This window comes from Panthera uncia (genome assembly GCF_023721935.1).
Source record: "Panthera uncia isolate 11264 chromosome B2 unlocalized genomic scaffold, Puncia_PCG_1.0 HiC_scaffold_24, whole genome shotgun sequence".
Lineage (NCBI taxonomy): Eukaryota > Metazoa > Chordata > Mammalia > Carnivora > Felidae > Panthera > Panthera uncia.
The window spans coordinates 11,955,990-12,025,040 of NW_026057580.1; the positions used below are offsets into that span (position 1 = coordinate 11,955,990).

General features: G+C 49.7%; 3 protein-coding genes across 8 annotated transcripts in view; 2 read left to right on the plus strand and 1 right to left on the minus strand.

Annotated features, from left to right (window-relative positions):
• The first annotated feature begins 9,705 nt into the window (after positions 1-9,705).
• ABCC10 (ATP binding cassette subfamily C member 10) lies at positions 9,706-30,075 on the plus strand. Of its 2 annotated transcripts, XM_049653719.1 has the most exons (22): positions 9,706-9,959; positions 10,206-10,377; positions 12,744-13,962; positions 15,294-15,521; positions 16,144-16,300; positions 16,584-16,693; positions 18,304-18,383; positions 19,035-19,206; positions 20,590-20,688; positions 21,084-21,273; positions 22,051-22,128; positions 22,288-22,482; positions 22,885-23,038; positions 23,224-23,413; positions 25,402-25,745; positions 26,034-26,203; positions 26,693-26,853; positions 27,184-27,437; positions 28,609-28,754; positions 28,850-28,947; positions 29,186-29,298; positions 29,623-30,075. In XM_049653719.1, the coding sequence occupies exons 2-22, from the start codon at positions 10,217-10,219 to the stop codon at positions 29,774-29,776; spliced, it is 4,473 nt and encodes a 1,490-aa protein (XP_049509676.1). In that variant the 5' UTR covers positions 9,706-9,959; positions 10,206-10,216; the 3' UTR covers positions 29,777-30,075. The 2 variants fall into 2 exon arrangements, with proteins under 2 accessions (XP_049509676.1, XP_049509675.1); XM_049653718.1 differs by lacking the exon at positions 9,706-9,959 and having other exon boundaries at positions 9,972-10,377.
• DLK2 (delta like non-canonical Notch ligand 2) lies at positions 30,041-34,684 on the minus strand. The gene is made up of 6 exons (XM_049653720.1): positions 34,434-34,684; positions 33,810-33,939; positions 33,476-33,539; positions 32,357-32,487; positions 31,758-31,902; positions 30,041-30,956 (listed from the first exon to the last, which is right to left on the minus strand). The coding sequence occupies exons 2-6, from the start codon at positions 33,883-33,885 to the stop codon at positions 30,221-30,223; spliced, it is 1,152 nt and encodes a 383-aa protein (XP_049509677.1). The 5' UTR covers positions 33,886-33,939; positions 34,434-34,684; the 3' UTR covers positions 30,041-30,220.
• A 16,845-nt stretch (positions 34,685-51,529) lies between these two features.
• Positions 51,530-69,051, plus strand: part of TJAP1 (tight junction associated protein 1) — a 23,911-nt gene continuing 6,389 nt past the window's right edge. For 2 of the 5 annotated variants that reach the window (XM_049653727.1, XM_049653731.1), the window contains exons 1-4: positions 51,597-52,198; positions 61,210-61,338; positions 67,974-68,071; positions 68,809-68,934. In XM_049653727.1, the coding sequence (XP_049509684.1) occupies positions 68,836-68,934 (99 nt within the window). In that variant the 5' untranslated portion in view covers positions 51,597-52,198; positions 61,210-61,338; positions 67,974-68,071; positions 68,809-68,835. The other 3 variants (XM_049653730.1, XM_049653728.1, XM_049653729.1) reach the window with 3 other exon arrangements.

The following is a 69,051-nucleotide window of genomic DNA, read 5'->3' on the forward strand; positions in this document are numbered from 1 at the left end:
GAGAAAGTATACTCACCAAATTTGTGCTGGGTCAGAGTCCATATGAAAAGACTCTAAGCCCCACGTTGGGCGCCAAATGATGAAGTTTTGGGGTGATGGTGGGGGGTCCAGAGCCGACAGCCAAGAATGAATTCTTGAAGACATCTTTGGTGCAAAAAGGTGACTTTATTAAAGCACAGGGACAGGACCCATTGGCAGAAAGAGCTGCCCTGGGGTCTTGACAGCTAACTCATTATATACCCTCAGGTTGGAGGGGGTCAGGGATAGTGTAAGTCTCTAAGGCATTTTGGAAGCAAGGTTTCCAGGACCTTGAGGGGCTAGCTCTTGCTAGGGAAACACCATTTATTACCGTTCAATAAAATCTCAGTCATGAGTCCCTTCAGATGGGTATCAGGGAGCCATAAGCTTGGAGTATGATTGCCAGCATATATCTTGGGGCAGTTGAGATAACTTACAGGATCCTTGAGGCTGGGATAATGTTAAACTAAGGTTCCTTTTGCCCCCAACAAAGTATCATCCTTGAGGCAGCTGAGTTCCTAGAGGGAGGTCACTCTACTGGTCTCAAGGATTTGTCAATGGGCTGTAGGCAGTAAGGGAATTTAATTTTTCATTTGTCTTAGCTTCCCATATTACCATGGCCAGCACTTAAACCCCTTTCCTTTCCTTTGTTCTTGGATAGCCAGGAGTGTCCAAGGAATATCATACATATTCCACCTGGCAGAAAGGGGTATTATTAGCCTGTATTTTGCCCTCAACTTGCCCCACAATCCCTCATCAGGGAGTCTCTCTCTGCCTCCCCCCCCTCAGCTCTCTCAAAATAAACTTTAAAATAAGTTAATTAAATAAATAAAATCTCTGCCCAATGAGGAGCACAAGCCTCATTTACATAACATACAATGTTAGGTAAATACAATATAGTCATGTTTCCTTAAGGTGCATACATGACCTTATGCCCACCTCTACATATGATGGCAAGGCTCCCTTATCATATATTCATCCTAACCCTAAATAAAAGAAACCCATCCACCCTTGCTCCTGGAGTCATGGCTTTGGAAGCTATTCCCAGTGATCTCCCTATGTGCTGCAAATAAAGTTTACTTTGTGTGACAACTCAACCTGGTGGAGTTTCTGACTCACCAAGGAGTGAACTCACATTGGTTTGTACCAAAAAAGAGAAGAAAGAAAGAAATATATATATTTAGTGTTTTGTACCAAAGAAGGAAAGAAAGAAATGTATGTATTTAGTGTTTGTCCCCAGTTTCTGGCACAGAACTTCTAAAACCCTTGTAATCATCTTAGTGTTTAGAGTATCTTTTGTATGCTAATGAGATGACTAGTGCCTGGGAGACTGTAAATGGCTTGGGGGGAAGGGTTTGGTTGCTGGTAAGACTAAGGCTTGATTGGAGGGTTGGAACGTTCAGTCCCATCCTCCACTCCCCACCTCCAGGAAGGGGAGAGAAGCTGGAGATCCAGTTAATTCCCAATGGTCAATGATTTAATCAATCATGCTTAAATAATGGAACCCCTAACTGATGGGGCTGGGAAAGCTTCCAGATTGGTAAACATACCAAAGTGCTGGGAGGGTAGCATGCCAAGAGGAAGTTCCATGGTCCTTCCCCCCATATCTTGTCCTATGTGTCTCTTCCATTTGGCTGACCTTGAGTTGCATCCCTTACAATAAGCCAGTAATAGTAAAGTGTTTTCTTGAGTTCTGTGAGCCATTCTAGCAAATTATTGAATCTGAGGTGGGAGTTGTGAGAACCCTCACAAGTTATAGCCAATTGGTCAGAAGTGCTGGTGGCAACCTGGAACTTTTCAGTGGATGTTTGAAGGAAAGGCAGTTTTGGGAGATAAAGTTCTTAAAGTTATGGAGTCTGACGCTTACCCCAAGTAGTTAGTGTCAGAAATGAATTGAATTGTAAGACACTCAGTTGATGCCTGCAGAAAGTTGCTTGGTATGGAAAAAAACTCACCCTTGACTGAAAGAGCGGACCTATGCCGGCCGACTCCATATTGTTCTGTGTCCTCCACCTTGAGTGACTATGTCCCCGACATGCCCCCTTTCTGGGAAAATCTCAGAAACCTCAGACCACGCCTCCTCCCCTTGAGTAACCTCCCGCTCACCCGTTCAAACTTCCCGATCAAAACACGCCCGGTGACCTGCATAACAGGACTCCGACCCTTCCCCAGCCAATCGGCTGAGGCCACAGCCATTACCTCACCAACTGCCCCTAGACCCCTATAAAACCTTTGTGCTTTTGAAACTCGCTCTCTCTCTCCCCAGCATCTCACCGCTCCCTGGGTGCAGGTAGGGGACTGAGCTCAAGCTAGCTCGAATAAAGGCTCTTTGCTTTTGCATTGGACTCGGCTCCCTGGTGGTCTTTGGGGATCACGAATTCTGGGCATAACATCGATGTCACAAGTATTGTGAGTAAAAAACAGATCATACAGCCCTAGCAAACTAATACAATACAGAATGTCTTCACAATCTTGGGGTAGACTGAGATTTCTTAGACATGATGTAAAAGGCATTGGTCATAAAAGAAAAACAAAACAAAAAAGACAAATTGGACTTCATTAAAATTAAAAACTTCTGCTGGAAAACTGAAAACAATCCAAATTTCCATCAACAGATGAAAGGATAAACAAATTATGGTATTTTTGCAGTGGAATATTACTTAGGACAAACTTATATACACAATAGCATGGACTAATCTCAAAAATGGGATGTTAAGGAAAAGAAGCCAGACACAAAAGAATCCACACTGTTCATATAAAGTGCTGGAACCAGGGGCGCCTGGGTGGCTCAGTAGGTTAAGCGTCCGACTTTGGCTCAGGTTGTGATCTCGCAGTCCGTGATTTCGAGCCCCGCGTCGGGCTCTGTGCTGACAGCTCAGAGCCTGGAGCCTGTTTCAGATTCTGTGTCTCCCTCTCTCTGACCCTCCCCCATTCATGCTCTGTTTCCCTCTGTCTCAAAAATAAATAAAGGTTAAAAAAATTAAAAAAATAAATAAAGTGCTGGAACCAGCAAAATTCATCCATGGTGATACAAACCAGAACTTTGGTTGCCCCTGTGAGGGCCAGGAATTGACAAGAAAGGGTTGGGAGGGAACTTTCTGGAGTGATGAAAATGTTCTAGAATTTGATTAGGGTGATGATAGTATGTATTTGTCATAACTTCTCAAACTTTTTTGAGATCAGTGCATACATACGTGAATGTAAATTATAACTCAGTGAACAAAAAGGATTAAGACGTTATATGAGATACTATGTATAGCCACCAAGTTTTTGGGTTTTTTTTAATGTTTATTTATTTTTGAGAGAGAAAGAGTACACAAATGAGGGAGGGACAGAGAGAGAGGGACACAGAGAATTCAAAGCAGGCTCTGAGTTGTCAGCGCAAAGCCTGACATGGGGATTGAGTTCATGAACCATGAAATCATGACCTGAGCCAAAGTAGGATGCTCAACCAGCTGAGACACTCAGGCGCCCCTAGCCACCAGTTTCTTAAAAATTATTAAGTCTCATAATGCCAGGTGTCAGAAAATATATATGAAATTCTCATCCACTCCTAATGGGAGTGTAATTTGGTTCAACTACTTGGCAAAACAACTTATAACACCATCTTGTGAATTTGAACACTTGTGAACCAATGACCTAGCAATTCCACTCAAGAAACACTTGCACTTGTGTTAACTGACAGGCCATGCGGAATAAAGAAGATCCAGATAAAATAATAAAAATACTGGAGGAAAGTCATGGCAAGCATTTGTATAACTTTACGATAAGGGCAACCTTCTGAAGCAAAAAAGGAAAAGACACACTTAACATAAGATTTAAAATTGAATAGCAAAGGACACTATAAAGGAACCACAAAGGCAATAAACTGAGAATAAATATTTGCAACATGTAGATCAGGTACAGGATCACACCTGTAATCAATGAAAAGCACCTGCAATTCCTTGGGGAAAAAAACACCTCTATAGAAAAATAAGCAAAATATATGAATGGGCGGGCAATTCACAAAAGAGGAATACAAGTGTCCAAAGAACAACAACAACAACAAAACACTGAAAGATGATCATCTTCATGAGTAATCAAAACACACTGTGCTTTTGCGATGATTAACAGAGGGAAACATTATCAATATTTTTGATACTAGATTCCTCCCCATCTTTATATCCTCATTTTCTCTCCAATTCTCTATAATTGGATTTGACCTCAACATTTGACTGAAATTGCCCTTGGTGAGGTCTTCCAAACACAAAGAGCACTCCTAGCCTTTCTAGAATTCTCCAAGGCACTCGGAGAATCATTCCCACCATCCTAGACCACTTCTCGATCTCTTGACAGACCATTCCCGTTCCTTCTGCCCTCTAGGTTTGGCCAACTGTAGGTGGACATTTCTTTTTTGGGGGGTGTGGGTGGAGGCTACCTAGCATCTGAGAATTTCCCACCTTATGAATCTTTTATGCAGACCCCACTTGTCACTTTAGAAGCTGCAAATATCAGGTATTTGCTTTCCCAGCCCCGTTTTGCAGCTGGTGCTGGCACTGACGTAGGCTGGGCTGATCAGATGCAAGTATCTTAGACTTTGACTCTGGAATTACTGGTGGAAAGAAGCAGAATCAATGGAAGAGTGTTCCTGGCAGCACCAACTTCCAGTTTCCTTGGCAGTCAGTGGAGCTCGGTTCTCAGCCTGATGGTGTAGGTGGTGTGAGGAGTGACATCTAGTGGACAGCGGTGTTCTCACCAGACACTGATTATGGAGTGATTTTGGCTGTGATTTTAGCTGTTAAGGCTCTGAGCCTGGTTCTCCAGCTTTCCCAGTGATTCTGTGAGCTGTTTATAGCTTAACTTAAAAAATCAGAATCTATTTCCATTGCTTGTGCCTGAGAATTCTAAGACAGCTGTCCTCAGTTCTGTTTCTCTATGCCACCCAAAAGCACACTTACCTCTCCACCTTCTAAACTTCTATTGTATTATTAAAGAATCCATGAAACTTAGCACATTATCATTTGCTACCACATACTTTAATTTTTCATTTTCTCTCTCTTTTTTTTTAAGCAAGCTCCACACTGGGCATGGAGCCCAACGCAGGGCTTGAACTCACAACCCTGAGATCAAGACCTGAGCTGGGCTCAAGAGTTGGATACTTAACTGACTGAGCCACTTAGGTGCCCCTAATTTTTCATTTTCATATGTTTATTCACAGGCCCTGTTGTGCCTATAAATTGTGTCTCTCCAACAAAACCATGGACCATGAGAACAATTGCAGTGGAAGATCACATGGCTTTATATATTTGCTGATGGAGATGATGGGAACAGGACAAACAGAGGGCTAGCTACATGGCTGGCAGGTGCAGTGTCCCTGAATAGTTGAGAAGAGAAGAGATCCAATACCTAAGTCAAGGAGTTGGCCTTGGGAGCAGAGACAGTATAGCCATAGCAGGAGGAGAGCAGAGTGTCAGTGGTAGGCGTGGTGGTGAGTGCCTTAATTTTCTCCTTGGATTAGTAAGCAGTGTCAAACAAACAAATGAAACAACCCAAATTTCCATCAACAAGTGAAAGGATAAAAGGAACTTTCACCTACTAACTTCCCCTCTTCTGCTCTTTGGCTAGTGTCAAAGCTCCTCCTGAGGAAGGGTCCTGTGAGAACAAAGCAAAGAGAATGTAGGTAAGAAATACAGCAGATAGGAGCTCCTGGGGGACTCAGTCAGTCGGGTGTCTGACTGTGGCTCATGTCATGATCTCACCGTTCCTGTGTTTGAGCTCTGCATTGGACTCTCTGCTGTCAGCACAGAGACCGCTTCAGATCCTCGTTCTCCCTTCTCTCTGCCCCTCCCCCGCTCTCTCTCTCTCTCTCTCTCAAAAATAAATAAACATTAAAAAAAAAAGTACAGCAGATAAGGTCACTTTATTTCATTCAAAGATAAATTCATGGCAAGATGCCATATCTTCTTAGTCTATTTAGCATAAACTTCAGAGTGAGATATTGTTGTTATTACAGGGTCATTATTAACTTGTTTATTTCAATTGGAAGATGACGTATTTGAGGACAGACTTTGTCAGTACATTTATATGGCAGACATTTTCCATACATTTAATGAGTTAAAAATATACAGCTCAGAGATTTTGACAAAAAAAATTATTTAAAATATGTTATAAGATAAACATGTTGTATTGTAAATACTTAAAAATTTTTCTGTATGACATTTTAACATGTTAAAAAACCTTTCTGGCTGGGGAGAGACTGCCTCTCCCAGGCTAGCCTATAAGCATGCCTTTCACATGCAAACCAACCCATCCAGAGTTTATACTCCCAAATACCTTCTGATCTAACTCTCACACACTAAGCCAATATAGTTGACCCTTGAACTACATGGGTTTGAACTGAAAGTCTACTTATACCTGGATTTTTTTCAATGAATATACAATATTATATATTCAATTTATATATTCAATGAATATATAAATGTACATTCTCTGCCTTATATTTTTCTTAATGACATTTTCTTTTCTCTAGCTTACTTTATTATACGAATAGAGTATGTAAAATATATAACATACAAAATATGTGTTAATTGACTATTCACATGAGCAGTAAGGCTTCCAGTCATCAGTGGACCATTAGTAAAGTTTTGGGGGAGTCAAAAGTTATGTGCAGAGTTTTGACTATGCATAGGGTGGGGGATAGGGTGTGTTGGTGACTCTAACCCACACATTGCTCAAGGGTAAACTGTATTTCCCTCACCCTAAATCATGCCAGTTCCCAGTACTAGGTTACTAGGGACCACCCCTATAGTTTACAGCTGACCAAAATTATTTCAGACTAGCCAATCCTAAACTGTTCCTTCTGCCTTGCCTTGCCTTTTCCATGGAAAGCCCAATAAAGGCCATGAACTGTGCTCTGCCTCCTGACCAATGCTGGTGCTTGCTCTGTGGCCCTGCATAGTGTATGGTGACCTCTCTAGGATATGTGAGTATTAAGGTTTGTTTATTTGTCTGTTTATTTTAAGTGTAAATTTGGCCATCCTTCCACTCTACAGATTGTGAATTAACTAGTGACCACCGAGTTCCTCCTCTCCCTCTCCACCTCATATTTGCACCTGGCTGTCACTCCACTTACTAACAACTCCCCCAAAGTAGAAGGAAGCAGACAGACTTGTACCCTTGGCCTCATTTTTTAGAAACTATGGGATAAAATTTCTCTGGGAATCTAGGTGAAACTATAGGGCCAAATTATACGGACTGGAGAAATAATTTGTTTCAAATGATTTTTCCTCCTCTGTGTTCCAGGGAAAATGTAAATTATTTGGTTGTTTGTGACAGTCAGAAATTATCCTGCTAGAGCGGTGACTCCTTTGCCCAGCTTTCAATGGAAAATTAGGGCACTGGAGTGTTATGAAAGTGAGGGAGCCACATCCTGCACCACCTTCTTCAGATGGTCAGTGGAAACTTGGGCCCTCCCAGTGTGCCTGAGCACCAAGTTGACCATGGATTAGAGTGGAAGATGGCAAAGGAAGAGTAATCTTTAACAGAAGCATTAAATACCCCTCTTACCCTCTTTTCAGAAGTGGCCTTTCTAAAGAGTCCTCTTGGTGTGCCTGGGTGACTCAGTTGGTGAAGCGTCCACCTTGATCTCGGCTCAGGTCATGATCTCATGGTTCGTGAGTTGGCAGTATAGTCTGCTTGGAATTCTCTCGCCCTGTCTCTCTCTGCTCCTCCCCCACTCATTCTCTCTCAAAATAAACATTTTTTAAAAATTAAAAAAAAGGGGCGCCTGGGTGGCTCAGTCGGTTAAGCGGCCGACTTCAGCTCAGGTCACGATCTCGCGGTCCGTGAGTTCGAGCCCCGCGTCAGGCTCTGGGCTGATGGCTCAGAGCCTGGAGCCTGCTTCCGATTCTGTGCCTCCCTCTCTCTCTGCCCCTCCCCCATTCATGCTCTGTCTCTCTCTGTCTCAAAAATAAAGGTTAAAAAAAAAAATTAAAAAAAAAAATTAAAAAAAAAAAAAGTCCTCTTGTCCTCTGGCTCTTAGATCCCCACACTTAACTTCACCCCATCCTGCTTTGTACACAGGCAATGAAATACACTTTAGCTCAGGCGTCTGTATAGAATGATGTATTTATTTACAGTGGCTAACATAAACTTGTAAACATCTGCCTACTTGCAGATACCTCTGTTGTACTGCTTAACTGTCTTCTATATTTCCTGCCAGTAGATAATCAGATGTAGTGACTTGATCAGATTCAAGTTAGATTTTTTGACAAGAATATTTTATTTTTCATAAGGAAGCATACAATGTCTGGTTGTCCCTCTTTTTGTGGGTTAGCAGCCATTGGTGATCATTGCCTAAATGATTCATTAATTATTAGTGGTTGTGAAATGCAAATCTACATTTCTTAACTTGCAAAAATAGGAACACTAATTCCCGACATTAGAGATATGAGGCATCTTACTGAGATTAAATGGGGTAATCATAGTTATTTGTTGAGCTATTTTTTAACTTTATTTACTTACTTAAAAGTTTATTAAAATTTTTTTAATGTTTATTTTTGAGAGAGAGAGCACACGTTAGTGGAAGAGGGGAAGAGAAAGAGACAGAGGATCCAAAGTGGGCTCTAAGCCGACAGCAGAGAGCCCAATGTGGGGCTGGAACTCACAAACCACAAGATCATGACTGCCCAACCGACTGAGCCACCCAGGCGCCCCAGAAGCTTATTTATTTAGTTTGAGAGAGAGTGCGAGTGAGTGGGGGGAGGTGAAGAAGCAGAGAGAGAGAATCCTAAGCAGACTCTAAGCGGTCGGTGTAGAGCCCTATGTGGGGCTAGATTTCATCAACCATGAGATCATGACCTGAGCCGAAATCAAGAGCTGGACACTTAACTGACTGAGCCACCCAGGTGTCCCTTTTGTAAGGTTCCAGTACCATGCCCAATAAACAGATATAAAACTAAGATGAAGCAATAACTTGTCCAAGGTAGACAGCCTTTCCTTTGCTGTCCTGCTTGCCACTCCCTTGCGGTGTATTCAACAAACTTCTATCTCCCTTAAAAAAAAAAAAAAAAAGGAAAAGGAAAAAGAAAAAAGAAGTAACTTGCCTGAGATCACACTACTAAATATTGGTGGAGTCAGGATTTAAATCCAGGTCCATCTAACTACAGAGTTCATGTTCTTCCCACTGCTTTTCTAAAATGTATTTATTTATTGTGGGACTACTCTAAGCAAGGCACTTGCCCTAAACACTTTATTCAACTCTCTCAGTAGTACCTTGGCATTGGTATTGTTGCCCACTTCGTACAGGCAAAAATAAATAAAAAACAAAACAAAAAAACCCTTAAGTTCAAAGAGGTCAGTAACTTCCTCAAGGTTATGCAGCCTTGGAGTAAAGAAGTAAATGGCCTAAGAATCCCTAAGTGGCATTGATACGTCCGTGTACCTCGCACGTTGTGCTTCTCAGTTCTGTAAGCTTTAAGAATTAGTGCAATGCACGTGCCTGCTAGTAAACAGGAGACAGATGGGAGCTAGTACTCTACCTGAGCGTGAATAAATGACGTCGCAGTAGAGCTGACATCAGTTCCTATGCAAATAAGGTAGCGTAAACCCGCGGCAGGGTGGGACTGCAGCGCCGGCACGCCGGCTCAGTGAGACCTTCGGCGGCAGAGAGAAGTGCGCACGCGCGCAAAAGCCTGGCAAATGGGCGGGGCAAAGGGTGCAAGAGAGGTCATCCCGCCTATAGGGGGTGCCAAGCGAGCCAGGCTAGCACCCTAACTCAGCAGCAGACTCTTTTGCATTCACCAGTGCTCGGGATCTTGGAATCCGGTGGCAAGTAGCTTCTCCAGGTCAGAAGTTCCGGATCTCTGGGGGCACAGACACAAGAGAGGGGGAAAAGCGAGGTCGGGTATGTAACCAGCCCAGAAATCCGCCCGCTCGGGGGAGCCAGACTACTTCCCTTTGAGGTAACGCGAGAATGGGCGGGGTCTAGCCTCCGCGCCAAAGCGAGGGGAGGTCCCGGTTCGGGGGCGGGGTTAGAGGCTGGCAGACCCGGCTGTCAGAGCCCTCTGACACCACTCCGGCTTCTTGGTTAGCGCCCCCACTCCGTCTCCCAGGGTGTCGGCTCCCTGCCTGGACCTCGCCGTTGGGAATACGGATTCCCCTCTGTCTGGGAGGAACCTTTCCTCCCTCCACCTCGGCTTTCTCCACAGGTGAAGCCTCCATGGAGCGGCTCCTGGCCCAGCTGTGCGAGACCAGCGTGTTGCAGCCGCTCCCGGTGTGGGAGGGGGACACCACGGGCCACTGCTTCACCCAGCTGGTGCTCAGCGCCCTGCCCCACGCGCTCCTCGCCGTGCTGAGTGCCTGCCACTGGGGCACCCCGAGGTGGGTAGAAACAGGTGCGAGACATCTGTCCATGTGTGCCTGCAGACCTCACCTGAAACCCGCATATCCGAGGCAGTTTAACCAGAATAGTGAGGTCTCCGGAGTCGGGCAAAAATAGAATAGGATCTGGGCATTAGCACTTTGCAGCAGTGTGGCTCTTTTGGGTCAAGTTACCGGTCTCCTCTGAGCCTTATAGCATTATTGGGAAGTTAAATCAGATAATGCTTTTGAGCATATAGCGCCGTGCCTGGTACATTTTTAAAGGCCAGATGCTTGGTAGAAAGCATCACTTCTGTAGATTTTTAGATGCACAAACCCAACTGCCATGAATTGGAGGCATAATTGAGTGAACAATGTTTTTAGACGGAAAGGATAACTTGTGTTGAAGTTGTAGGATCAGTTTATCACCACCACTTCCATGTATGAAAACTGTGTTCCTTGGGGCTCCTGGGTGGTTCAGTCAGTTAAACCTCCCACTCGATTTCGGCTCGGTTCTCATGGTTATTGAGGTCAAGTCCTACATTGGGCTCTGTGCTGACAGTGCAGAGCCTGCTTGGGATATTCTCTCTCTCTCTCTCCCTCTCTCTCTCTCCCTCTCCCCCCCCCCCCCCCGCCCCGCTCCTCCCCTGCTCACCCTGTCTCTGAAAAATAAATAAGTGAACTTAAAAAAAAATTTTTTTTTTTAATAAAAAAGAAAACTGTGTTCCTAGACTAAGAGAGGCATGTGTAACCAGCTGGAGAGGAAGCAGTTAGTAGAAGAGAAGAGCAAAATCAAAACTTTAGTCTTTCTGGGTTTGGGTCTCTAAGGTGCAAGTGCCAAACCCACTTTGATTTTGTATTTATTTCCTGTATGACTAGATATGTCTAAAGTTACTGTTACTCTGGCTACTGACAAGGCAGGAGAGAAATCTAGTCTCTGCCGTTGAGAGTCCCTAGTCTGATAGATGGAATGTGTCCCTATCCAAGATCAGTCAGGGCTTATGAATCTCTCCCTTCAGGAGGAGAAATTTGGGATCTGCTTGGTCGGGGGGGCGGGGGGGGGACTCTTGATTTGTATTTTACACAGAATGAGACAGAAGTCTAGAGAGGGTTAGTCAGTTAGCACAGACATCCAAAGCCTGCTCAGAGGTGTATCTATTAAACACAGTTCTTTGGGAACTCACAGTCTAAGGAGCAGGCAAGAACCAGACATTTTGTACATTGCTGAAAAGGTTTAGAGAGATCCAGAATCTCAGACAAGAAAAGACATTAGAGGGCTTTGAGTCCAGACTCCTTACTGTTCACTGTAGAAATGAAGAAAATGAGATGCAGAGAGAGAAGGAGACTTGCCCAAGGTCTTAAGACTGGCTGATGGCCAGCTTGGGACCTCCAAGGGCCCAATGTTCTGTCCCCACATCTTAGAAAATAAAATTCTTAAAGGTTGACTTATATTCCGATATAAAGCACACCACACAGCTGTGGTTAGCTGGACTTTTTAGAGGCAATCCAAAGCATGCTAATCTACAGTTAAACTTTTTCAGTAATCCAGCCTTGCTAACAAAGGGAATAATAGATTTAACCTCACTGTGTGAACCTTCAAGGCATTCTAATATTCACTGCTACAGGTGTGTTATCCTGTACTTGGTTTTCAGTGTAGACAGATCACCCTTTTGTTCGCTAAAACTGTTTTTTGCATGCCAAGAAGATAGAGACAAAACTAAAAAGATGTTTTTCTTCAGCAAATGGAGTCACGGAATACGATCTATACCACCTTCTATAACCACTGGAAAGACAGAGAGTAGAATATTCTGAGGCTTCATAAAATTTAGGCTATAGTATAAGAGTGTAGAAGCCATGTATAAGTTCATCTGATAGTGCTTCAGGTGAATTTAAGGGTTATTTTAGGTAGATAATTTTTTAAAAATAAATACTCATTCCTTGGTTGTTATCTGTGTGAAAATTTAGGATTTTAAAACCTTTTTATTTTCATTTAAGTAATCTCTGTACCCTACATGGGTCTCAAACTCACAACCCCAAGATCAAGAGTTGCATGCTCTTCTGACTGAGACAGCCAGGTGCTCCTGGGATTTTTTTTTCTTTTTTCTAATTAGTCTTCATGTTCCACACAACCTTAACTAAAAATTGTTAGTTTCTGTGGCAAAATAATGGTCAGAAATTATATGGGTAGATTGGAAAATGGATTAGGTTGTGACAGGGAGACTTCCTGGAGGAAAAGCCCTGAATTTCAGAGTAAAATGGGATAGAAATAAGGTGTACAAGGCAGGAAAGGGAACTGACTACCTCTAGGTTTGTGAGTTATTAGATTTAATGTCTGGGTCTCAGTCGGCCATTATGTGCCTCCTTTTCTTTTGCCCCCTTGTCTCTAGGAATCCAGATTACATCCTGCACTGCAGTCCTGGCTGGCGGCTCCGACTTGCAGCTTCCTTCCTGCTCTCCGTCTTTCCACTGCTAGACCTCCTTCCAGTTGCTTTGCCACCAGGGGCAGGCCCAGGGCCAATAGGGCTAGAAGTGCTGGCAGGGGGCGTGGCAGCTGTGGCCTGGACCAGCCACTGCCTGGCCTTGTGGGTGTTGGTTCATTCCCCTCATGGCCACTCCCGGGGACCCTTGGCCTTGGCTCTGGCTGCCTTTCTGCCAGCCCCAGCCCTAGTGCTCACCCTGTTATGGCATTGCCAACGAGGCACACTTCTGCCCCCACTTCTCCCAGGACCCCTATCCCGCCTATGCCTTCTCATCCTGCAGCTGGCTGCACTCTTAGCCTATGGACTGGGCTGGTCAGTCCCCGGGGGGCCACGGGAGCCCTGGGCCCAGGAGCCCCTCCTGTCCCAGGAACAGGAACCTGAGATAGCTGAAGATGGGGAGAGTTGGCTGTCACGCTTTTCCTATGCCTGGCTGACACCCTTGCTGTCCCGAGGGGCCCGTGGAGAGCTACGGCAGCCCCAGGACACTTGCCGCCTTCCACACAGGCTGCACCCCACCTACCTGGCTCGAGTCTTCCAAGCATGCTGGCAGGAAGGGGCCCGGCTGTGGAGGGCCCTGTATGGGGCCTTTGGGCAGCGCTACCTGGCACTTGGACTGCTAAAACTGGTGGGGACCATGCTGGGATTCTCGGGGCCCTTGCTGCTTTCCCTACTGGTGGGCTTCCTAGAGGAGGGGCAGGAGCCACTAAGCAATGGCCTGCTCTATGCCCTGGCGCTAGCTGGTGGGGCTGTCCTGGGTGCTGTGCTGCAGAATCAGTATGGGTACGAGATACGGAAGGTGACACTTCAGGCACGGGGGGCTGTGCTGAATATTCTGTACCGAAAGGCTTTACAGCTGGGGCCCAGACGCCCTCCTGCTGGGGAGGCCCTGAACCTGCTAGGTACCGACTCTGAGCGGCTACTCAACTTTGCTGGGAGCTTCCATGAGGCCTGGGGCCTGCCCCTGCAGCTGGCCATCACCCTCTACCTGCTGCACCACCAGGTGGGCGTGGCCTTCGTGGGTGGTCTGATCGTGGCACTGCTACTGGTCCCTGTCAACAAAGTGATTGCCACCCGCATCATGGCCAGCAACCAGGAGATGCTACAGCACAAGGATGCGCGGGTTAAGGTGAGGGGCTACTTGGGGTCCCTCAGCAATCCGGAGACCCCGCCCAGCATCCTGGTCCCCAGGTCCTCCCATGCACAGTGCCTGAGGGCGTTAAGATCTCAGACTGCTAAGAGCTAGAAGTTAAGAGCTCAGACTAGAGAAAGACAGACATGGGTTCAAATCCCAACTCTACCACTTACTAGTTTCACCATTCCAGACAAGTCACTTAACCTCTTTGGGCCTCTGTTTCCTCATCTAAGAAATGACCATAATTATATTAGGTAACACTGGGTACAGGGCAAGTCACAAAGTAAGTGAACTAAATGAACAGGGCCCATTAGTAATACTATAGTATTAGCTTATACAGCAATCCTAGGAGGTAGGAAGTAGCCTGTCTGGACCAAATGGGTTTTTAGTATTAGTGCTAGGACCCGAGCCTCCTGCCTCCTCATCTAAGGGCACAGACCATCCCGTAGCCATAGTACAGAGGCCTAGGAGAACCCCAGCTACCTCTAAGGGGTGGGTTGTGGGGAAGGGAGTAGGTCAGTCTTCGGTCTAGACCAACGCTAGGTGAGGAGGGTCTGGCTAAGTCAATTCTGGGTTCTGCAGTGACTGAGGGATGGCAGGCCTGGAGCTCCACACAGCATAGTTATCAGCCTCTTCTGGGAGTAGCTCGGAGTGCTAACAGGGAGGAGGACTCTCATAGTTGGTTATGGCCCAGGGCCTCTTCCCCTACCCATGACAGCTACAGACTAGATCTCTAGCACCATCTGGGAAGACTCCCAGTGCCAACCTGGCTTGCAGGCTGGGGATGTGTGAGTGTTGGGATCCAAAGAGTTTATCTGGCCCTTGCCCATCTTGCCTGGGCTCGTTGGCCTGTCTGACCCTGGGTTTTGTTGTGGCCTCTTACACCTGTATACTCTAGCCATGGGCCATACTGGTGACTAGCTCCTGAAACCATCTTCTTCTGGCTTTGGGAAGTAGTCTTAGTCCCTCATCTCATGGAAGGAGTGCTTTTACCCCAGTGTGGTAACACCCCTGTAGTTTCTATCACTTCATCTCCTAGGAAGGTGGGGGGGATTCCAACTCTGACTTATTCCCTGCTGGAGCACACATGGAGGAGAAGTAAAAGACTGGCAGGGGAAGCAACTCGGGGCTGAAAGGGATTTGAAGGCAGGGTTTCAAGTTAGGGCTGAGGTGGGAAGAAAACCAGGGCTAGGAAGTACAGAGTATCTGGGAGCTTGGAGTACTTGGCCTCCTCTGTTAGGAGCTTGGGGAAGACTGGGTAGAGGAGAATGGACACACATGAGCAGTATTTCCACTTCACACTGCCCTCTGGTCTCTATCCCTAGCTCATGACAGAGCTGCTGAGTGGCATTCGAGTCATCAAGTTCTTCAGGTGGGAGCAGGCCCTAGGGGCCCGAGTAGAGGCCTGTCGAGCTAGAGAACTGGGGCGACTCAGGGTCATCAAATACCTGGATGCAGCCTGTGTGTACCTGTGGGCTGCCCTGCCGGTTGTCATCTCCATCGTCATCTTCATCACCTATGTTCTCATGGGGCACCAGCTCACTGCCACCAAGGTAAGGGCCAGGGAAGGAGGGGATGGCTGTAGCACAGCGTGGAGAGAGGCAGCAGCCAGAGACTGCAATGGAGTTGGGAGGTGGGCTCAGACCCTCGGGACTACTGGGAAGGAGGATCCCTGGCTGCCTTACCCTTTTCTAACCAAGCGGGAATTCTCTGAAGTTTCTGGGGTCTCAGATCTATAACCCTTTCTCCTCTGTAAAGGCATTCCTTTTTTTTCCTCTCTTCCTTCTCTGACTTCAGGCCCAGTCTCCATGTTAGGTCCCCTGATCCCCATTCTGATAGCCTTGGGCAAAAAAGGTCCATGATGTAGTGCTGGCTCTGGCCAGGGCCAGATGATGTCTGTCCTTAGAAATTCTGAGAGGGTCTCAGAATGCGCCAGGCCTCTGTGCTTATCGAGGTGCAACCTGGATCCCTGGAGGAACATCTGGGATTTCTAGGATTCTGAAGTGACTACCTTTGCCATCTCTGACCCAAGGATTTTCCAGCCAACCCCTCAGTTCTGCTGCTGCTGCCCTGTTCTTCCGTCCACACACCTGTCCACAAGGCCACCCATAGAGCAGGCCTTCAGATAGCTCCTGGGCTTCAGGTGATGCTTCATCCCCTTTCTATCCTACTTAGGTGTTCACGGCATTGGCACTGGTGCGCATGCTCATTCTTCCCCTCAACAACTTCCCTTGGGTGATTAATGGCCTCCTGGAGGCCAAAGTGTCCTTGGACCGGATTCAGCGTTTCCTTGACCTTCCCAACCAGAACCCCCAAGCCTACTATAGCTCAGGTAATGGGAAGCTGAAGGGAAGAACCTGGCACACGGTGAGGAAGGAACTGTAGCCCCGAGGATGCTGTACATAGGTGCTGGCAAGAAGAGCCAGAGGCAGCAGAACCCAGGCAGAGCAAGTGGCCATTTCCTGGGGGAGAATCCTCAGACCAAGATAGGCTGAATTAGCACTGGGCAGGTAGATACAAGACAAGCAAGCCAATGACACACTCCTGGTTTACCCTCCCCAAGTAGGTAGATTGTGCATTAGAATCCCAAGTTGAGTGCCTTTTTCCCTGTTTAGATCCCCCCACAGCGCCATCTACGGTGTTGGAGCTGCATGAAGCCCTGTTCTCCTGGGACCCAGTTGGAACGAGCCAGGAGACCTTCATCAGTCACCTCGAAGTGAAGAAGGTTTGTTGGTTAGACAACCTAGGGGAGTCCCCAGATGAATGAGAGAGACGCGGACTCAGTGACAGAGAAGCAAGGATGGTGCCAATCGTAGCTAGGTGGCCTACGTCTCTAATCACTGAGGGAAAGACTGGAGGGGCTGTGGTGAGCAGGTCTACACTTCTCTCTGACCACCCTCCCATTAACACAGCTTTCTCAGAGTTGTCCACTCTCTCCCTGGTCTTTAGACAGGTATATCCTCCTAGTGCAGGCCAACAAGTATGTCTGTCTCTCCATTGTCCCTCAGAGGCCAGCAAGTTGAGAACAGACCCCAGAGCTTATTCAGCATCTGCCCCAGGCTGGGACCAGGGGAGAGGCCCAGGAGTCTCTTCTGAGAAGGATTTTGCAAAGAGGGTAGATAATCCTCTATTATCCTGGTGAAAAGGAATCACACCTTGTGACTCACACCATAGCATACACCCTCAGACAAACACTTGAAAGAATATTCCTGGCAGGACAGTGACTTCTGTTTACCCAACTTCTGAGTTTTCACTCTTTTCTGACCCCTATCCAACCCTTTGCCCCACAGCTCAACCCAGCATTCTCTAGTCTCTACCACATTTGGCTCACATTTCTGGCATGGGCTGTATATTTTGTTTTTCTTAGTTCAGGCAAGACAAGGCTGGAATTTTTCAAAGGAATTTTACTAATGTGTTGGTTGGGGCTTTTTGGATATAAGTCATAGAAACAGGAGCTAGCTTAAGCAAACAGGAATTTATAATGAGGATATAAAGATGAATTGCAGAATCCAAGGGCATGCATGCAGCTGGATCTCAGCAGCAACCCAGAACCAGGACTCAACTCCTAGAACTTTCCTTCTGTCTACTCCTCTCATCTGCCTCCTGCTTCTCTCAGTGGACTTGCTCTCCACTGAGCAGAAGATGTGACTGCAGACAGCCCTCCCACTTACAGGCTAAGCCAGAAAGAGGGAGAATTCCCAGGGGAGGGTCTCAGCTTGGTCTGGTGGCCACTCAGAGACGGGTCAATACTGGCTGACAGATTGGGGGCATTATAGAGCTTCTGAGAGCTCCACTTCTTTCTTTAAAAAAGGGATTTTTTTTTTCCTTTTTGTGCAGGGAGATAGCCCCATGAATGTATGTTACCACTAAGAAATGAAGGGAGAACAGAAAATTTGAAACTGTAAATCACAGAAATGGGCATCTGTGCAAAGTACTGCCTTTTACTCTGAGATAGCAGAAGTCTAGCCACAGGTGGACATAGTTAGCCCAGCATCCAGGCCCCAAAGCCTGGAGTCCCTCCCCTCCCCTCTCCTTCTGGGCTCCCTACCTTGACCTTTCCTTGGAAATTCTGGGCAGATTTCCTCCCATTCTCTCTAGCACACTCTCTGGCTTCTCTCCAGAGGCCCTTCACACTGATCGCTCCTCTGAGTGGGGAGTAAAGCACTGTACTTCTCTAGGTGCTGCACAGTGTCTCTGAGGCATAGCTCAGCCTGAGGGCTGGAACATTCTTTCCTTACAGACTAGTGGGGGCCCAGAGAGAACCCTCTGTGGAATGTTTGGCAGCCCAGGGCCTCAGGAGGGAGACCTGATGCTTACTGTCTGGCTTCCTTGCAGGGTGCCTTGGTGGGCATCGTGGGGAAGGTGGGCTGTGGGAAGAGCTCATTGCTGGCTGCCATTGCTGGGGAGCTCCACAGGTGAGCAACCTCTAGTGCCCCGCTGTCCTCAGCTTTGACCTTCAGCAGACACTTGCCTAGCCCCTGCCATATGGTGGACACCATTTTAGGGTCCAGAGATGCCAAGAACAAGACATTGTCCCTTTCTTGGGAGAGTTTTCAGTCTGGAAAGGGAAAGGCAGTCAAGAAAGTGAGTTATAATCATCACACCAAAGTGTTGCAAGTGGTATAATAGTGAGTGAAGAAATAAGTGGAAACATCCTGCGTCAGCCGCTATTTCAGAAAATGTGGTTATGCAGGGAGGGATCCAGAGAGGAGCAGAAGTATGAAAGAAGGGCTTTTGTCATGAGAATGAGTGAGTGCAGGGTGGTGGCCATGCTCTCCTCTGAGCTTCTGAGCACATCCAGATCTGACAGCTGCTTGGCTGTACCCAAAGAGCAATTTCTTCCCTTCCCAGACCAGAATGACCCCCCTCCCCCAGCCTCATTAGGACGCCTCAACCTCAGTGGCTGCCAATTCAGAGACCCATGTGACATGAAGGGGGACCTGATGTAGAAGTCTAGAGACTTCTAGACTGATGGCAGTCTAAAGAAGCTTCTGGGGGACAGGGGCTGGGTATGGAGGGACCCAGTGGGAGCTGGCTCCCCATGCTGCTGGCCCTGCTCTATGCAGGCTGCATGGACAGGTGGCAGTGTGGGGACTGTCCAAAGGCTTTGGCCTGGTGACCCAGGAACCGTGGATCCAGTTTGCCACCATCCGGGACAACATTCTCTTTGGGAAGACATTTGATGCCCAGCTGTACCAGAAAGTGCTAGAGGCCTGCGCCCTCAGTGATGACCTCAGTGTGAGTGCCTGGCCCTGAAACCTCCTGGCTACCTGCTCCCCCATGTCCCTGATACCTCAAGTCAGAGACTTGCTTCTCTGGGAAGGGGTTGCTTTTACTCAAGCACCATTAACCAAAGACTGTCTGTTAGGTTTGGTCCTCCCAGAGTGTCCAGCTGCGTGGTTCCCCCTTCCGTGTAGGACCCAGAGCCGTGGTAGTGATGGGGTGTTCCACACAGCCACTGAGGGAACCCTGAGGCCTCTGAGGCTAGGGGAGGGTTCCCTCTCAGGCTTCGCCCTACATAGGTTTGGTTCTGATTCAAGAGGCTCCCCCACCTCCCACTTAGAGAGAGGCTTAAGAGAGTCAAGAGAGTCAAGGTTACTCCAGGCAAGTCCATTAGATCCCCTATATCCTATGTACTAAATTTAGAGGGATGAGATTCCAGATTTCTCCTGTGACTTTCCCACTCAATCCCATGTTCCCTGTAGGACTATTATCACCACTACCCTGTCCAGGTAAATGTGGAACTTCCCTGGAAAAGAAGACCTTTAACATTGACCATGGGGTATCCTATGCCCATGTATCATTTGTTTCTTTTTCCTTTTTTTTTTTTTTTTTTTAAGTTTATTTATTTATTTTGAGGGAGGGGAGGGACAGAGAGAGAGGGTGAGAGAGAATTCCAAGCAGCCTCTGCATTTTCAGCACAGAGCCCGACTCGGGGCTCAATCTCATGAACCATAATATGGTGACCTGAGCTGAGATCAAAAGGCAGATGCTTAACGCACTAAGCCACCCAGGTGCCTCATATCATTTGTTTCTACATCAAGCATTTCTCAGATGTCTGCTGGGTACTGGGAACTGTTCTAGGCACTAAGAAAAAAGATGAATTACAAAGCTGTTCCCTCAGAAGGAAAAGCTGTCTGGTAGACCACAGGTGCTTCCTCTAGTATGGGTATCCCTTAGCTAAGGAGACCACTCCTGAGGCCACAGACAGACTTGGGGTACATTCCTTCTCATTCCTTCTGGAAAAACCTATGAAAGCTATCACACTGATTTTGCCCATCATCATCCTTGCCTGTTAAAAAGGCAGGGTAGTGAGTGGGACAGGGTGGTTAAAAATCTATATTCATGTCCTACTACTTACGAGCTGTGGAACAACCTTGGGCAAGGTAGTTACTCTGAACTTTGGTGTCATCTGTGAGAGACAAAAAATACCAACTTCATGAGGTCATGGGGATTGGATTATTGGAATTATGGGTTATCCCCTGTGGCTTGCTCACCCCAAATTCAAGTCTCCTCAAGCTCCCTGGCTCTCTTGACCCCCTCTACCTCTTCCCTGCAAAGAGATGGAGTAGAAGGTATTGGGGAGCCCACTGACCAGTGCTGGGGGGCCTTTTCTGTCAGGTCCTGCCTGCTGGGGACCAGACAGAGGTGGGGGAGAAGGGTGTGACCCTCAGCGGGGGACAGCGGGCCCGGATTGCCCTTGCTCGTGCTGTCTACCAGGTAAATTAAAGATAGGGGAGTCTGCAGTCTTGGAGGGGGGGGGGGTGGAGATATTTTCATTAGCATCTGGTTTCTTTCCTCTTTACTTAATGTTCCTGAGGTGTTGGGCCCTTGGCCACCCCATCCCCCTTTTGCAGATTGAAGGCAGAATTAAAGGCCCTTTAAAAAGCATTGTGTAATTTGAACTGCTGGGACCCAGCAAAGGTGAGCACAGGCCTTGCTTGACTGGAGGGAAGTTCACCCTCAGGCCTTACCTCCTTCTCTTATGCTCTAAGGGTAACCCCTAGAGTTCCTCTCAATTGTCTTCTCTACCTCAAGATTGTGTCCTAGGAGAGGTCTGGGTTCTAACCAGAGGACCTGGACTTGGTGCCCATTGTGCCCCTACCTCTCCCTAGGAAAAGGACCTCTATCTCCTCGATGACCCTCTGGCTGCTGTGGATACAGATGTGGCCAACCACCTGCTGCATCGGTGCATCCTGGGAGTGCTGAGCCACACCACGAGGCTGCTGTGCACCCACCGCATCGAGTACCTGGAGAGGGCGGACGTGGTGCTGCTGATGGAGGCCGGGCGCCTCGTACAAGCCGGTAATGTGGGCCACAAGGGTGGGAGCCCACCCAAGGAAGAGAGCCGTCTGCCCAGGTGTAACAGGGGAACAGGGGCAGGTGGACTGTTAAATGTAGACTCTGCTACCTCCTCCGTGTGTGGCCTGGGCCCCTGTCATCCTTCTGTCTCATGAAAGACCCTGTCCTGGCTTCACAGAACTGGTGTGAGGCAAGAGAGGAAGAGAGAAAGGAGCACGCTGGCGCAATGCCAGTGGATTTGGGACTTGGGCTGTGTAACTGGGTGCTTTGGGAACACAGAGGCCCAGGATCTCTGAGAACACTCTTGTCCTTTGAGAAGAGAAAGCGATCAGGTTTAGAATAGTCTTTTTATTAAAAATACACACAAACAAAAATCAACAAAAACCCCACCTCTGATGGATTATTATCCAGCGAGACATGACCGTCTGCAAGTTCACTAGGAGAGAAACAGGAGGAAATGAGGTTCCACCAGAGTTTTAGAAATTTCATGTGACATGAGGAGAAAGCTCTGTAGTTAGGAGAGGTGACTCTGGAAGAGTGCTCATGGGTGGCTAGGACTGTCCTGGGGGTGAACATTTTCTGTCTGTGCTGCTTGGACTGCAGACACAGAGAGATGGACTTGAGGGTCCTGCTCAGAGTCTGGGGGTCCAGGGCAGGGCCCTGCTAGGGAGGGTCAGGGAAGGGGTCCAAAGAGAATGGGAAGTGAATTGGCAGGTGCATTGAGAAGGGCAGAATACATACCCAGGACAGCCCCATGCTGATCTCCCTGCTGCCTTCCAGGGCCTCCCTCTGAGATCTTGCCATTGGTGCAGGCTGTCCCCAAAGCCTGGGTTGAGGATGGACAAGAGTCTGACTCAGGTATGGCTCAGGGGTGAGGAAAGAGCTTGCCTGTCACCACCATACTGTAGAGCTACATTTTCCTCAAAGCTCCCCTGCCCGTCTGCAACCCTGAGGTTTAACTGTTGTCCTGCAGACATAACCCCCCATCCCCACCCCCCACCTCTCTGATCCTCACAGCCACAGCACAGTCTGGTCAGAACCTGGAGAAAACAAAGGCGGGGCTGGAAGTGGAGAGGAACACATGTGGCCGCCTGCTGCAGGAAGAAAGCAAGAAGGAGGGTGCTGTGGCCTTCCATGTGTACCAAGCATACTGGAGGGCCATGGGCCAGGGCCTGGCCCTAGCTATCCTCCTCTCGTTGCTGCTCATGCAAGGTTGGAGTGAACCCCAGAGCCCCTCATCCCAGCACAGCCAAGGTCCCCATCACAGCCATCACTTTGTCCGGATACTTACAAAGCCCTGAGACTCACCAGGCAGGGGCAGCAGCTGAGAGAGTCCCAAGGGCAGGAGGGGTATACTCTGAGGCCATCTTCTGATTTGTACCACACCCCCCCCACCCCCCAACTAGCCCCGACTCTGCAAATGCCAGATCATGCACTCCTCAGAGCTAAAGGGTGATAGGCACACTGAGGAGGACATGGGATAGTTGCAAGGTGAGGAGGGCCAGGGGGGTGAAGAAGAGTAAAAACCAGAGTCCAGGGCAGAGGAAGGGGGTATTTGAAGGGAACAAAAGAATGGGTCTCACTTACAGCTTTTCCCTCCCAATCCTCACCCAGCCACAAGGAATGCTGCTGACTGGTGGCTCTCCTACTGGATCTCTCAGCTGAAGGCAGACAAGAATAGCTCCCAGGAGGCACCAGCCCCCAGCAGCCCGGGATCCATGGGGCTTCTCTCTGCCCAGCTGCTCCTCTTCTCCCCAGGAAGCCTCTAGTGAGTAGCTGGGGCTAGAGCAAGCCTGGCAGTCTCCCTGAGGTGTTGCCAGGCAGGGCTTGAGAGGTAGGGGGCTGGTGTTCCAGGGGTGTGTCTTCTGGTGGGGAGAGCTGGCATGGGGGAGGGGAAGGGACCCCTGGGGGGCCCTACTTTTGGTTACCCACAGCCCCCTCCTCACCACCCAGCACCTCAGTGTCCCCACTGCCGAAAGCTGCCCCCAATGGCTCTTCAGACATCCGTTTCTACCTCACCGTGTATGCGACCATTGCCGGTGTCAACTCCCTCTGCACCCTTCTCCGGGCAGTGCTCTTTGCAGCGGGCACCATCCGAGCGGCCGCCACCCTGCATCACCGCCTGCTGCGTCGAGTCCTTATGGTGAGGGGATGGGAGGGTGGGGGTGGCATGAGGGAGCCCTCTCAGTATCTAGGCTCCATTGGGGCCCCATCCTACCTCCTAGTCCTCAGAAAAAGATAGCCCTCACAGGAGGGTGCAGCACTTGACTCAGAAGGCCTGGAGAGCCTTCTACACCTGGAGAGCATCTACCTAGGTTCAGACCCAGTTACTTAAGCCTATAGCTTTCTCATCGGTAAAATGGGGAGAAGAGAATCTTTCTCAGAGTCACTTCTCTTCTGGACTTCAAGTGCAGAGGCCGGAGTTATTCATGGAACATAGGACACCCCTTAGATCATGAAAGATCCTTTTTTAATTTTTTTTATCTGCTCCCTTTTATCTGCATACCCTATTTCCATTTCTGTCCTTTCCTTGATAAGCAACCATTCTAAGTGTGCTTAGTTAGTATGTGTCTTTGTGGGATTTGAAAAAAAATTTTTAAATGTTTATTTGTTTTGAGAGAGAGAGAGCGAGAGAGAGAGAGCACGTGCATGGGGGAGGGATAGAGACAGCAGGAGAGAATCCCAAGCAGGCTCCAAGCTGTCAGCACAGAGCCCAATGTGGGGCTGGATCTCACAAACCGGGAGATAATGACCTGAGCTGCTATCAAGTGTCGAGAATCGGATGCTTAACCGACTAAGCCACCCAGGTGCCCCAGTATATATCTTTGTGTTTGTCTTTTTGCAAATGCGTATATTTTGTGTGCCAGCATTTTTATAAATTTCTTACAGTTTCTTACATTTCTTACAGTTTTTATTTAGGACTGTTTCTAAGATTGATCCCTGTTGCTATGTGTATATCTAGTCTGTTGCTGACCCTGTAGACTTACGAGGATTAAATTAGTGCATGGAAAGTGCTTAGAATAGTGCCTGACACATACTACTCAATTAGTAATTATTGTTAATGATGTTGTTCTTGTTATAAAGCCCTTTCATGTCTGTTACCTGGGTCTCATAATAACCCTGTGAAGTAGGTACTGTTATCCCCATTTTGCAGGTGAGGAAACTGAGGTTCTGAGAGTGAAGTTACCTGGGCAAACCTAGTTCTGTGAAGAGCCAGGCCGTGAACCGGGTACTACATAGGTCTTCCTGTTGCCTGTCAGGGAGTAGCTGCCCACTGTTCTGCCTCTCCTCCAAGAGCAGGGCATCATCAGGCTGTGATAGAATTCCTTTCTTATAAACTGGCTTTAGGAGGTGCTTCTGAAAGTCCTTTGCCCTAGTCCCCTGCCCTAAGAGGATTGTTCCCTAAGTAAAGGCAGAGAGTTGGGGGGATGGAGAAGGTGAGGAAAGGGACCGGCTGTCTTTGAGACAGTCCCTCACAGTAGCCATCTAAACAGCTGGTGGTTGCTGAGCACTTACTCTAGGCCAGGCAGGCTGTGCTAAGCACCTGACTGCTGTATGTGGCTTTCAATCCTACCAGCAGCTTTGGGAGCTGCCATTCTGTTATTATCCCTGTTTCTGAGATGAGAAACAGGGGCCTTTAAGAGATTAAGCTCCTTGCCTGGAGTCTCCCAGTTACATCTAGTAACTGGAAGGGCTGGAATCCGAATGCTTAGCCATGAGATAATACTGACTTTGACTGCTGTCCTTATCACTCTGTCCACCCACGGGTAATCAGGATGTTCCTCCTGACATCTAACAATCCCACTCACTGGCCTGAAGTCCCCGTCTTCTAGCGAAAGACTGGCTCCCTGCCCTTGAAAGGGGAGTAGGTATGTCTTGCATGGAGGTAGAGGAATGGCCAGGATAGCCTGTTAGGGTCACCACTGGCCAGAGGGATGGGATAGTATCTTTCCCACCCTGGGGTAGTCTCCCTCCAAGCTCCACATGCCCCCCCTCTCTGCCCCCAAACTCTGGGAACATTTTCCTATTCTGTACTCTGGGCCTTTGTCCCCACCCCACCATCCCCCAGTGCTGTTCCCAACCCCTCTTCTGCCAGGCCCTGCCTTTGTGCAACCACACCCTCTCTCCCAGGCGCCAGTGACTTTCTTCGAGTCCACACCCGCGGGCCGGGTCCTAAATCGCTTCTCCTCCGACGTGGCCTGTGCAGATGACAGCCTTCCCTTCATGCTCAACATCCTGCTGGCCAACGCAGTAGGCCTGCTGGGCCTCCTGGCTGTGCTGGGCTCCGGCCTGCCCTGGCTGCTACTGCTGCTGCCACCTTTGAGCATCCTCTACTACCGCGTGCAGCGCCACTACAGGGCCTCGTCCCGGGAGCTGCGGCGCCTGAGCAGCCTCACGCTGTCTCCCCTCTACACCCACCTGGCCGACACCTTGGCTGGCCTCGCAGTGCTCCGGGCCGCCGGGGCCAGTCACAGGTGTATGAAGTCTGCCTCTCCCAGCCACGGGAAGTGGGGGAGGGGTGAGGTGCCGAAGGAGGGGAGAAGGACCCCTGAGAAGAAGGGCACGTGGGTGCAGTGCCCTAGGGGAAAGAGGAAGGAAACAGAATAAAGGGATAGTGAGGCCAAACACTGGCCCCTCTATACCCCTGAGGAGAGGCCTTTGGGTGTGTAGATCAGCTCCAAGAAAGACGTGTTTCGGGGAAGAAGTCTGGATGGGTCAGTGCAACAATGGAGTGGCCTTGCTTCCCTCCTGGCCTTCACCAGGTTTGAAGAGGAGAACCAGAGACTCCTGGAGCTAAACCAGAGGTGCCAGTTTGCTGCCAGTGCCACAATGCAGTGGCTGGACATTCGGCTGCAGCTCATGGGGGCCACAGTGGTCAGTGCCATCGCGGGCATCGCCCTGGTGCAGCACCAGCAGGGCCTCGCCAACCCAGGTGCCACCTCTCCCCTCAGAAGCTTCACTCTCACCTCAGAAGCATGTTGTCCCCTCACTCCAGACCTCTCCCCACCAACATTTCACCTCCCACCCAGGGGTCTTGGGAGGAGTGTTGTGATTCTCATTGCCCGCATCGTAGAGTTGAGGAAACTAAGTCCTAGGGAGAAACTCGCCCAGGTGGTGGTGGGTCTGGGACTAGAACCGAGTCTTCTGATCTTCACCCCTTTCCTGCTCTTCCCCATCCCCAGCACTCTGTCAGACCCATCTTCCATGGTCTTCCCTTGCAGCCTCTCCAGGCCCATTGTGCTCCCTTGTGGCCAGCCTCCTGTGGTTCCTATCTAGGTCTTGGTGTCTTTCTGCTTCTCTGCTGGCTTCCTTTACATGCCCACAGTCCGTGGTTTGAAATTCTCCCGTTCTGCCCCACCCCTGCTCCACATGCACCCCTGTGTGCAGGCATCCCTTAGTGGCTTGTGCTCCTCTCCCCTAGGACTGGTGGGCCTGTCACTATCTTATGCACTTTCCCTGACGGGCCTGCTCTCGGGCCTGGTGAGCAGCTTCACGCAGACAGAAACCATGCTGGTGAGCGTCGAGCGACTGGAGGAGTACTCCTGTGACCTACCCCAAGAGCCCCAGGGCCAGCTGCCACGGGTAGGCCTGCATCCCCACCCCAGGCCTGGGCACTGGAACCCTAGAGGACCCTCCTACCCTCCTGACATGCCCCATCTCTCCCCCACTTCCTTTCCTTTCGTTCCTCACTATCTTTCTCAGCTCCTCTCACGTCCCCATGTGATCCCCCATTCTTCACGGCTTCCCTCATCTTTGTGCCCATCGAGAGGGCCCCGTCTCTGTGGCATGCGCCCTTTCCTCTTGCACCAACCCTTTCTCTTTATTCTTCTCTCCACTCTCCATTGCCCCTCCTCCTCCTGATTTCTTCCACCTCACCTGTCTCCCTCTCTCTCCCACCCACGGACCCACCAGCTGGGCATTGGCTGGCTGACCCAGGGGAGCGTGGAGTTCCAGGATGTGGTGTTGGTGTACCGGCCAGGGCTGCCGAATGCCTTGGATGGGGTGACCTTCCGCGTGCAGCCTGGAGAGAAGTTGGGCATCGTGGGCCGCACGGGCTCTGGCAAGTCTTCCCTGTTGTTGGTGCTCTTCCGGCTGCTGGAACCTAGTTCGGGGCGAGTGCTGCTGGACGGTGTGGATACCAGCCAGCTGGAGCTGGCCGAGCTCAGGTCTGGGGGAGAGAGAAGAAGGGAACCAGACTACTGGCACTTGGAGGAAGGTCCAGCTAGGAAGGCTATATATCAATTCGAGGTGGCCAGGGCCAATCAGGGGCGGGATGGAGCATAGGGCAAGAAGGTGAGGATGGCGAGCTCCCGGTGATCAGGTCCAGACTCATAGCTGTGGTCTCAAGGTCTGCAGTCTGACCCAGGCCCACCTTTCCAGCTTCACCTTCTATTTCCCAGCACATAGCCTCTGGTTGAGACCCACCAGTCTGTGCCTCCTGAACCCGAGCCTACCAAGGGCAGTGCCCCATACTGATGCCCTCAGCTCTGATGCTCAGCAGGCGGTGCTTGGGACAGCTCGAGACCTGGGCCAGTTGCCCCTAGCCACAAGTGGCCTCTTCTGGGGCTAATCATCTCCTTACCCCCAACCTCCAGGTTTACCTAGTATCATTTTTGCTGGGTTTCATGGTATGCATGAGGTAGGGCAGCTCTGTCTTCTAAAGTCCAATACTGATCCCAAGGCCTGGCTATGCTCTTCCTGTCTTCTTTTTTATTTTTTTAAAAATTTTAAAAAATGTTTATTATTTCTGAGAGAGAGGGAGACACAGAACCCAAAGCAGGCTCTAGGCTCTGAGCTGTCAGCACAGAGCCCAACATGGGGCTTGAACCCACGAACCGCAAGATCATGACCTGAGCTGAAGTCAGACACTTAACCGACTGAGCCACCCAGGCACCCCTCTTCCTGTCTTCTCTTACCTGTGGTGGCCTTATCTTATAGCTCCACCATATAGCTCCTCAGGACCCAATTCCAGGCCCACCTCCAACCTTGAAGTGTCCCCTACCCATTCACACTCTAGTCATTCCTTGCCACTGCTGCCCCAGTGGCTGCTGGAGTCAGGCCCACACAGTTTATCTCACTCCTGCTCTCAGTGTCTTGTACCTCAGTAAGATGTAAGTTCCTTAAGGATAGAGTCAAGGCCTTGGATGTCTTTGATATTCCTCATAGCACTGGCACAGATCTAAGTATGTGGCTGGCCAACTCGGGACCAGAGTGGGAGTTATGTTCGGGTCTTGCCCCAAACTTTCCCAGAAGGGCTAGCTAAAATCCTGTGCTAGGAACAGAAGTGGCCACATCTCTAGTCAGGACTCCATGTCCTGTCCCCACCTTATCCCCCAGATCCCAGCTGGCTGTCATCCCCCAGGAACCTTTTTTGTTCAGTGGGACTGTTCGGGAAAACCTGGACCCCCAGGGCCTGCATGAGGATAGGGCCCTGTGGCAGGCCCTGGAGCAGTGCCACCTGAGTGAGGTGATCATGTCCATGGGTGAGTACTAGGTCCTACCCTGTGGTGGCAGGAAGGAGCAAGGAGGGAGCAGGATGAGGCCCAGGACCTGGGAATGAGGATGCTGTGCCTTGCAGGTGGTTTGGATGGTGAGCTGGGTGAGGGAGGCCGGAGCTTATCCCTGGGGCAGAGGCAGCTGCTGTGTCTGGCCAGGGCTCTCCTCACGGATGCCAAGGTAAGGCAATAGGAGGAGATAATTAAGAGGGCCCAGAAGAAGGGAGGGGACAGTCAGGGTGAGGAAGTGAGCTGGGGAGAGGTTTTGAGAGACTAAGACAGCTTTCCTTTTAGAGCTCGAGGTGGGGGATCTGTAGGCTGGGCTGGGCTGGGCCTGGCCAGGAGGGATGGTGCTTAGGTCGGAGCCAAGGCTAAACCTCTTCCTCCCTTTCCTCCCCAACCCTCTCCACATGTTCCAGATCCTGTGTATTGATGAGGCCACGGCAAGTGTGGACCAGAAGACAGACCAACTGCTCCAGCAGACCATCTGCAAACGCTTTGCCGACAAGACAGTGCTGACCATTGCCCACAGGTGTGCCCGCATCCAGAGTGAGAATCTAATCAGGGACTATGGTGACATGAACCCAGAGCCTCCCTTCTTTTCAGGGACCCCAGGGCTCAGGGCTCTGGAGATTCCAATCCCCTGTGAATCTCAGCTCCTCGTTCTCCAGGCCCTTTATATAGCCCTATATATGTGTTATATAGTAACACATTGTCCAAGGGTATCTCCAGCCAGGAGCTAACGCCTGTGGGGCAGACCTGTGCTGTCCAGGGGACAACAGGAGGGACAAGCAGCTCAGCTTTCTTCTTTAGGGCCTTGTCCTCCACTCCCCACTGACCACCTTCTCCCGTACAGGCTCAACACGATCCTGAACTCTGACCGGGTGCTGGTGCTACAAGCGGGGAGGGTTGCGGAGCTGGACTCCCCTGCCGCCCTGCGCAGCCAGCCCCACTCACTGTTCCAGCAGCTGCTACAGAGCAGCCACCAGGGATCCCGCTCCTCTCCCTGAGGGCCCTGAGCCTGACCCCCGTCCCACAGTCTTATCCTGAGCAGGTACAGAGGTGCGTGCTTGCACCTTGCTTACATTGTCCTTTGTGGCTCTACCTCTCCCTCATTTCCCAGAGGGGAAAAGGGGACCCTGGGTTCTCCTTTGGAAACTGTGCTTTCTTGGGGAACATAGTCCTGAGGCTTCCCCAGAGCCAGGCCTCTGCTCTGGCCATCTTGCAGCTGGGACTCCAGGCAGGTTTTTCTGGCAAAGGAGCCCACGTGCACTTTCAGAGTTTTATTTGATAAAATTTCCATCTTACAGTCTGTGTATTAAAAAAATAATATTTCTGGTGTGAGGCTGAGGTCCCTCAGTGTGTGTACCCCAGGAGAGGGGTGGCGAGAAAGGGCTACTCCAGTCTGAGAAGCCGAGGAGGTGAAGGTGGGGGCCGGAAAGCCCCCACCTCCATCACAGTGCTGTGGTCTTTCCAGGCTCAGGGGGCAAGTCAGGAGACAGGGAGAGCCCTGCTGGCAGCATGCTAACCTGACACTCTTGATCCTGGCGTGCTGGAGCATAGTGTGGGGCAGGGAAGCAGCAGGGTCCAGGGGGGCAGACACCCCGGCGCCAGGCCCTCAGGGTCAGCAACATTGTGGACAGGACCAGGGCAGCAGTGAGGGCCCCAAATACCACCACGGCCACCAGGCTAGCTGCACCTAGCCCAGCCTCTTGCCTCCGCACCACCTCCTTCACTGAGATGCGCAGCAGACCTGCCCCCACACTGTAGGGGACAGGCCCCGTGGCAGGTACCGCCACAGCTGAGGTGGGCCCCAGGGGTATGTCCACTGTGGTGGCAGGATCTGGGACTGGTAAGATGAGCTCACAAGTCTTGCCGCCATAGCCACTGGGGCAGAGACAGTCAAAGTCATGGACACGGTCCCGACAGCGGGCCCCTCTCTGGCATGGGCGGCTGGCACAGTCATCCAGGTTGATGGTGCAGAAACGTCCAGCAAAACCCTCAGGGCAGAGGCAGGAGAAGCGGTTTATGCCGTCCAGGCAGGTGGCGCCATTGGCACAAGGCCGCATCAGACAGTCATCTACATTGACCTCACAGCGGGCACCCACGAAGCCGGCCAAACAGCGGCAGGTGAAGTTGAGGGCAAAGCCCTGGTCGTCCTGGCACTGCCCACCGTTCCGGCATGGAGAGCTGCAGTGGGGGTGAAAGATGCCACTGATGCCAACTTGGCACCTGCAGGGTAGCCCAGGTCAGCATCCTGACCACCACCACCCTTCTACCCCCTTTCTAGCTATGTCTCCTTAAGCCACTGTCTCTGAGCCTTGAACGCCTCATTCTAAAAATGAGAATAAGGGGGCTTCTGGCTGGCTCAGGTGGTAGAACATGCAGCTCTTGATCTTGGGGTTGTGAGTTCAAGTGCCACATTGGGCGTAGAGATTACTTAAAATCTTTTTTAGAAAATGAGAATAGTACCCAGCTTCCCAAACTGTGAGAGTTAAATGAGATAATCCAATGTCAAACAAAGGCCAGGCTCAAGGCAAGTGTGCTATTATTATCCTCATAAGCTCTCAGGCCTGAGGCAGAAATGAGGACAAGTCCAGCCCTGCAGCCCCATTTCTTCATTCACAGTGAGGCACAAGGCTGCTGTGTGCAACATCTTTAGGGGCTGTGTGCCAGCTTTCCCGAGGTAAAGTCCTAGGTCCTCAACCTCCCCACACCCACCTTCCCCACCAGAGCAGTCACACATTGATGAGTTACACCTCCAGCTCCTACAGGTTTTTGTTGTTGGGGAAATGGTTCCGATGGTACCCAAAAAGTTGAGAAACTCTGAACTGGGGACACTTTGGCAGGCTGGGGTTTTATCCTCAGGTGCCCCCATGTGGGACTTCTCCTCAGCCCTAATACTTCACCACCACTCTCTCTACAGTCCTGCTTCTTCTCTGTCACCAGACTGTCCCTTAACCTCCCACTCACCCCCAGGCCAGCACTCACCCTGCCTGTTCACAGGGTCCAGCCTTGCGCTCACAGTCATGCCCATGGAAGCCTGGTGGGCACACACAGTGGTAGTCGCCGCCCCCATCATAGACACACTGGCCTCCATTCCGGCAGGGGGTCTGCGTGGTACAGATGTGCTCGTCTGGAGAGAGACCGGGAAGGCTCTGGGATAGCCCCTCATCTGGCACCCAGACCTGCCCAGGCCCCACCCAAAACTCTGTGGGCGTGACTTGCACTACAAACCCACCCAGAGCTTGTATGGTGCTGTGTGGGGAAACAACACTGAATCGGACTCTGGAGGCTCCTAGCCCTAGCACTGTCAACCTGTCTCAAAGTGATGGGGCAAGTTGTATCTCATCCATGGGTTTCAGTTTCCTAATTTGTAAAATGTGAAACTTATATTTTCAGCAGCTGCCTGGCTCACCTCACAGGATTATGTTGAGGCCCAATTTAGGCAACAGGTATAAAGTCTAAAATGATAAAATACCATGTATTTGAGGGTTTGAGCCAGACACAATAGGTACTAAATCTGGATGGATTTTTTCCTAAGACACGCAGGGTCCCCAGCCCAACAACTAACCTCTCTACTCCCCTACCTTTGTCACAGAATTTGCCCGCCCAGCCACTGTGACAGATGCACTGCCAGGGCTGGTGGCAGGTACCGTGCTGGCAGCCAGGCATCCTCACACAGCGCTCACAGTGCAGCCCCTCCCAGCCTGGGTCACACCTGATGGGGAGAAGCACAGGAGCAGGGCTCTGGGTAGGGGAATCTGAGGAAATGGATGAGGGAAGACCAGATCTTCTAGAAAACAGGACCTATGAGAGCCCCTAAAGGGAAAGCTGGCCTATCCCAGGTAGGTATAGGGTTCTACAGGGTCAGAGGACATACATATGGAATCAGACCATCAGACGCCAGCATGCAAGTCCTCGTTCTGCACTTTGTCTAACCTTTTTGGGCCTCGGTGTTCTCATCTGTAAACTAGAGATATGCTTGGCAGGGATGGGTTGAGGAAGAAATTAAGACATTTGTAAATAACCCCAGTGCTATTCCTAGCATGTCTGAGGTGCTCAGAAATGGTTTAAAAAGAGTGACCTTGAAAGGTCATCAGGACTATCCTCCCATCCTAATTTCAGGACAAAGGTCTGAACGATTTCAGAGTGTCCCAAACACTGCCAGCCCCTCCGGCCCCTTGCTCTGTCAGCTCATTTCCTTATGTGCACTTTTCTCCTTGTACAGACTTGCCCATCCCCCACTCCAGTGAGTCAATTACTCAAATGCATCAAGAAAGATCCTCTTTCCTGAGTGCTTCTCCACAGCAACCCTTCCGCAGCTTTTCTCAGACTAAACCCATTCTCTTTATATCATTATCTCCCCCCTTTCCTCATGGGCCCCAATCTCCAAACTCTCTCAAGCTTCAGGTCTTCCTCCTGGTATCTTGAGGAGGAACATTTCAGAATGCTTGGATCAGCCTTGGGAGGGTAAAAAAGTGGGGAGGCATAAGCGAGAAGCAGCATTAAGAGAGGCAAAGCAGAAGAGAACTGGGGGTAAAGGAGAGGCTGACTAGTCTGTCCTGTGGCCATGAGGGAATAGGGAGTGAACAGCAGGATTCTAAGCCCCTAGACATTCTGCCATGGGGCTTGACCTGGTTGTGGGTGTGGACCTGCTGGGAAACGGGGAACAAGGGGGTTTGGGAGCACGTGTTCGAGAGAGCTACCTGCAGGAGCCGTCAGGCGCGCAGCAGCCGTGGGCCAAGTCACAGTGGGAGCTGCAGTCATCGGCTGCAAGAGATTGACGTAGGACGGGTGAGACCGGGTTAGGGTTCGTCTCCCTGAGATGCGGGGCTTGGAGGACGAGGGGTCTCAGTAATTGGGGAGCTCCCCTTTGGGCTCAGGCAGAACAGAGACTCCTCGAATTGCAACGGGACTACCTGGGTCTCGCCAACCCCCGCGGGTCGAGCGGCTGCAGTGCCGTCTCTGGCCGGCAGAGGTCAACGCGCAAGCGAGGGATGGCCGGGCAGGGCCGCGACCTGAGTCCGGGGGCGCGCTCACCTCGGGCAGGCTGAACGGGTGCCCCCAGGATGCACAACAGGCACACGAGATGTAGGCAGCGGCAGCCGCTGGGCATGGTCAGCGCCGGCCCCAGGAGGACAGACGGATGGACGGCCGGACTTGCGGACACCTGTGGGACGGCACAGGCTGGGAGGCGGCCGGACCTGGATTCCGGTTCTGAGTGGAGCCGAGGGGGAAGAGGGGCGTCCGGACAGAAGGAGGTGGGGGCAGCAGGAGGGCGGAGGCGGGGAAGACTGAGCAGGCGAGGAGACTGGAGACAGGAGCCCGGGAGTGGGCTCTGTGGGAAGGAAGCGAAGGATGGGCAGCGCCGAGCGAGGTCAGGCGCTGGAGGGGCCCGGGCAGGGAACGCAGTCCGCAAGGAGGACTCCGTGGGGATGGGGACAGTGTCGAGAGATGGCCTCGGGCACTAAGGGGACGCGGGGGCCGGCTCCGGGCAGCGAGCAGTCTCCGCCCCCCACCTCAACCCCCCTCCCCCCCGCCCGCCCCGGGACTTGCTCCCACGTTCCCTTCCTATCTCCGCCGCACTCGGATCGGCCGCGGCGCGGGGCCTGGACTCCCCAGAGCGCCCCTAGCCCTGCGCGCCCCTGCGCTCGCGGTGCTCACCTCGGGCTGGGAGGCAGCGCGCCCCGGGACGCAGAGCGGGGCCGGATCCGACGGGCTCCGCCGAGGGCCGGGGCGCTGGGCCGCCCCTAGCGGGCCTCGGGGACGGGCGCCGAGGCGGCTGCCATGCGAGCGGAGCGCTCAGGAATCTGGGGCTCAAGGCGGCCCCGAGCGGCAGCGGCTGCGGCCGCTCCTCGCGCGCGATCAGGCCGCCTGCCAGGGGCGGCGTGTGCCGGCGGAGCCCGCCTCCCCCTCCCGGAGCTGCCGCCGGCCCGCCCCCCACCCGCCCGCGTCGGGCGCCCACCCCCGGCGACGCAAGGCGCACACCTCGCCCCTGCGCTCGCCAGTTCCCTGGCGCCCCCCGCGCCCCCCCGGGGCCTCCACCCTCCGCTGCCACCTAACCTCTCCGAACCTCGCTTTCTTCAAAGAAAGGAGGAAATGAGAGGGATCTAGATGGAAGCAGACTGCCAAGTGCCGGCCAAATGTGCACAGCCGTTATTCTCCCATCTTGCATCCCCGCTATCCTGACCCGCGCCCCTCACCCAGTGCCCCACCTCTGCTCTCGCCAGTCAGCTTCCCATCACGCTTCCCTTTTATATCCCTTGTACGCTTAGGGCACCCTTGCGCCTCCAGGCCCTCCTCCTGTCACCAGCCCACGCCTCCTCCGTTTGTAAATCCTACATCACCTGCTTCGTCGGTCTGCTCTTCTCCTCCTCCACGCCCTCTGCTTCTTTCTTCATTGCCATCCGCGGCATTCCAGGATTGACCCTTGCCAATCTAAGGATCAGCCTCATCCCTCCCTCCGTCAGATCTGTCTTTTCCACCCCATCCCTTTCTGCGACCACTACTGGGAAGACTTTCTGGACGGGAACGCCCCTGACTTCTGTAGATGTGCCCCCCGCAAGTTCCCACCTCTGTACTCGAGTCATATCCATTCTTGAACTCAGGCTAATTGTCAACTGCCCAAATCCAGAGCTCATACTGAGAGAGTTAATCTGGAGGTGGGGGAAGGACTACTCCTCCAGGCTGATGGCTCAGAGACACCTGTGTAAGGCAAGGACAGGAAACAATTTCCTGTTCTCGAAGGGCAAGAGGGCAGAGGGCAGGGACGCCATTGCCCATCTTCTAGTCCTTCAGATCAAGATTTCACCATCTTTAATTTCAAAACATTGGAAGGAGGAGTCCCTAGCCCGTGTAGAGCAGCTGCCTACAGACACCCGCAACACACAAGGATGGAGCCCCCGGACTAATTTTTCTTGCAGCCTCCATTGCACCCACCCCATCTCTCCAGCCAACTTCCCCGAAACTCTGATCATCTCTTTTCCGAAGAGCTTTCTGAATTTGAGTAATACCATGACTCTGATTATTCATTTAAGTTTTGTTGTTGTTGTTGTTGTTGTTGTTGTTTTTAGTGAAAAATTGCAAACGACCTACACTGTAGGCCAAATAGATTATGGCATGTAAACACTACCTGACTACTAAGAATCACCTTTTGAAGTCCAAAGTTGTCCAAAGAGCTAAGAATATGTTGTGTGTGTGTTGGGGGGAGGGGAGCAAGAACAAAGCAGAACTTATCTCATTATTGGCAGTGATTTTTTTCTGAATGATGGAATTATGGATTTTTTTTCTTATTGATGCTTTTCAGCATTTTCCACAATGAATGCGTACTTTTTTTTATTATTATAAAAGAAATGCAATGATATTTTAAAAACTTTTAGAATAAAGTCAAAAAGAAAAAAAAATCACTCATTATCCTCCTGGCCACTGTTGTTGTTTTGAACATTTTTCCCATCCAGATGTTTTTATACAGTATCTATAATGTTGTATCCTGCTTTTTTAAAAACTTCATGTCATATATTGATTGACAGCCTCAAAGGCATAACTTTTTATGGCTGCAGGGTATTCCATTAAATAGGTATACTGTAATTTTTATTTAATCTAGCCCTCATTATTGGATATTTAGGTTGTTTACATTTTTTGCTATGATAAGTTCATTCAACAAATATTTACTGAGCATCCATGTGCTTCTACTATATGCCAGACATCATTGTAGGCACTGGGGATACGGCTCCCAGATAAATAGTGCCACAAGTTTTCATGCATACAGTTTTTTCCATGGTTTAAGTTATTTTCTTAAGATAGAGTCTAAATTGATGAGTGACTGAGTCAAAGAAGTTGTGAAAAATGAACAGTTCCTTTTCATTAATGAAATTCATTGACATTCACCAATGAAACAATACAGATATTTGAAGCTTTGAAGTTGATGGCATCAGATTACATTGCTCACTACTCCCTCATGCTTTGAAGATTTTAGCACCTGGCTTGTTGTCACTCTCTTTACTCCCACTGGCATCAACTTCTCGGTGATTCTTGATGACTCAGTATCACATAGACAATTCTTCCAATAAGTGTGATAAGTTTGTTTGCAAAGATGGCCACTCCACTGCCTCCTGTCCCACATGACCCTTTGTAGTGATTTTGCTGCTCCTCCCAGCAAGAAGTGGAGTCTGTTTCTTTAACCCCTTGAATCTGGGCTGGCCTTCTGACTTGCTTTGATTAATGAATGGTGGCAGAAATGACATCGTGTGAGTCCCCAGAGTCTGGGCCTCAAGAGACCTCGCAGGTTGCCTCTTTGCCCTCTTAGAAAACTTCCAACAAGATGTAAAGAAGTCCAGTCTGGCCTACTGGAAGATGAGAAGCTCCATGGAGCCTTGAGGAGCCCTGGCCAATAACCACCAGACATGTGAGGTCACATTAGTCATCTCCAGTCAAGCTTCCAGATGACTGCAGCCACATGAATGAGCCCAGGCAAGACCAACGAAAGAACTACTGAACTGAGCTCATATTACCATGGGTTGTTGTTGTTGTTGTTGTTGTTTTAACATTTATTTATTATTGAGAGAGAGAGAGAGAAGAGCACAAGTGGGGGAGGGGCAGAGATGGGGAAGACAGAGGATCCAAAGCAGGCTCCACACTGTGAGCACAGAACCCGATGTGTGGCTCGAACTCATAAACCATGAGCTCATGGTCTGAGCCAAAATCAAGAGTTGGCCACCTAACCAACTGAGCCACCCAGGTGCCCCAATGGTGGTAGTTTTAAGCCACTATATTTAGGAGTACTTTGTTAATATGGCAATAGATAACGGATAAAACTGGCTTCCATTTCCTTGATTTCTTCTCCACCAATGGGAAGGATGGTCACCAAAGCCTTTTTACTATAAGTAGCTTCACATACTTCATAATCTCAGTTTTAAGTATCATACTTTCTTTTTAAAAATTTACTTATTTTTTTTAAGGAGACTCCATGCCCAACATGGGACTTGAACTCATGACCTTGAGATTTAGAGTCACATGCTCTACTTGCTGAGCCAGCCTAGCACCCTGTATCATACTTTCTTATTATCAACTCTTCTGTTTTCAGCCCATGCCCTTAACCAGGACTCAAACAATTCTAGATATTTAGATTATGTTTACTTTTTTGCCATTATAAATGCATTCAACTAATATTGAATTGGATCCACTGGGATGACTCCTAAGGGCCACATTACAATTTTTGTGAGTTCCAGGCACTTCATCTTCAAGGGTCCCTCTGAAAAAGGATATTAAAAATTATATTTATAATTGCACTGGTATAAAGATGAATGTAATCCTGGCTGGATTCATTATTGTGTATTTGTTTTTATTATAGTCATCTTTTCTTCTAACTGTTTTTATGTTTTTATTTTATTTTTGAGAGAGAGAGAAAGTGAGAGAGAGAGAGACAGAGAGACAGACAGAGCATGAGCAGGGATGGGGCAGAGAGAGAGAGGGAGACACAGAACCTGAAGCAGGCTCCAGGCTCTGAGCTGTCAGCATAGATAGAGCCCAATGCGGGGCTCGAACCCACGAACTGTGAGATCATGACCTGAGCTGAAGTTGGATGCTTAACCGACTGAGCCACCCAGGCACCCTATCTTTTCTTCTAATTTTAAAATGAAATTAAAACATTTTGTAGACCCCTAAAAGTATCCTGGACCTCAGGCATTGTGCCTCCTGTGGATAAACTGACCTTGTCTCTTATTCATTGATGCTATCTCCTTGTTGTTGTCCCCTACCCCCATCACATCCAGCTCTCCCTCCTTACTCTACTCTTATTCCACGATCTATCATTACCATCAATTCCTTGCACACACCAACTTCCTGGCTCCTCTCTCCCATCATATTCATCCAGCAAAACCCCACCCCTGTGGCTTCTCCAGCCTGCACCCAAGTGGCCAAAGGCAGCTGGAAAAAACACATCTCCAGGCTGACTGGGCTCACTTAAAATTCATGCCCCTCAAAGGTCCTTTGTGTGAACCACCAATGCTCCTGCATTTCCTCAGTTCTGTGCGCTCTCCCACCTTCCCTGAAAGCTGTTTTTACCTTCTCCTCTCTCCTCCAACCTCCAACCACTCCTCCTTTCTCCTCACTCTGCTGGTGGTCTTGCTTCCAACTTCATGGAGAAAATAGAAGCAATCTGAAGAGAATTTCTACATGCTTCTACCGCCTACATGCAGCTGTTTCCATACACTGCCATCCCTCCTGTTACCATAGATGCACTGCCTGTGTTCTTACCGAGGTATAAGCCCCTCCACCCGGGCCCTGGTTCTCATCCTTTTCACAGCGTAACTACAGGGCTCCCCAGTTCTCCCTATCTCTTCTATATCAGCAGTTTGCTATGGGATCCTCTTTCCCATCTTAAAATAAATAAATGTCCTCGCTCAGTCCCACGTTCTCTTCCAGCGACATTTTCCTGCTCCCCTTTACTGAAAACTCTTCAGAAATATTTGTCTGGGGTACCTGGGTGGCACAGTCAGTTGGGCAACCAACTCTTGATCTCGGCTCAGGTCATGATCTCACAGTTCATGGGTTCGAGCCTCACAGCGGGTTCTGCACTGATAGTGTGGAGCCTGCTTGGGATTCTGTCTCTCTTTCTCTCTGCCCCTCCCCTGCTTGCACTCACTCTCTCTCTCTCAAAATAAATAAACTTAAAAACACATATTTGTCTGTGCTTGTTGTCTTTACCTCTTCTTCTCTCAATTTCTCTTGAACCCTCTCACCCCACCACTCCAATGGAATTACTCTTGTCAAGGTCACCAATGCCCTCACTGTTGTCAAATCCAATGATGACTTCTCAGGCTTCATTACAGTGGCTCTGTAAGCTGCGTCTGACACAGTTGTCCCCGGGCTTCTAGGATCCTTCTCATTGGCTTTTCCATCCTACCTCAATGGCTGTCCCCTCCCCACCCCCACCCCCAGTCTCCTCTGCTTTCTTCTCATCTTTCCAATTTCTTCTGCATCCCCAGGGCTCAACCTTCAGACCTCTTCTCTTTTCTACCTTCACTCATTTCCATCATGATCACGTCCAGCCTAATGGAGTCTTAATTAAGTCCTAGCTATAAGCTAAGTACTTATTTCCCGAGTTCATACTTCCAGCCAAGATTTCTTCTTGAAATACAGATTCATGTATCTGACTGCCTACTTGACACGTCCACTCGGATTATCCAACAGGCAGCTCACACTTACCATGTTCAAATATAAACTCTTGACTTTCAGCCTCAAACAGGCTTCCTATGTTAGTCTATCTAGATCAGTAAGTGTCTGTTCCATCTATTCAGTGTTTTAGACCAAAATCTTTGGCATGATACTTGACTTTCCTTTTTCTTTCACATCCCACATCCTGCAAATCCTGTTGGCTCTGCCTTCAACTTCATCCAGAATTTGACCACTTTTCACAATCCGACCTCTGACATCCGGTCCAAGCCCCATCATCTCTTGTTGCCTGGACTACCACAACAGCTTCTGAATGCGTCTTTTATTATCACGTAGTAGCTGGGGTGATCCTGATAAAACAGGAAGCCAGCAAAATGCAATGTGGTATCCTAAATCAGATTCTGAAACAGAAAAAGATCATCAGTGGAAAGACTGGTGAAGTCTGAGTAAAATTTGGAGTTTAGACTACACTAAGGTACCATTGCTGGCTTTTTCAGTTTGACAAATGTACCACAATAATGTCTAATATTAACACTAGGGGAATCTGGGCAAATGGTGTATGGGAACTGTCTATTATCTTTGCAGCTTTATTTTAAATCTAAAATTATTTGAAAATAAAGTTTATTTAAAAGGTGGAAGTTAGATGATGTCACATCTCTGCTCAAAACCTTCCAGTGGATCCCATCTGGCTTTCTCTCCTATATTCTCCTTGTTTTACTCTGCTCCAGCTAAACTGGCCTCTGTGTTCATTCTTGAACACATCAAGCATGCTCCCTGCCTCAGGACCTTTGCACTAGCTGCTTCCTCTGCCTAGAATGCTCTTACCCAGATATTTTCATAGCTTACTCCCTTCTTTCATTCAGTTCTCTGCTCAAGTTTCATGGTAGTAAAGAAGCCCTTGCCGATCACCCTGTGTAATAATCCCACCCTCACCCTGGCATATTTCCCTTATCCTGCTTTATTTTTCTCTACAATGTTTTTCTCTACCTGGCATACACATCTATTATATATTGACTGGTTCCCTCCACTCTGTGAGGGCAAGGGCTTTGTTTTTTGGTTGCTATTTTTCTTTAAAGATTAAAAATATTTTTTATGTTTTGTTTTATTTTTGAGAGCGAGACGGCGGAGAGGGTCAGAGAGAGGGAGACGGAGGATCTGAAGCGGGCTCCATGCTGACAGCTGAGAGCCCAAGCGAGCCTGGAACTCATGAACTATGAGATATGACCTGAGCCAAAGTTGGACAATCCAACTGATCAAGCCGTCCAGTCGCCCCTAAAAATTGTTTTGGCCCCTAAAGATTTTTTTTAAAAGCTTTTATTTATTTATGTAACTAATCTCTACACCCATGGTGGGGCTCAAACTCATGACCCCGAGATTAAGAGTGGTATGCTTTTCTGACTGAGCCAACCAGGGGCCCAGCCCTGTTTTGTTTACTTCTATAAGTAGCTCTTGATTTATCATGTCATGTCTTATACTGTTTGGCACTGAATTTGCACTCTTATTTGCCTTAGTTTTTGTCTTTATTGAGATTCGAGTCTATTTCATGGGCAGGAGGAAGGATTTAGGTTGATGGTGTGCTCCCTGCTTTCTCATAACCTGGAAGAAGAAAAAACAAAATTTCTATGGGCCGGGCCCTTCTGGTGCATCCTCCCTACAACCCTGCAAGATGGGCATTGCTATTGTTTCGACTTTGTAGATGAGGGAGGAGAAGATAACAAGGGCGTGGGTGCCTTCCCCAAGGTCACAGAACGAGTGAGTGATGAAGCCAGGTGTCAGACCCAGGTGTGCTTCTCCCGTGCCATTGTTCCTAGGCAATTGTGCACGGGGGTGGCAGTTGCATTTTCCAAAGATGGCTGCCACAGATCTCCCCCCCGCCCCCCACATGCTCTTCTTATAATGTGACTTTAAAACAAATTTTTTTTTAAAGTTTATTTATTTTGAGAGAGACAGAAAGAGTGATCAGGCAGAAGGGCAAAGAGAGAGGGAGTGAGAGAATCCCAAACAGTCTCTGCACAGTCAGCACGGAACCCGATTTGGGGCTTGAACTCGTGAAACGTGAGATCATGATCTGGAGCCAAAACCAAGAGCCTGACTTAAACCAAGTGCTTAACCGACTGAGCTACCCAGGTGCCCCTTTTATAATGTGACTTTGACACTCCTCCCATTGCGAGGTAGGTTCTGTGTTCCTGTTCCTCGACTTCAGGCAGTCTTGGAACGATGATGGAAGTGAAGTTATGTGACTTCTTAGGGTAGGTCACAAAAGATGATCCAGGTTTGATGTGATTCTCTGGAGACACTTGCCTTCAGAGATCTGAGCTGCTGTGTAAAGCATGTGATTACCATGAGGTCACTGTTCTATAAGGAAGCCCAAACTAGCCCCAGTGGAGAGGCTACAAGGAGAGGACGTACGTGGAGAAAGAGAGAGGCCCAGGCAGTCCTTGAGTGCGCCTGCTGTTTTAACTCCAGCCACTGACTAACTACAGTTGCAGACATGAGGGACAAAGTCAGAACTGCCCAGCTGCGCCCTTCCTAAATCCCTGACCCACAGGAATCTGAGAGAGAAAACACTATTGTTGTCTTAAGCCACTAAGTTTTAAGGTAATTTGTTATATGCAATGGTAAACAACTGGAACAAAGGGATGACAAAATGTCAGAAGTATTCAGTGGGCAAGTCACTTCCTTCTGGGCTTAAGTTTCCCTTGTAAACAGTAGGCATTAATCCATGGTCTCCAAGAGTGGTTCCAATGCTGATGTTTAGTGCTTATCTATGATGTTACCACATCCTCCACTATCCATTTTCACTCCCCCTTTAATACTAGATCATTATGCCCCATTCTATTATTTCCAGAGAGAAACGAACACCCCTGGACACCAACGGATGTCTGTGGATCTGTTGGGGAAAAGAAGTGGGTGCCTCTGGACCCAATTTCCTTGAGATCTCTTGAAATGCAGGTGTGGTGTATGGAAGTAAAATGAACAGGATTTGGAATCTGGTCACTGATTGACATCGACTGTGTGACCTCTGAGAAAGTCTCATAATCTTTTGGGGCCTCAGTTTACTCATCTGTAAAATGGGGAGGATAGTACCAGCCTTACTCTCTCTCAGGGTGGCTATAAGGATAGAATGAGATAGTGAATGTGAAAGTGCAGGTATGTGAACAGGTGGCGGGAGGGTGAGGCCTGGGGGTGAGTGGTTACTGAGGCTTTGGGGGTTCCTGGTAAAGTCAGTGTCCTGCCCTGGAGTAGGGAGGGGGTTGGCAACAAGAACAAAAAAATGGGACGTTGAACTGGGCTGTTCTGAGCTGTCCTTGTCTCTTAGCAACTGTTTCTGAGGCAGTATCTCTGAGAATCCATCCACTACTAGGGATGGAGTCCCCTTGATATAAAAGGCAGTGTTTAGTCTCGGCAAACTGCTTTTCTTTTTGAATGTTTATTTATTTTTGAGAGAGAGAGAGAGAGAGAGGGAGAGAAACAGCTCGTGCAAGCAGGGGAGGGGCCAAGAGAGGGAGAGAGAAGATCCAAAATGAGCTTTCTGCTATCAGAGCAGAGAGTCCCATGTGGGGCTCGGACTCATGAGCTTTGAGATCATGACCTGAGACAAATTCAGACGCTTAACCCACTGTGCCACCCAGGTTCCCCCCTTTTTTTTCCTGCAAAACTGCTTCTAACTTACACTCCCTCCCCCATTTAACAATGACCCAGGAAAGAGGGCTTGTCTCACTGCTTGGATTTCCAAGAACCCCCCAGGACCAATCATCTGTTTCTGGCAGAGATTCCCATTAATTTTTGGATAACTGAGGCTTAAAATCTTAAGGCCATCCCTAATTCCTCTCTTTCCCATTCCCCTGTTCTGGCTGCTCACCAAATGTCATTGGGTCTTCCTCCTGTGGTCCTGGGTTCATTCTATCCCACTGCCTCAGGCCTTATGAACACCTTCCTGGCTCCACTAGACTCATGACAAGCATTTCCTAAGTGGTCTCTCAGGTCCAGGCCTGCCCCTTTCTCCCGTGCATCCATTCTGCCGGTTGCCTTGAGGATAAATGTTCTCACACCACCCTTGTCATCTCACTCCCTGGCTCAGAGCAGCCCGGGATCACTCTTATTACTCTCCAGGCTGTGCAATGTCAAGGCAAGGGTACCACAAGCTGCTGCAGATCTTAGCTCCAGCATTTGTAGCTGTGTGACCTTCAGGAGACATCCAGCTTTTCTGAGCCCCGAGGTTCTTGCTGGTAAATAGATAAGCACTCTACATGCCTGAACGCCTTTGAGCCTCACAACAACACCGTGAAGTAGGTACTGTGCTTAACCCACTTTATAGATAGGGAAACTGAGGCACAGAGAACTTCAGTCATTTGCTTATGTTCATGCAGCTCGTTAAGTGATAGAGCCAAGTTATGAACCCAGACAGGCTGCTTCAGAGATCCTGTTCTTAAGCACTGTCCTATCCTTGGGAGAAGTGACTGGCATGGGCTATGCGGTGCTGAGAGCCCTCTGGCTGATGCTAACCAAACCTTAGCTTTAATTTTTGCTTCACAGTGCAATTTAGGGAGGACTTTGGCAGTGGATTGGGCAGGGAGCCTGATCACTTTAGGGTCCTCCTAAGCCTACCCTAATAGTGGCCTCTGTTTTGGGTAGGTGCCAATAGACATAGGAGGTTCCCTTCTGACTTTCATCCCAGACCTGGACAGTAACTACTACTCTAGAACACCCCATTCTCCCAAACCTGTGGGGTTCTCCAGTTTCCTAGCATTTCTTTCCTGAGTACCCGTCAATGAATCCCTCCCAGGGCCCCCAGCTACATGGGTTCACCTTTCTTGGCCTCTCTGCTGCTCACTTGATGGGTGGGTTCCCAAGTTACCCTCTTTTCTCCCTAGGCTCCTTTCCAAACAAGTTTTGGGTACTACCAACACCAAATAGGGGTACAGAGAGAAGAAAATGGGGCGCAAGGGGAGGCGGTCATTCATTCACACATTCGTTGACCCACTTACAAATATTTCTCCTCGTCCCTCTCAGAGCCTAGCATGATAGTAAGCGCTGTGGCCAGAGGTTAGGAGGGGACCCCAGAAGCTCAATAAGCGTGAGTTAAATAAGTGAATGAATTAATATGATTGAAAAGAAGTGCTGGGCCCTGACTTCAAGCAGCTTATAGCCTAGTAGGGCAAGCACACCCACTCACTGTCATACATACACTTCAGATAAAAGGGGGACCAGACACACCTGAGGGCCCTGGACCTCATGGAGACCCAGGGGCATGCAGGCCTGGCTCTGGTCTTCACCAGCTAAGGGCCAATCACCCACCTGCTTCTTTTGTCCTACTACCATCTCTCCGAGCCAGTCTGACCAGCCCAAAAAGTGGAGGCTGCAAGTGGGAGCGGAGCTGGTGCAGGGAGGATGTCAGGCATATCCAGATAGTCCACTCCCTTGATACTTTCTGCCAGAGCAGGGACCTTTAGGTCCTGAAACCAGTGTCCTCCCCCCTTGTTGTTTCCTGTCCTCCACCCCCACTCCTATCTCACAGCAGGAGTTGGAGCCGGTGCTCAAGGGCTGAAATCCAAACCAGCCATTGTGTCCCACCTTTGGGCGTTGTGTGATGATGATGATGATGATGTGTGTGTGTGTGTGTGTGTGTGTTGGCAGGGCCCGCTGTGTGCCTCAGGGGCTGGAATGCTATGTCTCAGGCCCTGGGATGCCATGCTTGGGGTACCAGGAGATACCTGCTCACAAAAAGGGAAGAAGCTGGGCAAGGTAGATACTGACTCTGTGCTCTGGTATTACTTGAGAAATGGCAGAGGGGAGATACTTTGCCTGCTGGTGAACCCAGTATGCAGTCATGTAGCCAGTGTCCAAAATGTCAAGAGAAGGAACACGTAGGGGTGCCTGGGCGGCTCAGTTTGTTAAGCACCCGACTTCGGCTCAGGTCATGATCTCGCAGTTTGTGACTTTGAGCCCCGCATCGGGCTCTCTACTGTCAGTGCAGAGCCAGCTTCTGATCTTCGATCTCCCTCTTTCTCTCTGTCCCTCCCCCACCTCGCAATGCTCTCTCTCTCTTTCTCAAAAATAAATAAACATTAAAAAAATTTTTTTTAAATATCAAGAGAGGGAACATGTCTATTTGGAACCACCAGAGTGTGCTGACATATGAGCATAGGCCTGGAGAGGCAAGAGGTTCACCTATATCCAGAACTATGGTGTAAAGTATAACAGTACCAATTGTTCACACACACACACACACACACACACACACACGTAAAGCCCTTGCTACCCTGGAACCACCCGATGCCCATGATGGAGTGAAAGAGACATCAATAGCCCAGGCAGGTCATGCTCCAGCTGCTCCAGCAGCTGCGAAAAGAGGTTTATTTGAGGCTTCCAGAACCTGAGCCTCTTCTCTTAACCTTTCACGCATAAAGAGTTGCTTAATCTATGGGATAGCACATTCATTCAAGGCCAAGTTTCAGGTTCAACAAAGAGCCCAGGGGGCTGCAGAACTATCCAGCCCCTATTGGGTCAGAGTGAAGCAGGGCCTGGTGAATGGGTCCCAGTACCATCCAGAAGACCGAGATAAACTGTTTCTTCTGTACTTTCTGAGCTTCCCCAGGACTCAAAATTGAAGTGTGAGAGGGGAGGCACAGGATTTTATCTCAAGGTACCCAAAGTCTGAAGGGAGAGTCCCAAAGTCTGCCCCAGGGAATCCCTGCCTTAGAGTTGGGAGAGGTAAGACTCCACCAGAAGCCAGAAAATAAGACTTGGTGCCATGTAAAATTTATGGAATATATATTTTAAGTAGTTTTTTTTTTTACCTTGAAATATGTTCCGTTATGGTAAAATATCCATAATATGACAGTTACCATTTGAATAGTTTTTAAGTGCACAGTTCAGTGGCATTGGAACTGATTGCCAACATTCATGCTACTGGGCAACCAGCTTGACTATCCAGCTCCAGAATTTTTTTATCTTTCCAAACCGAAACTCTGTACTCATTAAACACTAACTCCCTGTCCCCCCTTCCCCCCCACTTGGCAACCACCGTTCTATTTTCTGCCTTTAAGAATTTGACTACTCTAGATGCTACCTCATGTAAGGGGAATCCTACAGTCATTGTCCTTTTCTGATTGGCTTATTGCCCTTAGCATAATGTCCTCCAGATTCATCTGTGTTGTAGCATGTGTCAGAATTTGCTTCCTTTTTAAGGCTGGAAAAATATCCCTTGTATGTATAGACCACATTTTGTTTATCCATTTATCCACTGATGGACATTTTGGCTGTGGTAATAATGCTGATCTGAATAGCATTATTACATATATGGGTGTAGAAATATTTCTTTGGATTTCTGCCTTCCATAAGTATTTTCCAAGAGTTATATGGCTCTAAGAATATTAAAGGCTGCAAGATCCCACCAAGTTTCAAGGTCTTTAAAATGATATTTCTGGGGCGCCCAGGTGGCTCAGTCGGTTAAGTGTCCGACTTCGGCTCAGGTCATGATCTCGCAGTTTGTGAGTTCAATCCCCACATCGGGCTTTGTGCTGTCAGCTCAGAGCCTGGTACCTGCTTTGGATTCTGTGTCTCCCTCTCTCTCTGCCCCTCCCCTGCTCATGCTCTGTCTCTCTCTGCCTCAAAAATAAATAAAAACACTAAAAAAAATAAAAAAAAATAAAATGATATTTCTTAGGTTCCCATCAAATTCAATACCCTAAGTTAGGAAAAGACAATTACCTATAATAGAAGTTTATCCACCTGGGTGGCAGTGGTAGATTTCTATGGATATAAGAATTAGGAAATGTGGATAACTTTTTTAAAGTTTATTTATTTTGAGAGAGAGAGTGTGTAGGAAGGGCAGAGAGAGGGGGAGAGAGACTCCTGAGCAGTTTTTGCACTGGCGGCACAGAGCCCGATGCAGGGCTCGAACCCACGAACGGCGAGTTCGTGACCAGTGAGATCATGATGTGAGTTGAAACCAAGAGTCAGACACTTAACCAACTGTACCATCCAAGTGCCCCAGGAAATGTGTATAGCTTAAATCTAGGGGAAGCACACTAAGTTATCACCTCTTGAAGTTTTGAAATCATTCTCCAAAAAACCACGTAAATAGGGTTCAGCATGTCCAATCAGGGTCATAAATAAGAATATAGATTTCAAACTGTTAGCAGACAACGTCAATTGCAACCAAAAAAGTTGCATATGACCTATAGCCCTTCTAGCTATCATGATGAACAGTTCAAAAGACTCTGGGGCTGAGCCCTGGCCAATTTCAAGTCTTTCCCCAACAGTTTCCTCCAACACCTGGAGCTCAAATTGCTGTTCTTGTCCAAGATGGCACTTCTAGTCCAAGGCCCTCTGCACCTACGAAGTCTGTCAGGCCAACCCTGGACTCCACATTGACACATCCCTTTCAGCTGGGAGATTAGGTCTACATAAGTGAAATCAGGAGAAAGAATCATCTTGGATCTAGGTGGATTGTGTGTTAGGAAATATTCGATGATGCTCGTACAGATGGGCCCTGCAGCCCCCCAGTCCTGTGGACACCAAGGCACAACCATATGAAAACTGCCATCAGAACATAGTGAAACTGTCTCTTCTGTAAATTGCATCTAGTTCGTAAAACCCTGAAAGCCTAGAAGGGGTCTTTAATCTTCACCCTCTTCCTCACAGGTCTCTTAAGTGATGGTGAACAATGATGTAATTGTGGCTTAATGAGTATAGAGGCGTACACATGTGCATTTTTATATCCACAGAGTGGGGAGTGATGAGGTAAACCAGTGTCATAGTAAAAAGAACTTAATCTCACATATCCTAGAAGCTTGAAACTGTGGAGGACTGTGGCTCCCCTTCTTTTCAAAGGTATGTTCACGTTTATTGATCATTTTCCTGTTTACAAAATATAAACTTGGATTACTTTTCAAATTTATATATCGTAAGTTTGTTTACCTGAGAGTTCATGGGCTTCCCTCCCGATGTAGATCCGAACGCAATTTTTGGAAAGGTAGAGCAGGGATCTGAAGGTTGTACCTATTTAGAAAAGAAAACCAGCTTCCTCTGTTCTTCCTTTCAGACAAATTTCTTTTAGGAAATTTTCTTTTAGGAAAATGGTAAAAGTCATATTTCAAAAAAAACTGAGTTTGTGCTCTTGCAACGCAATGAATGTCACATTTTGAAAGTACTGTATGGGCAATTTAAGGGAAACCATGTGGAGATGTATGATTGGGAGTCTTTATTTTAAGCTCTGCAAGAACCAATATGATTGATTGATTTAGTGTAATCTTATTAAGTTAACAATAATAAAAAGTTGTATGGGACTGAAAACCATGGACAGGATGGCAAATAAAGATGACTGACCCTGGGAGTCTCTGCCAAGGTTTTATTTGTGTGTGTTGGTGGAGAACTGAGGGCTTGAGGCCAGCTCCATTAAGGGACAGACCCAGCTCCCACCCGTAGGCCCAGGGAAATGGGATACCTCTCCGTTCTGAATTGTTGATGAGCTGTGGAGGGGAGAAGGACAAGAGAGCAGATGGAATTCCTGGACAATTGTTCCAGCTGTCACCAGAGAGGACAGGCAGGAGGGAGCACTGGATAATTTACAGAGGAACAGATGCTAAGGCTTCTCCGGAACCATCTGGCCAAGAGAGGCCTTGGCTTGGGGTGGATGTTGTCTTTAGATCTGAGTAAACTTCAGCCTCCAGCCCACCCCATTCCTTCTACCTGAACTGTGGCTTTCCCAAGAGGGCTCTGCTCCCAGAGTACACACCTCCAGAGTTCCATCTGGCTCCCACTCCCCTCCCTCCTTTGCTGAGCCTGGCTTTTGTCTTTCCTACCATTCCTGATAGGGCCAAGTCTGGCCCTGGAGGCCTGTAACTTCCAACTATGCATTTCCCCCATTTTGTAGTATTTTCAGCCCCTCCTCCCCACCAAGATATCCCCAAATCCCTCTATCATTCATCTCCATACCATTCATTCATTCAGTAAATGTTTATTAAGCACCTACTCTGCCTTGCATTGTTTCAGACACTGAGGATGCAGCGATGAATGAGAAAAAGTTCTAGATCTCTGGAGTTCTCATTATAGCAGGAGATGGTCAATAAACAAATATCAGATAATGAGTGCTGTGCTGCTAGGAATTTACCCAAGGGATACAGGAGTACTGATGCATAGGGGCACTTGTACCCCAATGTTTATAGCAGCACTCTCAACAATAGCCAAATTATGGAAAGAGCCTAAATGTCCATCAACTGATGAATGGATAAAGAAATTGTGGTTTATATACACAATGGAATACTACGTGGCAATGAGAAAGAATGAAATATGGCCTTTTGTAGCAACGTGGATGGAACTGGAGAGTGTGATGCTAAGTGAAATAAGCCATACAGAGAAAGACAGATACCATATGGTTTCACTCTTATGTGGATCCTGAGAAACTTAACAGAAACCCATGGGGGAGGGGAAGGAAAAAAAAAAAAAAAGAGGTTAGAGTGGGAGAGAGCCAAAGCATAGGAGACTGTTAAAAACTGAGAACAAACTGAGGGTTGATGGGGGGTGGGAGGGAGGGGAGGGTGGGTGATGGGTATTGAGGAGGGCACCTTTTGGGATGAGCACTGGGTGTTGTATGGAAACCAATTTGACAATAAATTTCATATATTGAAAAAAAAAAGATAATGAGTGCTGTGAAAAGAAATATTAAAGCAGGGTAAGGGTGAGTGACTGGGGATGCTGTTTTAGGTAGAGTGGCCAGGGAAGTCTTCTCTAAGGCACTAACATTTGAACAGAGATACTAATGGGAGTAATATCTAGAGGAAGAACATTCCAGGCACAGGGAACAGCAAACCTAAAAAGCCCTGAGTATGCTTAGTGCATTGGCGGACGCCACGCTATTTATTCATTAAGCATTTACTGTGTGCCAGGCACCTGCTAGGGAATATGAACATACAATCAGACACAGTTTTTGCCCTGAAGGAGCAGCAGCTTAGTGAGGGATGCACCTTTTAAATTATTATGGCATATGGTAGCTGCAATGAAGTTATGCGCAAGTGGCTAGAGATGCCCAGCCAGAGGAGCACCAAATCCAGTCTTGGGGCCTGGGGAAGGCTTTCTAGATGTGGTGACAATTTGAGTTGAGGGCTGAAGGAGTCACAAGAACTGATTATAAACGGGAAGGAGAGGGCTTGGACATTTTGAGGGCTTAATGGCCTGAAAACACAGGACAGTTGGGAACCTGAAGTCTCTGGGAGAGGTGGGAAATTAGTCGGGTGAAGGTGGAAGAGGGTGGGTCACACGGACCTCTGCGTGGCAAACTGAGAAGCTGCTTTCATTCTTTGGATGATGGGGAACCAGTGCTAACACTATTCCACCATATTTTTGTGTTTTTTCTTTCTCTCTTTTTTTCTTTAGTATCAGAATCTTTCCTCACCCTTCCCGCTATTGCCCTACCCTTGACACCTCCTTCCTTCTCCACCCGCCTGGCCTCCAAACCCTACTCTCCGGAGATCCCATCTTTCCTCTTCACCTGGTGCCCTAATTCCCCATCCCGAAGCTACGCCCCTAGCCACACCCCCCGATGACGCTCCGCGCCCAGTGCGTGGGGATTCCCGCGGCCTTGGCCGCTACCCGGCCTGCCCCGCGGCAAGATGGCGGCGTGAAGGTGGCGGGCAGCGGCAGAAAGTTTGTTGTGGGGTTGCAGTAGTTGGGCCGGGAGGCTAGAGTGGGGGGGGATCGTAGGGACACTAGCGCGGAGTAGGGGCGGAGGAGGCACTAGCTCCGGGGTTAAGAAGAGGAAATGGAATGGGGGAAGGTTGGAGGCGGAGAGAAATAAAGAGGGAGACAGGGGCGGAGGGGAGGGGGCCTAGGATCCAGTGGCGGCCCTGGGGGAGCGGTCTAGCGCCGGGGAACAAGAAGTAGGTGTGCAGGCCCTGAAGAAGCAGTCACGAATTGGAGGGGAATTTCTTAACGAAGAGTTAAGAAAGAAGCCTGGAGCTTGTGGCCGAGGCCCGACTGTACCCGGCCGGTAGGAGAGAGGTCTTTCCCGTGGAGGAGGATAGTGGGGAAGGGGAGAAGAGAGACCTGGAGGATGTTGGGCAGGTTTGGTAAGGAGGGAACTAAACCCAGTCAGATGATCCTTCTCCAGACTTAGATCAGCCTTTCCAGAGTTCCTATAGCATCTGCCCCAATTTCAGCTGAAGACTCAGGGGCCCCAGGGACTGGAAGAAATCACAGTGCCTGCTTGGAAAGAAGAAGAGGTAGCGACTTGCCCCAGCTCAACCCCAGAGCGGGTAAGGTGGCCTCCAGTGACAGGCTGGCATGCTCCCTGCAAGGAGGATGCATGAGTTCAAAGTGATACTGAGAATCATTTAATCTGAAAAGGGCTCTCTTCTATAGAGGTTACCTTTTGCCTGTGGTCTGTAAGTTAGTGTTCTGTTTAGATTGTATGGTGATTTTTGAGAATTGGGTGTAGATTTGAGCCTTGGGTGCTGTCACCTGTGCAAATGAACATGGTCAGGGGCCTAGAGATCAGGCTGAAAGTACTTGAACACATCCCTGTCACAAGCAGTTTCCTACATGCTCCCTGTGTCTTTTTCAGTCTCCCCATCACATCTTCACTTTGTCATCCTACCTGAAATAGAGATTTGTGGTGACAGATTGGGGGCAGGGGGAGTCATGAGAAAAAGTGTGATTGCGGTCTGTCACCAACTCATGAATTCATTCTTGCTGCAGGTCTGCTTCTTTTGATCTTTCTTTTTGTAAGAAGGGCTCATTAGTGTTCCTTTGGGGATGTGGATTTGATGGGTAGGTGGGGTCAGTGGAGAAGGAAAATCAGGTTGCGATTAGGGAGAAGAAACCCAGATTAGTTTATGGTAAGGGGTCAAACTGACTGGTGTAAGGCTCTGGGAATATTTATTGTATCAATCTCTGTCCCTGAGATCCCTGATATTCGAGAGCTGCTTTACAGAGCGGGTCAGTGTGGTGATGGAAGGAAAGGATTGTAGAACTTTTCGGGTAGCTTTCTTCTCTTCCTTTGTAGTCTCCCTGTCAAACCACATAAGAAAAAAAAAATCAGTTTCACTAACCAAACTAAGCATGGCTTAAGAGATGGTGGATTTGGGGTTGGAGAAAAGGGAAGAAGGGGTCTGGAGCCACAAAGTGCAGTGAATATGGTCCTCCCTTCCATGCCCTGTGGGTATGCCCAAGCCGGAATTGGGGACAGCTTACTGAAGCTTGTTTCATGACTGGTATCTGCTGCATGATTAGATTAGCAGATCTCATTTGATCCAGGATTTGGTCCTCACTGACCATCTCCTGCTCCCTCCCTGCCCCCCCCCCCAAAAAAAAGAGGCTTGCTACAGACAGACCAACCCAAATCACTGTCCCTAGGTCAGCTTCAATACCTTCAGGTATCTGACGAACTGATGTTATTTAGCTGTGACTCTAGAAGGTTGGGAACTTTCTCTGAGGACAATTTATGGATGCCCCCTTGGAAACTGAACAGCAAGGACAGTGTAGTGAGCACACTTAGGGGTTAAGAGCACTGACTCCGGAGCCAGAATGCCGAGTTCAAATTCTGGCTTTGCCACTTGTAGCTCTGTGACCTTTAGAAATTGCATAGTTCTCTATGCCTCAGCTTTCTCATCAATCAAATGGAGATAGTAAGAGTACCCATCTCATAAGGTAACAACCTTAACCTAAATGCATTAATATATTTAGAACAGTGACTGACTCTCTATATGTATTTGTTGTTGTTATGCTGGTCAGATCTCAGTACTAACTTCTGCTTTATGATTGAACCTAGTATCTCTCTTTGGAGGCCCCGTACTGGTTTGGGCTGGTGTCTTGATGTTAGAGAAATGGGGCTTAGCTTTTGGATGTAGTGAGAGCATCTTCATCAAACTATTTAAAGTGACATTAAAATGCCCATGATTTGGGGCGCCTGGGTGGCTCCGTCGGTTAAGTGGCCGACTTCGGCTCAGGTCATGATCTCACGGTCTGTGAGTTCCAGCCCCGCGTCGGGCTGTGGGCTGACAGCTCAGAGCCTGGAGCCTGTTTCAGATTCTGTGTCTCCCTCTCTCTGACCCTCCCCTGTTCATGCTCTGTCTCTCCCCGTCTCAAAAATAAATAAAACGTTAAAAAAAAATTTTTTTTAAATGCCCATGATTTCCTGTTTGAAGTTGTGAGGCTTTAGGATTATCTTTGCATTTGAACAGTAATAATAGTGGTGCTTACTGAGCACTTTCTGTGTGTCTGGCACTGTTGGAAGTGCTTTAAATGTATTAACTAATTTAATTTTTATAACCTTATGAAGCAAATACTTTCATTATCCCCATTTTACAGATGAATAAATAGAGGTGAAGAGTGGTTAATTTGTTCAAGGTCACTCAGCTAGTAAGGGGCAGAGCTAGGATTTGACTGTCTGGCTTCAGCAATTGAACTTTTGAGGGGGGGGGGGGGGGGGTTGGTATGAAGTTAACTATTTATTAAATATGCCCAGTGGTAATCTGTATCTTTTGTTTGTCACGATTATTAGATTGTAGTAGACTTTTTTCAGTTATTTAAAAAATGTTGTAGATGCTGAGCTCTTCACCACAGCTCTCTCCCCAGAGATAAAAACTGGTGCAGGGACTGTGGTGAGGGAGCCCTTTGCCATGGTAGCCAAATCTGGACTCCCTCTTCATGATTTGGCTTTGGTGACTGTCCTTTGGAAAACCGTGGGCCTGGGTTGGGTGAGCAGACTGACCTAAGGATCCACTCTTAGCATACCTTAAAGGGGTGTGTGTGTGTATTAGTGTGGACATTAAGGCTCATTTCTGACTTTGATTACTGACATGAATAGTTGAAGTAACCATAGTGTTAAATTCATAGACAATCTGGATGTCATCTTTGTTTTAAAAATAGCAGGTAGCAAACTACAGAGGAAAAAAAATAGGTGGCATTTTAAATACTCACCCTCCTCCCCCCCAGCTTGAGGGGAAATGGAAAACAGATGTGCTTCTGCTGAAACTTGTGTTGTTCTGGAAGGTCCTGGCCTAGTGCTTCTCTCTTTCCTTTTGGCCAAGCGGGTGGCTGGTGTGTAGCCTTGGGGCAGAGGTGTGCCCAAGGTTTGATTGACTGGCTTTTCCTTTGCCCTGCACTTAAGACTCACTCTTCCCCTCCTTCTGAGTCACGTCCTGTCTATTTAACACACCCTCAGGGCCCATCTTTTTCTTTAGTAAATGACTCTCCAACTTGCCATCAGACTAGGCACGTGTCTGAAGTCTGACCAGATTTCAGGGTAATTGGGGGCTCAGGACTTAGGGCTTTTTCTGGGAATTCTGACCCAGCCCTCAGATGACCTTTTTCTATTGTTATGGCACATGAAGTTTGGAATTAGTATCTGTCTGTGTCTGTTGCCCTCCACCATTACCTGAGGGGGCATATATCTCAGAAGAATGTACTTTATCTCAATTTGTGATGCAATCAGCGTGCTGAAACGTGTAATCTCCATAGAGTACAGCTTTGTGTGTGTGTGTTTTAAGTTTATTTATGTTGAGAGAGACCTAGAGAGCGCAAGTTGGCGGGGGCAGAGATCAAGGGAGAGAGAGAAAATCCCAAGCAGGCTCTGTGCTGCCATCACAGAGTCTGACATGCGCCTTGAACTTACGAAACCACGAGACCATGACCTGAGTCAAAACCAAGAGTGGGACGCTTACCTGACTGAGCCACCCAGGTGCCCCTACACCTTTGTGTTTTGGTAGAAGTCCTCAGACTTTCAGGATTCAGGTCTCATTTTCGCAAATGAATGAACTGTGGTGTGAAGGCTGATAGATTTGGAGCCAGTTCTCTGCCTTTACTGTTCTGGTTCTGTCATTCTTAAAGCCACTTTCTTCACACCCCTTAATCATGTGTAATCTTTGCATCTAATCCCTTCACCACCTTTTTCTCACCTCCATATTTTGAGTGCTGAGGATGTCTGGGTAAACCAGGTCTTTGTTTCTCACCTGGATTCAGCCTCCTAACAGCTCTCTGAACTTGTTCTCTCTAGCTTCTGGGCCTTTGCACATGCTGGCCTTTCTGGGATGCGCTCCCCCTCCACCCTTTACCTACCTCTTTGTCCTGTAGACAAGTGTCACTTTGTGTGGGGATCCTCACTCCTTCTGCCTTTCCTCTGTGCTTGTGTTTTAACACTTAGGCTGCATTGTGATTGTCTCTTTACTTGTCTGACTCTTACAGGGCTGTGAGTGTCCTGTCCACAGGTGCTAGGTCTTATTCATTATTGTATTCTACCATTTAGAATAGTGTGTGGTGCTTACTAGGCGCTTTACCATGCGGTGGGGCTTAGACAATGAATGAAATGTGGTGGGCAGACTCTCCACTCCTGTAGCTTCCAAGCTGCTGTGAGAATTATTTTCCTGTGAAAAACAATGTTCTGTTCCCTTAAAAATGCCATGGTTTCTGCCTTGTTTAGGATAAAGTCCACACTCTAGCTCAGCATGCGGGAAGGTTGTTTATACTCTGGCCCAGACTCCAGCTTCTGGCTTGAGATGCTGTCACCTATACTTCTGTGCTTCATTGCTCCTAAATTTCCCACTGCTCCTGGACCTGTCATGGCCATCCGTTTACTTTATTCTTATTTGCTTGTGCATTTTGCTCTCTCTGTAATGCTGTCTCTAAAACTCTGCTCATCCCCCAAGACCAGCTCCTGTGTAACCTCCAGTGAGAAGACTTCCTGCTTTCCTTTCTTCCTCTTGACCCCCAGCAGCACTTTGTGTGAGAGGCCTCAGTTCTGGCATTTCTCATGTTGTGTGGTGATTTCTCTGGTGCTTGTTGGCCTCTTTCACTGAGCTGACCCTCTGTAGAGGAGGGTCCCTCCCTGATTGTGGGGTGAGGGTGAGGGGTGTGAAGGAGTCTAATTTTGGAGGGAGGCAGACCTGGTTTAAATCTTGATTCTGGCACTTACCAGCTGTGTGACTTCAGGCAAGTTGCTTAACTGGTAGGATTCTTTGTCTCGTCCCGTATAAAATGAGGGTGACATTATCTTTTTTGTAGGAGTATTGAGCATGTAGCATGGTGCCTGTCATGTGAAGGATACTCAATATTTGTTGAATAAATGAATGCCATTTTGGAAAACACAGTGGATAAGAAAAGGCTTTGTTTTATTCAAGCTAGAATCAGCCTTTTGATTTCTGCCAGGTAGCCAGGAGCATTTTGAGGTGGGAGTAAAATTGAGAGAGTCTCTTTTCTTGTGATGAAGCAATAATAAAAGGTGAGGTTGGGGACATCATCAATGAGAAACCTGTGCAAAACTGTTGATATTTCTCCCCATTTTTTGTGTTGTAATGATTCCTTTGATGGATCACGTTTATGTGAGATTGGTAGTGACCTTAGTGGATATAGGTGGGGGTGGGTAGGTGGTAGATTTGTAATGTAGTTAAGTCTGTGGGTGACTGGATGGGATGTTTAAGGATTCATGTTCCCTGGTGTTTTATGGATTGAAAAATATTGGGTGAAGCTGATAGAACACATCTAGGCATTCAGGAAGCTAGACTTCTTGGCCCTAGTTTTCTTAGGGCTTTGATGATCTTGTGTCACCGAACAGGCTTAACTTAGATGTTCCCCAGAAATAGGGCTGGTAGCTGGGAGTTCACTGTCCATTCTTTTTGCCTTTTTGTTTTTAGTGTAGTTAATGGGGGTAGTTCTTAGGGCACCAGTTCCCAACAAACACCAAAGGAATGTGTTTCCAGAAGTCTAGACCTCTTCATTGTGTAATGCCAGGTGGTGCTCCAGTGTGAGTTTACAGTCCAGAAGAGGAAGATGTGTTTGAGTTTTTCGGAGGGCAGCCTTCTTGTCTGGTCCTTGAACCCCTGCCCCAGCCAGGAGTCTCTCCTCTGGCTCTCCAAGCACATACCAAACTGTAATCCAAATGGCTGTTAACCTGTCTCTCCTCCACTTGGGGTAAGATCTTTCTTGGGGCCCTATGCAGTAGGTGCTGAGCAATCTTGGTTATTGTGTGACCCAAACCCGTTCTTCCTTCTTGAAACAGAAAGCAGATAGGATCCGATTGGCAAAATCCTTTGAACTCTTAGGAAGAAAGGTCCTGCATAAGCAAAAGGTGATAGTGTTAGCAATAGCATTACTAATTATTTTCTAGAGTTAAGTTAAGGTGGTTAAATGATCATCCAGGTGCTTGGCTTCAGCTGCCTCCCTTTTCAGCCCTATATTCTTTTTTTTTTTTTTTTTTTTTTAGCCTTCTTATCGTCTAATAACACATCCCTAAGCCAGCAGAAAAGGTTAAAAGCCGAGGTGAAGTACGCTCCCGTGTATTTTCTTGCTAATCACTATCTTCTAAAAAGTCTGGCTGCTGGCATCTTTTTTGTTGTTCATTAAGCTCCTTTTCATGCCCCATAAGTTGCTGGCTTTTCTGGCTGTATTTCTCATTCTGTCCAGGTATGCTCCACGCTCACAGCCAGGACCTACTACGACCTTGTTAATGCCGAGACAAATCAAAAGAATGAGACCAGTAGCTGAAAGTGGAGGGATGGATGGGGTTTTCCTTGGGCTCAACTCCTTGTCGCTCCGTGTGGGAGTGCACACTGCAGTGTGGCATTTCTTGGCAGGGCCGGTAAGCTGCGTCGTATGTTCGGCAGATTTGAGAGGAGATTGGGCGAGCCAGCAGGACTGGCTTGTGCTGTGCACTTTTCGGTTTCAAAGAGGCTGAGTCTCCTGGACTGGCCATGAGTGGAAGAGTGGGACCTCTTCTTTGTTAGTACTCTCTCATAGGTGCGGGCTGTCTGTGAGGTAACACTTGGAATCTGTAAAGGACATGCACTCTATTTGTGAAGAGCTTCTGTGCTTTCCCAGTGAACTGTGGGAGAGGGGACTCCCTGAGGGCCGGGGCCGCCTGGCGGGAGGCAGTCTAGATGGTGCTAGCCTTGTGGTTCACTTCGCTCGGCTGACGGTAGGATAGAACGCTGGGCTGACCATTTTGGGTACTCAACCTCTTTGCACCTTCACAGGTAAGCCCATGGGGACTTCAGTCTCGGAAGCCTTTGAGGGTGTTTCCATCAGGGCAGAATTGTCATGGCTTTCCTATGGCTCCCTAGAGGAGGCATCTTTGCCCTGGGATTGGACACAGAGGGTTCTCGTCCAGTTCTGTCTGTGGTCTTGGGCAAGTCACTTGTCCTTTCCCTTCGGAATAGGAGAATGCCACTTGTTCTGTGGGCCTCAGTAGGCCACGAGGATCAAAGGACATATAATGGAAGGGGAAGCGTTTTCAGGATAGTAAAAACACATGGCAGATGGAGGGGTTTGTCCTGTTTGTCTAGGAATTCTGTGTTTTCACCATAAGCATAATATATGTCCTTGTAGAAAACACCAACCATATGGACAAATATACAAAAGAAAAAGTAAAAGGACCCTCATTCCCTTTCCCAGAGACAGGGAACTATCATGTATCCTTCTGATCATTTTTGTGTGCTTCTGGACATTCCTCATCATGTATCTTTTGTAAAATAAACAAGACTCAATAGTGGTACATGCTCTGTTCTTCAGCTTGCTCTGTTCACCTAACAAGTTCAGGAGGAGGGTGCCCCCTCCACGTTGAGCAGCCCCGTGTTGGAGCCTCCTTCCCAGCATTGGGCCTTCCTCTGGGGCTGGCTCCTTGGAAGGGGTAGAGAATCTTTCCTAGGGGTTCTCCCCACAGCAGGTACCCTGGTTATCTGAGGGGTTGTTTTTTATTCTGAGGTGAAGTAGTCTGGCAGGAGTGCCCTTGAGTGGGAATCGGGATGGTTGTAAACACGGCGTGGGCCTCACCACTTCCGTCTCCCGTGTGTTTCCGTCTCCCGTGTGTTTCTCCCCTTTGCTCTTGTGTTATCTGTGGCCAGGAAGAGAGTAAACTTACCTGATTTCTCAACCTCTGTTTCAATGCAGAGAGCGTCACTGATTTCTGGACCTTTGGGTTTCCTAGGTGTTTTGCTGCTCTGTGTTTTGAAATCAAGCCAGACCCAGCTGATGTTTTTTGGTCTTATTTGTGGGTGAGGATTCTGAAGGTAGCCTGTCAATGGCCATGCATTCTTCCTGGTCTAGGGAAGAGGTCAGAGCCCACAGGAAGAGTTGTCTTCTCTTCTAGATGGTTATCTCCCCCTCTGTGGTAAGGCCTTGGCCTTTGGAGCTCCGGGGCTATTGTCAGAGTAATACTGGGAGCCCGAGGAGTAGGCAGTTCGGAATGATTAACTTGGGCTTGGGAGAAGGGCCAGGCCCATAAGTAGCGCCAGGGTGGTCACTGTTCTCCTCTACCCTGAGCCATCTCATCATCTGCGGGGCTTTCCAGACAGAAGGGGAATCCTTCTGCTTTTTCTCGCCAACATGCTGCCCTTCTCCATAAGCACAGGCAGTGTTTGCTGATACATTTGCTGTAGTTTTCCTCTCCTGCTGCTCCATGGGTCACATCTTGTGGGGGTTTGGGGACTCCACTCCTGTGGCTCCATCTTCCTTGAGATCTCTAAGCCAGGGTGTGTCCCTTCCCCTAGGATGGTATTGGAGGCTTCAGGAAAGGTGTTTTCTGCTGTTTCCTGGGCTTTCTGTGATGGGAACATTAGCCTCTCTGGCATTGCTCGTTCCGAGCAGGTGGAATAGTCGCTGTCGGAGTCCGAGGAGCCTGGCTGCAGCATAGCCTGTATCCTTGCTCTGTGGGTTCCTCTGGGGCCAGCTTCCTGGGAAGCGCCATCCCCCCGGCCCTTTCAGAAACTGAAAGGTGGCAGTGTGCCACCCCTTCCCTGGCTGGCCCAGCTCCGGGCTGGGTCATACACTGCCCCATTGTATTGTGCCTTCGATGCAGTTCTTGTTGCAGCCTCTGATCCCTGGGCCGGTTCCCTCTCGGCCCCATTCCTCAGAGCCTGTGGGAGGTGGTGGGGTGGACTCTGCTGGCACAGGCAGGGGATGGGGGGCAGCTGCAGCTGGGGCTGGCTTTGTTCTGACACCCCAGCTTTCAGAGCTGTGGTGCAGCCTGGCAGCCGTGTCCAGGGAAAAGGCAAGACGGGGGAGCTCCCCACCCCCACTCCCGCAGCAGTGCCCCCTTCCACCACAGCTCTCCTCTCTTTTCGTTGACCAACCAGAGAGCCCTGTTACCTGGGGTCAGCAAGCTGGACTCCCTGGTTGGCAGGGGGCATGCTGCACTTCCACCTGGCATGGTTTTCAGATGGGAGAAAGCCCCCGAGGCTCTAGTGGTAAGTCTGCAGGAGCTTCCCCTGTCGGAAGAGCGCAGTGTGTACCCTCGGGCATCTCGCAGCTTGGCATTCCTTCTGCTCTCTCTTTGCAGCTCCGGAGTTGGGCTGCTCTCAACCAAGCTGTCTGTTTATATGGAGTGCCTGGAGGGCGTCTGCCATGAGTCTGTCGCTAACCGTGCTAACCAGGAGAGCTGGCTGGTTGGGGAGAAGACACTAACCCTGTGAGTCTGACCTGGGCCAGCTAACCTGCCCTGGGGGTACCACCAGCAGTGCCTCTCACCCCTCCTCCCCCTAGCCTGGCTGCCTCCTCCCCTTGGCTTGCCTCATGCCACCTCCTCTGCTCTCTTGTCCTTACTGCTGGGTTCCCTCCATCTTCCCAGTCTCCTTGCTGTGGGTGGGGACATGCTCCCTCTAAGGCCAGAGGAGGGGGCTTTCCTATGCACAGACACCTGCCAGCCAGCCTGCTGGCCTCTGCCCACCTCATGATCCCCTCAGCACCGCATTGCCCGGTTCCCCCTTAAAACAGAATTGGTTGGAGTTTCTGTTCAATCTGCTTTAAGCGTTATGGAGTTTGAGAACATTGCACAGTTACCATGCTCTGTTTCACACCTCAGAGATAGATGGAGCTAGAGTGGGAGGGGGATTTTCTTCTCGACTGGATAGTTGCTTCCCTTTGTCAAAAGGGGAAGATTGAATGGTGTCCCCATTAGTCTCACCCCGGGATAATAATTTAGGGTCAGTTGCAAGGTTCTCCTTAAGGTTGTTGTTGAGGAAAACCGCGGTCTGGCTGTGGGAAATTCCCGGGGCCTTGAGTGAAGCTACTTAGGACTAAAAGCTGGAGCCCAGAACCAGGTACCCACCTGAGATGTAGCTCGTGGTGTCCGTTGCTCCGGCAGGTAGAGTGGGTGGAGTCAGGCTCCCCACTGCCTTTCACATGTGGAACTTCAGGTGGACTTTAGCCAAGAAGGGCTGGAAGGGCGCCTTAGCCACGACGGGTGGGACCTGGCTTTGGACTCCACAGTGGGCCTGGGAGAAGCCTTGGCCTCAGGCTGGGAGACTGGTGAACAGCTTGCCATGGGGAAGTTCCCACCAGATTGCCTTCCAGGTTTGGAAAGAAGGGGGCTCTGGGGATAGCAGGAAGACTGAGTGCTCGGGGGTCTCTGGTGTTCTGCACAGGTAGCTCCTTAGATGGGCTCTCTGGCTGCAGCCTCTGGAGGCAGAGCAGTACGGGGTAAACTGGGTGGGGGAACTTGGGATCCGAAGGCCCTCTGGGTAGGTTCTGTTTCCCTTGGCTCAGGAGGGAGAAGCAGGGAGCTTCCTGTGAGTATGAGGTGGGATGTGTAAACGGGAGAGGGTATAGGTGTTGCACAGATGTGTAGGGACCCTGAGTAGGGAGGAGCAAGCTGGAGGGGTGCCTGGTGGCTGGGCTGACCGGGAAAACAAAAGGGGCCTGGAGCGGAAGGCTGGTTCAGGACCACCCCTTACATTGCCTTTCCTGAGGTGAGGGCTTGGGGACTGCTGTCAAGTGCTGGTTGATCTTGGGGACTTTTTGGCCCTCCCTTTATTTAGGGGAGGTTGCTTGGATCATCATCAACTGTTGTCTTCAGCCCCTTTGTTCTGTCAGGTGTTTGCTTGAATGAGAGACCAGCTGGATAGACTTGAGGTATTTACTCAGGTGGGAGCCAGGTGAGCTCTTTACAGGTCCCCGGCAGTAGTTTGGAGTCCTCAGGATTACTCTGGGGCAGAATAATTCCCACCCATTTTGGTTTTTAAAAACCTGTCTGTCGATTCTGCTTAGAGCAGGCAGAGGGCCAGGTCAGGGCTGCAGGCAGCTTGTCCCAAGAGGGTGAGGTTGTACTTGCCCAGAAAGGTGGCAGGCATGGCTGTTGGAGGGGCAGCAGGGCTGGTCTGGGCACAGACTGGCATCTCCCAGCCTAGTCATCGGCCCAGAGCGGAGCCTGCCCAGGCCCCACCCCATGCTCTGCTGGCTGCTTGCCTGCCACGCGCCCAGGATTGCTGAGGGCTTTGCTCATGTACCTCAGGAACAGCTGCATGCCGGAAACTGGGGGCTGGTAGCAAGCAGGAGGGGCACCCAGGGGTCAATGTGGAGAGGGCTGAACCCAGCCAGCTTTGGTGGGATCTGAGGGACTGACAGCCAAAGTCGGGAGGGGCTGTGTTAATGGGGTGGGAGAGCCCTTTCGAGCAATCCCCAGGGCCTCTGCTCAGTCACCTGGCTACAGGGCTGACCCTTGCAGGTGGGGGTTTGTGTTTCTTGGGCCTCAGTTGGATGCAGACCCTGAATTTCAGAGGCTCGAGAAGCAGCCAGACTTGTATGGCTGGAGTGTGTCCTGCCCCCAGAGGTGCAGTTTCCTCCAGGCCTACAGAGTTCAGAGACTCTATATCCAGGGCTTATAGCTGAGGGCGATTCCTACGGAGGAGACACTAGTCCCTGTGTGATCAGACATTCATGTTGTAGCCATTGATGAGGGGCTTTAGGAAGGTCCTGTGTTTATTTTTATTACTTATTTGTATCCTGCTGGGTTCCATGGGAATTAAGGCAGTATAGAACACAGCTGAGTGTTCTGGAAAAGGGCCAGTTTCCTTTTATTCTAAAAGCAGTAGTGATTGCTAATGAATGATTCTGTTTGACTTCTTCAGGTGAATTATGAAGAAGAATTTTAATGTTTTTAGTGGTGTTGTGTGGCCTCTGATGGTCCCTCATTTGCTTGAGTCAGTGACAGCTGTGAGTAGAAAGGAGTATCAGTAGGTTAGGAAATGGTCTGAGCCCAGATAAACTGTTGGGGCCATAATTTCTTACAGAGAGTGTGGGTGATGTGGGGAGCAGGGGAGGCGGTTGGTCTCTCAAGGGCAGGGCAAATGAACTGGGGAGGGTGGAGGGAGGTAGCAGTGCAGAACTTGGGGGAGCTGGATGAGATGTCCAGGGGGGCAGGCTCAAGTTTGAAAAGCCAAAGAGCCCCACCCATTTTGGTTTCACTCCCGTCTCCCTCAGTAGGGAGAAAGCTGGGTGCTCGGACCTCCCTTCCTCTCCTGCACCTTTGACTTTGCCCTGGGCAGACCCGCAGAAAGGATGGCGGAAGGAAGTGAGAGGGCGTCTTTGGCTCTTGGGCTTGAACCTTCTTGCTGTTGCCTACTCTGGGTGTTGGCAGAGAGTGGAGTAAGGATATGGTTTGGAGAAAATCAGGATGCTAAAGGTTTTTCCTTATCCTACTCCATCTCCAGCAGCGGTGACTCCTAACCATGGTGGAAGCCCAGGTCACATATGGGCACTTACCCATGAAAGGGCACAGGTGTGAGTCCCATCTCCTGACTTAAAGAGTGATGCTTGGCAGATTTTTTTGTCCTTGGATTAAAGGATACCGCTCAGCCAGAGTCTGGCGCACGTTTCTCCTTATATCTGCCCCTGACTACGCTCTCTGCTCAGCTGTTCAGTGGGTTCACAGTGCAGGTTTGCTGTGCGTGCTGAGTCCCATTTCTAATGAAAGTAGACTTTGTTCTCAGGAGGCAGCTAATCGTGCCCCATGGGCTGTAATCAGGGAGAAGGTATTTAACACAGGGCAGGCGGCAACAGGCGGCCGCACTGACTGGCAGATTGCAACATGGCAATTAGGAAGCTATCCACCCCCCTTTCCACCCCAGCAGAGCCAGGCTGAGTCTATCTGAACTGAGTTGAGTGAGTGAAGAATGAATGCTATGCAGAGGAGGAAGGGGAAGGCGGGGCTAGGCAGGGCTAGGCGGAGCCGGGGTATGAGGAGAGCAGCTTTCCCTTCCCACTGCTGCTGTGGGTGTCTCCCTCAGCAGTGCCAGAGGAGCCCCAGACCACACTGGGTCAGCCAGAGGTTTTAACCTAGGCCTCAGCCTTTCTCCTGGTGCACAGCTGTTCTTGTAGTGCAAACCCAGCCCATGACCTGGTAGCCCTACGTCCTGAGTCCTCTGCCCCCAGTTCTTTGAAGCTCAGGTGGTTTGGGGTGAGGGTTGGGAGTGGGATTCTTCTCGGTCAGTTTCTAGACTTTCCAAAAGACCATTTTCTTGGAGGTGCCCTGGAACCAGCCCAGCAGCCAGAGGCCAAGAGACCCCAAAGGCTGCTTGCTTGCTTGTTTATGGTGGCCCATATCTCATTCCGAGTTATCTGGCTACTTTCCCTGGGGACTTCCTCTTCTTGACGTGGGATTGGGAAATCCTGTTTGGGCTAAAACACTCCAAGGCAAGATGGGAATCTTTGGGTGAAGGAGATGTGACCACTGGAGGCCGAGACCGGTAGCTGGGTCTTCCTGGTGGGACTGCCCTGCTGTCTTGCAGCCCACCTTTTATCTTCCCCTGGCTGTGAGCCTGGTGTCCAGCTGCTTCTTGCTTTGTTCTCCAGTGCACCTGGCATTGTTCTCACTCTAGGGTCTGTCCTTCCCTGCCACACTTCAGTCAAGGACAGTGGCCTGTCAGCCCTGTTGCGTTCCTGTTCAGTGATGGAATCGTCCCACCCCCACCCCTACCCCCTGCTGCTGTGGGCCCCAACACGTACTGGTATTTATGGACATGGGGCAGGGAGTGAGACAGACTCTCCTTCATGGGCTTGTGTTTGGGACACTGCAGGCTCCCTAGCAGACTGTTTCCCTGGTGGGCATTGCCTTCTGCTTCCCCAGTTGGGAGTGGCTCCCTTTCTTGTGGCTCTGCTGTGTATGGAGAGAGCAGGCTCTGGCCGGGAGAGAGAACTGCCTGCCATCGCTGGCACCACTCATCCTGGAGCATGGGTGATTGCGGTGCTCCCTGTCTCCCTGCCAGCCACTTCCACACTGTCTGTTCCCTCAGCAAGCCAGGTTATCCAGCTGGGAAAGCCCTGGGAGTGTGTGCTGTGGGGCCCGGGAGTGGGAACTTGAGGTCAAGATGAGGCAGGATGTGTGACAAGTAGAGCTAGGGCTTGTGGGCTGTGGAGTGAAGGCCTCCCTCCGTCCAGGGAAGATCCCCAGATACATGAATGCGTCAGTTTGCTTCCTGCCTGCCCGCCTGCCACCCAGTCAGGTGTCCTGGTACCTAGAGGCCAGTGTGGGTATTGGTATGAATAGGGCTAAGGAAGAAAAGAAGAGGCTGAGAATCGAGGGGGCCCACAACGTGGCCTGCAGCTGATGGGGATGCAGATGAGGAAGGGAGCAGGCCCAACTCTAGAGTCTCCCTCCCTGGATTTTGCAGAGGTTCTTGGCTACTGTATCTCTTACTCTGTGTTTCTGGCTGTCCTTTTCTAACTCATGTCCCCCACACTTACGCTCCCTGAGTATCAGCACCCAGGTATCCAGGATGGCTTGCGACTTTCTGGGCCTCTCCCTCAGGCCATAGGAGCTCCCACCCTGGGGCCCTCAGGAGGGGCCCCAGGGAACCTGCGGGGGTGTCTTGTTTGCTCCCCCACACCCCAGGAATGTGCTGTCCTTTTGGGCCCGCCCGGATTCCTGTGCAGGGAGTCAGCCCGACACAGCACGCTGCTTGTGCCCTGTGGGGACATGTCCGCCTCACCATCAAAGGGGTGGAGGTTGGCGGCTCGTGCCTGCTGCCATGCCCCAGCTCCCCCCAGAACCCCAAGGGAGAGACCAGGCTGCCCAGACAGAGGAGGGAGGCCACTCCTGCTTCCCCGCCCTCCCTACCCCCACTGTTCTTCCTGCCTCGGGCTCTGTTGGAATGTGACAGGAGTTGGGGCCAGGGCATGTCCCGACAGCAGGAACACATGCTTTAGCCCGCAAGGCTTCCCTCAGCCCCCAGCTCTATTTATGTGAATGGTGGCGGGAAGATTGTTTATGCCCAGAAGGCCACCTGAGGTTACTGCCTCCGTTGGTCCCTGTGGTGGCTGCTGCCCCCGTGCTGTGGCCCCGCTTATTACAGGTAGGCGCAGGGCTCAGCTCAACGCTCCCACGAACCTGGACAGGACCTCACGGGTCACTCAGTCTAGCCACCTCTGTGTGGAAGAGAAACCAGTGAGGGACTTAGCTGGGGCCACACAGTGTGTCAGAAGCAGCATAGCCTGGAGCCCTGTGTCTCAGCTCCCCAGAGTTGGGCTTTCTGCCCCAGAGCTTCTCAGCCTGGGCACTGTCAACCCTGTGTGCTGAGAATTCTTCATCATGGGGGGTTGTTCTTTGTGTTACCGGATGTTTAGCAGCATCCCTGGCCTCTACCCACTAGATGCCATTAGCACCCCCACCGTTGTGACAGCCATTCAGACATTGCCAGGTATCTGGGAGGGGGAGGGGGCATGTGAGAGGGGGTGTGGGACACCAAAATCTCCCCCGTTGAGATCGCTCAATCATTGCTCTGCTGCTTTTTCAGAAGTTTTTCTCCTCGACCTCCCCTCCCTAGTTGCAAAGTCTGTTTACCACTGTTACACACAGAAGCAGTCTTTGGGCTCCTGGGAACATTGCTAGGAAGTTTTCCCCACATCTTCTTGGTCTCCGCTAGGCTTTTTCCTGGTGTTCTCTTCTGCAAGCCATGCTCCCCAAATCTCTTAGTTTCCAGACTCTGAGAAGCCTGAGAGATGAACAGGACAGGTGTGGGGTAGGATAGGGACAGAACAGGGCCAGACCTATTCCCAAATCAGGCATGTGGTCAGCAGAGACCACGAGCACATACAAGACACACATGTGTCTTGTGTGGGCCTGTGACAGCGCTTTCACGGGGAAAGGAGCCCAGTGCTTCCAGTCCTCTCCCGCTTCCTCTCCTTTTTCCAGAACCCCTGGTCCATGACTTTTCTGCCTGGCTCTTCCTGGGGGGCCTTCCAAGTCCTGGACTGGGTAGGTCAGTCCGTGGCCCTGACAGACACGCAGCTGACACCTGGTTTCCACTTTCTTCTCTTCTCCGGTTTCAGGAGCTGTTGGCTAGAGGAAGTGGAGGGGCCGTGGGATGCAGAGAGCCGAGGGCTAACTCTGGGACAGCAGAACAGAGAGAGCTGCCGACGATCAGACGGTATGTCCCTGTGAGACCTGCTCCCCACCCCCACCCCCAGGGCTCCCTTTCCGGGAGGCTGGCAGGTAAGGGGGCAGGTAGGTGGCCTCTCTTGGTGGGGGCTGGTGAAAAGAGAACGGTGGAGGCCAGAGAGGATTGGCCTTCAGGGCTTACAAGCTTAGAGACCCCACCGAGGAAACTGGGTTGGAGGAGCACCCTCAAACCCTCACTTTCTGGTTACTGGTGTGTTTTGTTTTTTTGTTTTTTTTTGAGCTAACACGAATGTTTCCTAAATGCCAGGTAACTGTAAAAAAGGTTAGTGGTTTATGTAATCTTCACAGAACGTCTATGAAATTGGTGCTCTCCTCATCCCCTGTTTATAGTTGGGGAAACCGATTCATAGGGGACAGTTTTTCCCTCTGAGGCATTTTTTTATAAGCCCACAAAGGCGAGTGGTGGGCCATTCTTAGATATACTGTCCCACTCCTAGACCATAATCCGCTCTTCCTGGTGCCCAGAACCTAGGCCCTGCCTTTCACACCCACCTGGCGCATTGGGCCCTTGTCGCCTCCAGCACTCCCCTGACCCTTGGGCATTGAGATACCAAAGTCCAGGTTTCTAATGATCCCGGCAATGGCCCAGGCCTGTCTGCCTGCCTGGTGGCTCCTACACATGTCCCTTTTACTGTCCTTTTTTCCTCAGTCTGGGGGCCTCTTGCCCATGTCTCTGAGCCTTCCCCCTCCCTTGCTTCCCCTCAGCAGGTTGAGGAGCCCTCACCTCCCAGGATGACCAGCGCAGCCCCTGCTAAGAAACCGTACCGTAAGGCCCCACCTGAGCATCGGGAGTTGCGGCTGGAGGTTCCTGGATCCCGGCTGGAGCAGGAGGTCAGAAGACTGGTACTCCTGCCCTGGCTGCCAGATGCAGGCCCTTGAGGCTGGGTGTCTGATTGACTTCTCCCACCTGAGGAGATTCTAGTCCCCCAAGTTGGGGTGTGGGTGTGG

What these genes read in the sequence shown, in the direction of transcription:
- DLK2 (XM_049653720.1), bottom strand. Translation starts at nt 33,885, where the DNA reads ATGCCCAGCGGCTGCCGCTGCCTACATCTCGTGTGCCTGTTGTGCATC. An exon ending in ACCCGTTCAGCCTGCCCGAG is followed by an intron (nt 33,540 to 33,809) that starts GTGAGCGCGCCC and finishes AATCTCTTGCAG; the next exon opens with CCGATGACTGCAGCTCCCAC. An exon ending in GCGCCTGACGGCTCCTGCAG is followed by an intron (nt 32,488 to 33,475) that starts GTAGCTCTCTCG and finishes TCTCCCCATCAG; the next exon opens with GTGTGACCCAGGCTGGGAGG.
- ABCC10 (XM_049653719.1), top strand. Translation starts at nt 10,217, where the DNA reads ATGGAGCGGCTCCTGGCCCAGCTGTGCGAGACCAGCGTGTTGCAGCCG. An exon ending in CGGGCGCCTCGTACAAGCCG is followed by an intron (nt 21,274 to 22,050) that starts GTAATGTGGGCC and finishes GCTGCCTTCCAG; the next exon opens with GGCCTCCCTCTGAGATCTTG. An exon ending in TGCTGCGTCGAGTCCTTATG is followed by an intron (nt 23,414 to 25,401) that starts GTGAGGGGATGG and finishes CCTCTCTCCCAG; the next exon opens with GCGCCAGTGACTTTCTTCGA.